Below are 72089 nucleotides of genomic sequence, written 5' to 3'. Positions count from 1 at the left end.
CTCCCCGCTGACACACCAATCCACCGCCACACAAGACAGCAAGATGGAAAGACTTCCCGGGACGCTCTCAGACGTGCATATCTTGCTGCTTCTAGCCGATTCCGAGTGTTCAAAGGGCTTCGTGAAAAGCTCGACCCCCTTTCCACTCAGCGCCCCAGGAACCACGCTCCAAACGCAGAGGAAGTGCTGCCAGCAGCTCCCTGGACGTAGTCCTGAAGCCGTCTGTACACTTAGGAGCACAGGTGCCCACGTGTGTGACCCGCTTTTCGTCACTGGGACACCCCACGCTCCTCCCCACCGCCCTGAAATACAGTTAACAGTAAGTCCTGGAGGCCAGTCTATATCTAGACCAGTCTTTTTTGTAAGCTGCGTATTTTTCATTTCATGCATGTGCCAGACAGACAGGGCCCCTGTCTGGCCGCCGAGGGGGCCGCCGGCCTCACCCGCGGGAGCGGCCCCTGGGAGGCCTGGCCTCCCATGCAGCCGCCTGCCCGGCCTTGCCCAGCCACAGCAGGTCCTCAGGGGAGGCCTATCTCACGCCCCCCGTCTCCCCCTCCCGCCTGAGCCCTGCGCTTGGGCCACCCGTGGGCTCGGGACCAGCGGCCGCCCCTCCTCCAGACACACACCAGAGTGAGGCCGAGGCCCCTCTGCCCTAGGCCGCCCGCCGGCCCCCAGCCCCGGCGCAGCACGGCCCCCGGGAGGGCGCAGCCGGCGCGCGCCAGCCCAGCACCCCCCGGCCCGCGCCCCTGCTCTGTCCGTCTGCTCCCCGGGGCCCCATCCAGCCCGACAAGCCCTTGCGTTCCGGCGTCCCTCAGCCTCAGCACGCCGACCTTCCCCGCTGAGGGCCCGCCCCGCGCCCCGCGCCCGTGGGGCAACCGCCGGCCTCCCCGGGCTCCACCCCAGATGCCGGCAGCGAAGCCCGGCTGTGGGCGGGGACAGGAGCGTCGGCGGCCGCTGTGGCAGGCGCTCTACGGTCAAAGCTGCCACCCCCGACCCCGGCCCTGAGAGCCGCTGCTCGCTGCTCTCCGGACCGCTCCTGCTTCCAGACGTGACCTTCACTCCCCACCGCCCTGCGGGCAACGCCTTTCCGGAAACAGCGCTGGCGGAGGAGAAGGTTCGGACTACGCTCGTGGCTCCCAGAAACCGGGGCTCTCCCTCCGGCCTGCGTGTTACTGGGAGGAAAAGGCTTATTGAGAGGGACGGTGACAAGGGACAAGTCACAGGTGCGGGGGCCCCCCCGGCCTAACCCCGTGCACACGTGTTTCTCTTCACGACACCGTGCTGCTCGGTGCTTTACCCTCAGAGTAACAGGTCCAACCAGAGGAGATGACCAACTTTATACATGTTTTTTCCCACGAAAAAATGGCAACTTCACAGGGTTCCACCTAATGGGAAGTGATGGAGAGAGTAAGACCAAGTAGTAGACGACATGCAACACAGGCCCTTCCACCCTGACAGGTGATGTGCTTCACACACCATAAGCTGGCAGAGCTTCTAGGCTCTCCCAGCCACGTGGAACGTTGGACCGGGAGTCCAATGAGCAGAACCGGTTTCCCCAAAGTTAAATAGAATCATTCAGCCTGGCTCCAGCGCCATGAAGTTTAGCTTCATACGTACAAACCAGGACACCCTCATGCAAAGTCGTCGGCCACAGCGAATGCGTGCAAAAGGCACCAGCGCACAGCACTGCCTATGACGTGTATGGGGGACCAAGCAAGAGCCGGGGAAATGTCTGCTTGTTCTTCCAAAACTTCCGTCATTCTCAGAACGCACGGGGCACACTCACTGCCACATCCCTGTCGTGGCCAAGCCCCCTCCTCCCGCCCCCATGGAGGCCTGCACATGCCCTCCCTCGGAAGGCTTTTCTAAACCCTCCTTTCCAGGGGGACTGGAAGCTCACCTCCTGTGCCCTGTGCCACACTGAGCGAATCTCAGATCACGTTAGTTCTGAATTATTTCTTCAGATGTTTGTCTTCTCTTTCCCCACCGCAGGGTGAGCTCCTCAAAAGCAAGACTGTCATACTAACTGTTGTGTCACAGAATATAGCACGGTATATAATTCTACAGTACATTTTATATATCATCAATAATGTCTTTGTGTAATAATACATAATATAATAATAATAAAGTCATGGTCCATTTTTTAATTTGAATTTAAAATAAAGCCGTGCTACAGAGCCATTTTCTGCGAAATTTCTGAACTTCCCACAGCCCTTGCAAGCTTAACGCAGGGAGATCATCGGAACGACACTGGCTTTGGCTCCAGGCCCCTCGGAAGCCCAGCCCTGGAAGGATGAGCTCCTGACGTACGTCTAGATTAATGTCATTTCACTGTGACAGCCCAGTCCAAATGGACAGTCCCAAGATAAAGCAGAAGTTATTAAGCACATTCAGAATAAACTGAGGCAAATACAGCCCCTGAGCTAAGTCCCAGGCAGGAAGCAAGAGGCCACGTGGCAACTGTGAGGGCAGGAAACGTGAACCTGTAAAATCTACTTTGACAAAAATAACCCAACTGCTCGGATGACCACACCCCATCGCCAACTTTTTAGCTTTTAAGTTGTTAGTACTATTTGAAGCTCGGAAGTTTAGCATTAATAGGGCTTGATGTCTCCTCCTCTGGTTTTGACAGACCCCATGGCCTCCTGAAGTCCCTCAAAGGTGCCTACAGGCTCATAAGCCACCGTCCGACAAGGAGAGAAGACCCTGGGAAGACACAGCACCACCATGTCAAAAGAAAGTGCAAATATGAACGATGATAAATCCTGAAGCTGACGGGTTTGAGAAGGTAAGAAACATAAGGAAGGGAAAACATGTAGAGCTGTGCGATGTCCAGACGCCTCCAGGGAAGCTCTTTGGCTTCTTCACCTGGGCTCACCCGCCACAGATGAGGCCGGCAAAGCCTCGCCGCCGCCTTGGAAAATGTCACTACCAGACCCAGACCACGAACACTGGGTCAGACTCCTCCTTCACCACCAGATGCACCAAGCAAAACAGATGCGCATCTGTTCTCCACATCTTCCTGGGACCACCTGAACCGGCCTCCTTTGTCTAAGTGTCCTCCCTGCATTAGTTACTCCAAATTACACCTCCTGCCCCCAAAATGTCCTCTGAGAGAACGACGCGGCATGTCCGAGTTCAACAACGACACGAACAGGAAAAAAATACCCAAGGGAAAATAAATTGTAATCAGCATAAGAAAACTGTGTTAATCCAAGCTATACAACAATCACGTTAAATATTTTAACAGACTGCTTCCCACTATACTGCTTGTATGGTCTGTAACATCCTCATTCATTCAAACTCACCTTTCTAATGACCTTATTAATCTCTGGAGTGTTTGGTGTGTACAGTATTCTTCCATGTAATACAGGTTTTAGGAAGGACTACACCAAAGCACCATTTGGAGACTGTAGTGTTCCCTGATAAAGCTTCAAGCAAAAGGGTGCTGTCACAATTTAAAAAAAGTATTGCTCATGATTGGGGATGTCCAGGATAACAAGGACGTTCACGTACAGAGCCATGACGCCTCACTTTCCGATGAGTGGCTTATATATTTTTTTCATGACTCAATTCTGATTTGGGGCAGTAAGTTCAGAAATAATTTTTCTTGTCCTTGTCTTTAGCAGCTCTTGTCTCAAAACTCTGAGACACCATGTCCCCTTCAATAATTTGGAAGAGAGGAAAGTATGACCTTCACATTTTTAAACCAAGCCATCGGTAAGAGTACTAAATAATGACAAAGACACCTAAAAATTAAAACAGTAATGCAAAAGGAATGCATCTGGTTTTAATCTAGAAAATCTTCTTTTCAACAGTCACTGTATTGAGACTAGAATTAGGTTTTTCTTAAGAAATTAGCTTTATAAATTGCTACAGAATTTCCTTTGCTGCACCTATACAGAACCATTGCACTGACTGCTTTTGTTACATTAAATCACCTTGTTTTCACCTAAACATCAATTCCTCATGTTGGCACTCATACTGCTGTGGTGCTGGTTGGTTTCAATGGAAGGTTTATTCAACCAAACCAACAGGTACTAATGAAGGTGGAGCCTTCACCACCACTACGATTACTAATCAAGTAAGAAAGGTTTTAAGCCAGTTAGCGACAAATACTTCAGTATAACCAGTTCTTTTACTCCTGAACAGAACATTTAAAATGAAAATATTATCTTAGCTTTGATATCACAATCCATAACACGCAAGGTAGGAAAATTACTGTTGCGGTAATTTTCACTATCAGTTTCATTTTCCTAAATTCCCCATTTGAAAAGAAAAACACATTCTTTTTATTCAACAAATACAATAAAATTGATAGAAATAATTCCGTAAAATATAAATTAAGAGCATGACTACATAATGACTTCTTATAGCATTAATTATAGAGGTTGTTCTTACTGATATTTTAACAACTTACCCTTTAAATTATAAGCTTAATATAAATGGTAACAATTTTTACTTTGGAAAAGACATAATCATACATATGAACAGAACAAGAAATCTGAAACCAGGAATCCCAATATCTGCCACTTGTGAACTTGGTCAAGTCACTTAACCTTCTCTGAGCTTCTCTCGTGTCACCTGAACAATGAGGGTACTAATATTGTCTATGGTTCGTGTGACCGTCATTTGAAATAAATGTATGAAAGGACAAAGAAAAACTGGCCCTCAGTGTTAGCTGAACAACCAGATGGATGGATGGAGCAATGGATGGAAAGACAGAAGGATGGATAGGTGGGTGGATGGACGGATGGATGCAGGATGGATGGATGGGTGGATGGGTGGATTAATTGACAGATGATGGATGGATGGATGGAGCAATGGATGGAGAGATAGAGGGATGAATAGGTGGATGGATGGATGGATGCAGGATGGATGGATACCTGGATGATTGGATTTGATGAACAAATTAATAATCCTCAAAAAACCCATATGCAAGAAGAAAAGAGGAACTAAGGATTAGGAAAGAAGACAACAAAATTATTCCATATGAATAGCCTTAATGTGTATCCATACTGCCACATTATATTTTGCTCGACAGCTCTCCAAATTATCCATCAGCTGATGAACACACCAACACACTGTCTCTAGGGCAGCTCTGAGGACACCCTGCAGCCTCATCTCTACATAATTCCCCTCTCTCCTTCTCCCTGGTCCCACCAACACGTCTGTCCATCCCAGGCACAGGTATATAAAGAGGTGTCTTGGGTATAGCAGGCAGAAGTCTAAGACAGCCTCGTAGCCTTGTTCTGCAGATAGAACCTGTAGATATGATGGACGCCACACCCCTGGTTAGGCTACACGGCCATGGCGCAGGGATTCCGACTTGGAGTTGATCGAAGTGGAGGTTATCCTGGTTGAGCCATCAGCTAAACCCTTTAAGAGACCAGAAGCCTCAGAATCAAAGAGATACTCTGCTGTCCTTGAAGACACAGCCTCCTGGGGTTCTGCAGCTGCAAGGAACTGAATTCTACCAACAACTACCTCCAATGAGACCCCAGCCCTGGCCATCACCTTCACTTCAGCCTCATGCAATCCCGAGAGAGGACCCAGCTAATCAGTGCTCAGACTGTGACCTACAGAGACCATGAGATGATAAGTGTGTGTCCTAAACCACTGACTTGCCGTACAGCACAGAAGAGTGATTAATACACTAGGACACAACCGTACCACCGTCCTCAACAGTCGGTAGATATCACCCCCATCACTCCTCACAACAACCTTACAAGGCAGGTACTACGTTTCCATGTCATACATGAGATGAACATGATTCAGGGACGTGATGTCACAGGACTGAAGACACACAACTTGTTGGTGGGGCTGAGCAGTCTAAACCCAAACCCTTAGCTGTGCGTCTCGTCTCTCTTCCTAATCAAAATGCACCAACTTACAGTGGGGCCAGGGCATCACCTTTAAGTCTGCTGTTATTTGCTAGGGAGCATTATATAGAAGGCAAATCTGTGGGGGACCACGTATGGCTCTCCTGGCTGTGAGACAGCCATTCTGCAAGAACCAAAATGCTGCCCCTGGTCTCCGGGCCCGGACCTCTCACTGTTATTGGCTACCCAGGGGTCCCAAAAAGGCTGGGGCTTCAGGTGCACTGGAATTTAAGACCCAGTTCCTCGGCGTCACAGGTGAGAGAATTAGCCCGTGCTCAAGGGTGCAGGGGTCTTTCAAATCCAACTGCGACACCAGCATTTGCTGACCTTACAGAAAACGAAGGATACAGGTTAGAGGGTGCAGGTAGGAAATTCTTTGCTCATATGTACCCACTTTCCACACAGACAGAATATCTTGTACAAAGCAGGGCTAATTATCAAAATGCAAATTAATCTAAACAAATATGGATTACCGTTTTCTTACTTGAATCTTCAGGAATGTTGAATTTTTCCTTGTCGTCTCCTAAGAATTCATTAACTCTAGGCAAGTGAAGAAAGATGTCAGAGTTCCTAAAGAAAGAGGCTTGGTCCTTGCAAGCCACCTTCATCACAGACTGGAAAGGACCAAAGGCTGATGCCTGAGAACATAAGAAAAATAAACCACAGGCAAACGGTGACTTAGAGGGGCTCCCTCACAGGCTCCTGAAACTTCGGTCCCTCCTCCAACTGATTATATAAGATTGTCACCAAGTCGAAAGTATGAAATCTCAGCGACAGTCCTTCTGTCCTTGAAATGCTATGCAAATCACAGCAGTGATTTTTCTAGTCTATACGGTTGAAGAGACAAATGTCTCACACTCACACACACACACTGGCAAATCTCTGCTGTCTGTCCAGTGATAAATCATTAATCCATAAAGTACCACTAACTCAGACTAATTAATAGTATGAATATCTACAGCTAAATTTCCCAGATACCCGAGGGCTCTCAACTCACCCCTCAGCTGAATGAACACCCCGTGTCCCGCGTCCGAGGCAGGTCCGAGGATGCACCATCCGCCCCTCACCCTGCGCCTCGCCCTTCACAGGCCCCACACACAACCCCCTTCCCCACCAACTCCATTCCAGGCAGAGAGAGTCCAGGCACAACGAACATCTGGCTACTGACCTCATTCAACTTCGAGTTTGTATTCGCAGCAAATGATCTGTAATCTGCAAGCCAATTACTTGTGTGCAAATAAAGGTATTAAGGTTTCTGAAAGCGAGGTACTCTCTGAGTTCAGTTAAACAGGCCCCTGGAATCTCCTCTGTGAGGGTAGTCCATCCAGTGACTTCTGACATCACAGAGAACACCTGAACTGCCACCTCCACGTGGGTGCTTGTGCGTCCCGCTTCCTCTGGTTCTGCAGGGGACCCCAGGCCTTGCTCCTCATCAGGCTGCTGCCTCCAGAACCACTAAGAGGTATCCTCGTCCCTGTGCTTTGTCACCACATGCGCACTTTAGACAGTGGAAGAGAAAGGAAGGCAGAGGAGCAAACACACAGACACAGCAAATCCGCACCTTCCCCGGGGCCAAGGCCAAGCGCCCACCTGTGGGAAGTCGGGCGTATCCAGCAAAGCAGCGATCTCAAGTTATCGGAGGAATTCAGGATGGTGTTCGAGGACGCGGCCGGCTCCGGGGAGCAGGTGGCCGAGGCTGGACCCGACGTCCAGCAGGGAGCTGAGCGGGCCGCTGGCTTCCGCAGGGAGCAGAGTCTCCAAGGGAAACACAACACCACCTAACCAGTGCTGGACGTGGTGCCTCACAAGCATCGCTGGAGCGGGGCAGAGAATGAAGAGCGTTACTTGATTTTATTCTCTTGAGCCTGGGAGACACCTCTGCTGGGCCGTATAAAGCCCTCTCTACTGGCTCCGTTCTGGGAGCACGCTCAACCGTACTGGTATCGCCAGAACATGCCAGGAGCAGATACGACTGGCTGTTAAAAGTCAAATCACTTTCAAACAATTTTTTTCTGTCTTTGAGGTGCCCGAGTGGCTACTGAAGAGGGTCACAATAAAATGATTCTTATGTGTGAAAGTTTCCATCTACCTACGGCTTCCCCATGTCACAGCGCACACATCCTCCCGTCCTCCGAACCCCTGCGGGCTGTGTGCCGGTGCTGATTTTGTGGATGAAGGAACTGAGCTCAGAGAGCTTCAAAGGCTTCCCACACCATCACCAGCTGGAAGATTAGGGCCAGGAATGCACCCTGGGTGCTTTAGAAGTATCAGTGGCTCCGGATGCTGGGACCCACCTGTGCTGTCACCACTGACACACTCTGTGTTTTACTTATTCACTGCATCCTCTCTGTTTGGGGACAGGCAGGGATTTTTGCCTGTCATGGTCATTGATGTGGCCACAGCTGCGAGAACGGCCTCTGGCAATACTGGTTGCTTAGCACAGGGAGCTCTACTCAATATTTTGTTATAACCTGTAAGGTGAAAGAATCTGAAAAAATAGATATGTATGGATGTGTAAGTGAATAACTTTGCTGTACACCTGAAACTAACACAATATTATAAATCAACTATACTTCAATTTAAAAAATTAAAAATTAAAGAAAAGATTCTGTTATGAGAAAATGTCAATCAATTAATAAACATTTCCAAAGGGAGCCCACTTACACCATTGGTGGGAGTGTAAGTTGATATAACCACTACGGAGAACAGTATGGAGGTTCCTTAAAAAACTAAAAACAGGACTACCATATGACCCAGAAATCCCACTCCTGGGCATATACCCAGAGAAAACCACAATTCAAAAAGACACATGCACCACAATGTTCATTGCAGCACTATTTACAATAGCCAGGACATGGAACCAACCCAAATGTCCATCGACAGATGAATGGATAAAGAAGATGTGGCACATATATACAATGGAATATGACTCAGCCATAAAAAGAAACGAAATTGAGTTATTTGTAGTAAGGTGGATGGACCTAGAGTCTGTTATACAGAATGAAGTAAGTCAGAAAGAGAGAGACAAATACCGTATGCTACCACATATATATGGAGTCTAAAAAATATATATATGGTTCTGATGAACCTAGTTGCAGGGCAGGAATAAAGACGCAGACGTAGAGAATGGACTTGAGGCCCCGGGATGGGGGAAGGGAAAGCTGGGACGAAGTGAGAGTGGCATGGACATATATACGCTACCAAATGTAAAATAGATAGCTTGTGGGAAGCAGCCGCATAGCACAGGGAGATCAGCTCGGTGCTTTGTGACCACCTAGAGGGGTGGGATAGGGAGGGTGGGTGGGAGGGAGACGCAAGAGGGAGGAGACATGGGGATATATGCGTATGTATAGCTGATTCACTTTGTTATACAGCAGAAACTAACAACTTTGTAAAGCAATTATACTCCAATAAAGACCTATTAAAAAAATAGTAATAATATAACGAAAAAATCAATAAACATTTCCAAAAAATACCATTATAGTTGCTTAGGAAATACGTGTTGGATGAATGGGTAAATTAGCACACACTGCCCCTTCCCACAGAGGGGGCAGGACTCACAGCCACCCTCCCCCCCGCTTTCATCTGCATTCTGAATGTCCTGGTTTTCAAACTTGGGCCCTTAGGGTTCTGCACCTGCCCCTCAGCTGCTGGCTCTGCCCTTGACCTGCAGGACCGAGACCCCTGCTCCATCTCTCACTCTCTCTGCACACAATGATGTGCCCGTGTCGTCAGTTAAGGCAACAGCCTCCTCGGCAGGAGCCAGGGGTGCAGGCTCCTATCGTTTTCCCACTCGCCTTTCTAACTGCAGCTGCACATCAGAAGTGGCCCTCGGGGCACCGACCGATGGGACTGACCTGCATGGAGTCCCAGCACTGACGGCCAGAGGAACGCACTGGACGTTAACCTGGAATTGTGCTTTGTGAAAGGCGTCACAGATTCACTATCAGCCGAGGGAAGCTGGGAGTGAGCCCAGCCTGCTGGACCCCAGCGCTGGTGTGGCTCCCCGAGTGTGTCTTCATGGCTGACACCTCTGTGTAACACCGCGTACCCATCAGCTTCCCTGGAGCCACACGGATAGGAGGAGCTGGTGTTATTAACGGAGGTGTCGATTCCATTGTGTGTGGGAGACCAACTCCAACCCAGTGTCTCATCCTTACGGCCCTTTGTCAAAGTCATTATCGGGGCCTGAGAAGCACCAGTGTCAAGCCGGTGGCTTCTGTGGACCTAACAGACCTGGCCGCCAGGGGTGCCCGCGGTGAAGCGGAAGAGTGGCCATGGGAGTGGATGCAGGACTCACTGGCCTGTGTGTGAGCCTCAGGCATGGATCCCACCGTGAGGCACGTGGCCTTGCAGAGCATGGGGACGTTTAGGAAACGTCCATCCTCCTGCTTATGGGTTGGAAATGAAAATTCTGAATTTTCAGAATTAATTCTCATTCTGAAAATTAATCTCTGTTCTCAGCGTGTATATCACCCACTGGATTCCTGAAGTTATTGAGGAGAGGGAGACCATGAAGGACACTGGGCTGGAAGGGCAGATCTACCCTTTTCCTGAGTCCCCAAACTGTCCTCCCGGATGTGGGGCACTGAAGCCCTCGCTGATGAGCCCAGGTGTTGGCAAATCCATCCCTGGGGAGAAACCTGGAGCAAGACAGCCCCTAAGCTCAAAGGTGAAGGGTCTGGAGACACAGGTAATGATTCCAACAGTGGAGGCTGGAAGATGAGGGACTTCGAGAAGAGGCAGAGCCGGCGTGCAGCCCAGGGTGCAGCTCCTGTCTGCAGAGGATAACTGGGCCTGCCCTCGGGGCAGCTGTCCCCGCGGCCACTTCAGCCCCTTCCCGCACACCCACGTGCGTGTGGGCATGTGGAGGGCAGGGAACAGTTGGTTCACCCAGGGAGGGGCTGCCCCATGTCCCCCCCCATCTGCACCCCTCTCCCGGACAGGCCCCGGCAAAGGTGAGCACGTCCCCTCTTGGGACAGAGCTCGCGGGCCCCAGGACATGACAGGGGGCAGAGGCGGCCACGGCCAAGGCGGGGGAGCAGCTCTGACTCAGAGGGGCCACCGGGGAGTTGGGGCGGGGGCCACAGCGGAAGCCAGCCTCCCAGGTAAACTCCAGTCAAGTGCTGGTCAAAGAGGAGGGAACCTGGCGCTGGGCTCAGGTGGGGACTTTGATCGCTGGTCCTTCCCCATTGAGCACATTGACTCCAAGGACCCTGGAAAGTCTCCCGGACACCCCTCGATTCCGAGCCCCACCCCGAGGCTGCGGGGTCTGCGCCTGCCCTGCTGCCCCCGACTGATCCCCACGGGCCCCGCTGGCCGACCCCGGCCCGCGGCCATCTTCCCCTTACTTTGTATACGAAATTCCGCAGGTCCAGGTTCCGACCCATCAGCACAATCAGGGAAAACACTCGGGCCCCGGGCAGGCGGCACAGCTCCCTCGCTGCAGACCCAGACTTTCCATCCTCAGGGAACTTGAGCAGCAGACAAAGAACGTCCCCATCACGCCTTCGAGACAAAGCCACCGTCGGGGCACTGGAGAGAACCTGTGTCAAAGCACGAGGGTCAGACGTGACTAGAGCTGAGATGTGCGGCCCCCAGACCCAGAGCTCCCCTGATGACGAGCCCCTTGAAGGCCCATTTTCCCAAAACGCTGAGGATTCACCTGCAGTTTCATGGATCCCAAACCTCTGTTCCATTTCAAACACTTTGAATGGAAAGGTTTCTAAAATGTGCACGTCATTCCCTGACCCTGTAAGCAGCCTGCCCTCTGTGATGGCTTGGGAGCCGCTCAGGACTAGCATCCGCCCTCCACCCGCAATGCTCTCAGGAGAAGACCCTCTCCCTCCTGACATTAAGTCTTAGCCTTTGCTCTCAGATTATCAGTTTTCATTTTTCACTGGCATCAGTGTGAACTACTTTTTTCTCCTCCATCTCCAAAATTGAAAACGAGATTTCCAAGACTGTTATCATTTTTGAAAAGAAAAAGCAAACCAAGTGAAAAGGAGGGGCTGAGGACAGCTGTGCTAGTGTCTGGTGCCTCGCTGTTCCCTCCGTGAAAGGGCCAGGGCTGCGTCTCTGCCTAGCAATGACTTTGGATTAACCATCTTTGTAATAAGAAAAATTATAAAGCAGAATATAAAAAAGGAAAAAAAAACAGACTTCCTGGTGTGTTTATACTCTGATGGGTGTGATTACTGCGAAATTGTTCAGACCAAGCAAGACCCTCTGTGAAGAGAAGTTACTGTTCCCTTATTAGGAGCCTTGTCAACAGGGAGAACTCGTCAGATGCCTTCATATAATGCCATAAAATGCCCCCAAATCATTAAGAAATAGCAGAAGGGATTAATGGGGGTTCTCCAGAGAAAGAGAACCAACGGGATGTGCATATTCTGGGAGATTTTTTTAAGGAACTGGCTCTCTCAATCGTGGGGCTTGGCGAGACCAAACTCTGCAGGGTCAGCCGGCATCAGGAGGCCCAGGGCTGACGTGGCAGCTTAGCCCCAGCAGCCGCCTGGAGGAGGAATTCCCTCGCCCTGGGGTCACCTCAGTCCTTCAACTGATTGGACAAGGCCCACCCACATCACAGAGAGTAATCTGCTCAAAATCTGCTGATTTCAATGTGAATCTCATCTAAGAAATAACTTCACAGGGACATTCGGATTGGCATTAGACCAAATGTCTGGGTACCACGGCCCACACATATAGACATACAAATTAACCATCACAAATGGTTAGGTAATCTAATATGCTGACGTACATTTTGAATCTCTGAGAGAGATGTTGTTTTCACACATAATTAACCAAAACCCCTTTTTCCACAAGGGACTTATGTGGTACAGACGTACCTTGGGAAAGATTTCCTTATTCCACTGTTTCCATCGTGGTCTCTAAGGGAAGGTGGATGCCTTTGGTTGAGAGAGGGTTTCAAAGAGGAAGCAGGAGTGGGGGGGTATGCACATCCACCCTTTGCTTTGATTTGGGAGGCCCCTCTTTGATCAGTTCTGTAAAACGGGCTTCTGTGGAAGTTTTCCTTAAATTGGGAATCATTGCTCCTGGTCTCGTGTGGGCACCAGAACTGGCTGGTGAGGGTCCCTCTGCACCTGCGATGGAACCCTGGCCTTAGCCACCATCTCAGCATCACCCGTGGTCCCCAAGCAGGATCACGTTCCATGCATCTCTTAGAATTTAGCCCCAAGGCAAACATTTTCTTAAAACTTGTGTACACCTCTTTTCACCCAACGGGGAGGTCCCGAGTGCCATCGCGCAGAAACCCCACAGTCACGCCACACGCAAGAGCAGCTCCTTGCAGCGTGTTTGCTTCCACACCTTCTCTGTGCTTCTCTACTTTACTCTTTATCTTTTTTTAATCTTACTATGACCATTTTCCCTGTTTGAAAGGCACCTGAAGCAGGCGGGGAATAAGAAAAACAGAGATAATACTCAGTTTTGTTGGGCTGGAAATATCACGGGGGAATCTGTTTTAAAGTCAGACAGGCATCTTTCAGCTCAGGCTTCGCTTAGGCTGGTCCAGTCAGTTATCAGACACACGGATGCTGTGCTGCTGGTGCCTTTCCTACACGTCCATGTCCGGCTTGGAAAACTTCAAGGCGCCAGGGATCTAGGGCAGGCAGCTCCCCACCACCGTGACCCCAGCACACATGCGCGCACACACACACTCAGACAATTCGATAACTGAGATCACAGACTCCCTGTAAGAGTGAAAGTGATCCCTAGGCAAAGCATCTGCGTTTTAGCAGGAGTTTGTTTACTGAGCATCTGCCGAAACCCTCGCTGTGCTCAGAGCAGCACCCCAGAGATGGTCCCCATTTTGCCCAGCTGACAATTTTAGACTCAGAGGTGCAGAGAAGCTTTGGAAGTGATCACTGTTCTCAACCTAATTATGACCAGAAAAGAAACACCAACAGTGACGGGGGAGAACTGGAAATAGCGGGGGAGGTGACCATGGCACATCAGGGCTTGTCGAAGCAAAGAAGTGGGATGGATACTAAGAGCCACCTTCCACGTGACACGCAGGAGCCGGGCCTTGCTGCCCATGTCCCGGCGGGCTCGGATCGGCTCGCGCAATGAGGAGGCCTGGATGGGAGTGAGCCCAGAGGGCAGGAGACGGCTCTGAGGGCCGTGCAGAAGGGCTGCAGCCCCACACGGTGGGAGGAAGGCAGGGAGGACTCAGGCAGGGCCCGGGACGAGGGCGACTCCAGCTCCTGCCGTGGGACCGCCCAGCGGCTGGTGGCACCTGCAAGCCTCAGCTTACCCGTCTGTGCGGAAGAGGCGGCGATAAGACCCACAGGTGCTCCAGGGGGACCAGAGGAGATCACTGTGAAAGACACACAGCCCAGGAACATCCACAAGGACTGACTGGAGGCTACCAGCACAAACAGAGTTTTGATTAACAGGAAATCTGAAGAAAGATGAATAAACATTAGATGTGTTTGTTGATTGAAAAGTATTAAATTTAAGAGAGACAGAGAGAGAGTTAAGCTAGTAAATTCCTTCCTTTTTTCCCTACTCCACCGAGAAGTCTGTGGGTCAGCACCATGCACCCCTGCCCTACCCTCGCCCCCCGCCCTGCACCCAGCCCACAAGCTGGCCCAGGCTGGGAGGCGTAATGGGGTGCCACCCACTGAGGTGCCCGCTGGCCCTTCCGTCCCAACCCCAGTGCCCTCCCCTCCCTCTCCTCCTTCCTAAACCAGACCCTAACCCCCTCCTCCCAGGGCTTCAGACAAGATAACAGTCCTACTACCCACAGATAATGTCACTCCTCGTGTGAATTCTGATCCTGGGTTCTCCATGAGCCCTTCAGGAAAACGGCAGTTGCCGAAACCATGTTGAGAGAGTCGCCATAAGTGGGCCAGGTCAACACAAAGTCATTTTCTTTCGAAGGCAAAGTTATCAGACTAATGAGTTAGCAGGACCCCAGACGTGCTATGGCTCATTTAAGAGCCCAAACTATTAAACAGGTGTGGGCATCCCCAGGCTGTGGGCATCTTTCTGCACTAATGACTTGAATAGAAGACGTGCTCATCTCCTCTGTGACTGGCCAAGTTGAGAGACAAGTGACACTTTGCAAAGTAGATCAGGATCAAAGATACCTCGAAGGTGAGGATAATTGGCCAGAAACAGTAAGAAGTACTCTTTGCAGAGGTCAGTGCACTCAATCCTGAAACTCAGGCTCAAAAATATTTACCTAAGTGTAAGTAGGGAAACAGAGGCCCCATTAGAAACAGCCACTTACTTTTTTCTGCTGGTGGTGGAGGGTCTGAAGTTCCCCAAGTTAAAAGGACCATGACGCCCATCCGGATGGTGTGGGAGCAGGGTGGTCTGCTGGACTCAGAGCCCAGGACGAGCTCCCTCAGGATCTGACGCTCCCAGTGACCGGCGGTACCTCCCAGGGCACGTGGGGCCAAGTTCTTCGGCATGGGCCAGAAACCCTTAGCTCCGCTCACATACTGATTATTTCTTTCCCTCTCACGGAGGGAAAAAGCCAGAATGAGCCAGTTTTTACCAGTGTCTACTCTGACACGAGTCCCGCCAGCAACCATCCACTGCAGCTTTTACCCAACAGAATTGGAGGTGCTGGCGAACCCCTGCAAGGCATCTCTCTCACCAAACCGTGTGCCAGCCAGGCGTCCCTGATGCTTTACGGAACCACTTCGAGCGACCGAGAGAGGCTGGGCCAGATCCACCAAAGGCACTCGTTCCTGCCCAAGGGAAGTAAGGCAAGGTGTCAGGATGCTTCCTCCCTCCGGGGGGGCCCGCACAGAAGAGATCACTCTCGGGCGTCCCTCCCACACTTCCGTCTGTAAGAACCTGGAGGGTGGGTGGGCAAGTCTGCTGAGGATGGTGGGAGCCTGTCTCCCAGGCCCTCCGAACACGCTCAGTTGTGGAGGATAGGGGGAGACAGACCCTCTGGTCGCCCTCTCGGTCTATTTGGTCCTGACTCTTCGACCTCACTGCTGCCTTTAAAAGAATAAAAATGTGGCCTGGAACACAGAGGGAGGAAGTCGCTGTTGATCCGGCACTGCAGCCTACGAGGCTTGGGTGCGTCCAGGGTGGGTGGAGGGGACTCAGTCCAGGATGGCAGTGGGGGAGGTGAGCTCCAGGGTCCGGCAGTCTGAGATTTGGTTTTGACGGGAGCTCCCAGGGTTCAGGACGGAGCGCGGGCTGAGGGGAGCTTCCCAGGGGCACCGCGTCCCGGAACAGCTGGCCCAGCCCCTTCCCTTCCCGCTGCCTCTGGCCCTTGGACACGAGGCCTCCACCCTGCGACTCTCCCGTCGCTCTTCACAGCCAGCGGCTTCTCATCACGTCCGTCTGAGCCCCCAGCTCTGTCAGCAGGGCGGCTCCTGGGCCCGGTGGCCCCACTGCTGTACACTGTACACTGAAATTCCGCGGCACACGCGCTTCTGGACTTCGCTGCCCATACGTGTCTGTTGATCTGGCGAGCCAGCCCGCAGGCACCGGCTCCCTTCGGGGGCTGGGGGCTCCAGCTTCTGGAAGCTCACACAACGGGAAGGGAGATTTGCAGTGAGTGAATGAGTGCGAGCTCCTGCCATTTTCCCAGGACCTCGTGCCAAGGAAATGTGCCCCCCGGGAACGCTGAGGCTCTGACGTGATCAATTCAGTACTGACTGAAAGTAAGGCGAAGGCGCCCAGAGAGAGAAACAGTGAAAGGTCACTACAGATTATATGTAGTGACACATACATGTGCTGCCAACCTCACCACGCAGAAAAACCTAGGCCCCAAACTGTCACCTACCAAACATGAATTTGTAACCTAAGACACACGTGGGTTCATGGATACACTTTACCCCAGCGAGTAACTTCGTTACTTATTTGAATGCCAAGAATGCAAGCTTATTTAACGCCCCCGCCAATGACCAAACCGTCCAGCCACTCAGGGGACCGCCCGCAGCGACTCACTTCGTGAGAGACACGTGCACGCAGGAAGCACCGCACAGCCGCTCCTGCACCAAAGGCACCTCAGAACGCGAGCCTTCTCGAGGCCCAGCGCTCCCACCACGGAGCGTCAGCGACCCCCTGTGGCCACTTGCTAATCGGGCAGCAACCACCGGGCTGAGAAGATGGTTAACATTCTGAATCTACAAGGGCTGTAAGTCAGCTAACCTGACGCTCCTCGTACAGCCCTGTGGGTCAGCTACTGAAATCAACTCACTGCTCCATTCCCGTCACAAGTTCCCTGAATAAAGATTTCAAACCACATCTGACCACTGTTTACAGATAAGGCAGCCGGCGAGGCGGTGTCCTCACCCCACCCTGACCCCCCGCACACCCGTAACGCGTGCCGTCCGATAAGCCGCCTCTGACATTTTCCTTGAAGACCCATGTGACTTACCGCAGACAACTTGAGACCGTAACTCGAATTTGTAGCTTCTAATCCGTTTCTTTCTCAAAGCAGGTTAATTCTTGAGTAACTCATCTACTTGTCAGGGCTTGCGTTTAGCCCCAGGTAACAGGAATCAACGTGAAAGTAAACGTCCATTGAGGCCCAGGTGATTGTCAATACAAATGGTCACTTGAGGGCCATCTTCGTGGCTAGTGCTTCTGGCAGGCTGTCTGCACAGGAAAGTAAATCCCCACGCGATGCGCTGAAAGGTCATCTCAGCGAAGTCCCTGCGGAGGATCCAGGTGAAATTCCCCGGCTCCTCCCTCCGCGGGCAAACCCAGCCCACCGCCACGGCCCGCGTCCCCACCTCCTTATTTCTGGGGCCCTAATCAGTGTTCCTCACTCACCGTGGGGATGACACGGCCTGACTGCTCGCTGCTATCACACTAAGCGCCTCCCACGGTGCAGTCAGATTGGACCCGGCTCTCCCTACTGAAAGGAAATCAGTTACCCAGGCTGTCGTGCGTCAGTTTGGGAATCAGTGGAATAAGTATCATCACCAATTTTATCCTTTCAAACCCCAATGAAGACAACATTATGAAACTGAAGACCCCACGGTGGTGGCAGAGGACAATAACGCCCTTGATCTCCTGTCTGCCTCTTTATATCATTCCCACTCAACCCCCAGCCACAGGGGGAGAGGGGAGAAGGGACCACAGGAGGCCGACAGCTCCAGGACGCCGAGGGCTTGTGAGGCGGGAGAAGCAGCAAACTGTAGCTCTGAGTGGGAAACGTTTGCTTCTAAAATGCTGCTGATAGTTTCATCTGAGATGTGGAGAGAAGATCGAAGCTCTTCAGTTAACTTGGTGGTGTTCTGCACCAACTCTTTTACTTTTACGTCTGAAAAATAATCAGAAGGAAGGAAATCTTGTAATAATAAGCGTTTGGGCTATTCCTGACTGTGAAGACAAGATTTGACATGAAAACCTGGCAAGGGGCTTCCCTGGTGGCGCAGTGGTTGAGAGTCCGCCTGCCGATGCAGGGGTCACGGGTTCGTGCCCCGGTCCGGCAGGATCCCACATGCCGCAGAGCGGCTGGGCCCGTGAGCCATGGCCGCTAAGCCTGCGCGTCCGGAGCCTGTGCTCCACAACGGGAGAGGCCGCAACAGTGAGAGGCCCGTGTACTGCAAAACAAAAAACAAACAAAAAAAAACTGGCAAGGATGTTTCCTCCACTACATCCAGCCCATAATAAGCACTAAATAAAGTCAGCTCTTACACTTCTGGGAGGAACTGAGATCATCTGACCAGAAGTAAAACAAAACCCCAGGTTATGGGGTATTTCTACTCCCTTGCTTCCTCTAAGACGTGTGCATTTGACACTCGACTCTCGAAGGAGGTGTTTTTCCTGAGGGAACAGTGACCAAGGAAACGCACTTCTCTCCACGTATCCATTCATCTCGCTTTTCCTAACAAGAGGAGATTTGACCGGATTCTTCAGACTTGACTTGTTGATGCTGCAAGGGCTTCAGGAATAGCAAGACTGGACAGACGGGGAAACAGAGACTCCCAGATGTGCAGGGAGGGAGGGCCCGGGAGACACCCAGGCCACAGAAGCTTTTCTCTTTCCCCGTCTTGGTTTTGGTACCCAGGACTTTAGGGTTTCCTTCTCAACCCCCAATACATCAGACCTGCCAGGCTCTAAATTGTTATTTATCATATATAGATAGCATAACTCTACCTTAATACGTTTTATTTTAATAATATATTTGTGTGAGAAACTAAATTTAATTTTTAATCAAGCAAACTTGGAGGAACTACGTACTTACCCCCAGTTACTGTGAAATTGAGAAGAAAAGTCATAATGAGATTCCCAGACAACAAAGTCTTCTCGAGGCTTTGGGCCAACCTAAAATGGCAGAAAATTAAAGCCAATTTAGGCAAGATAAAACACCAGGAACAGTGCTGGAGTGAATATGCTGCCTCAGTTCCCAGGAAATGAACTAGAGAACAATACTGCCTTTCCATAAGATTCCTCAGAGATTCCGACACACGATGCCTCTGTGTGCGAATACCCATCAATCCCGGATGCCTGCCAGGCAAGATGAGTCAGGGGAATAAGGATGAGTAACAAACGGCTTCTCACAAATGCGAAAGGAACCGATAGGATAGACCGAGGCATGTATGAGAAATCGGGGTATCGAGAAGTCAGAGGAACATCATTCCTTCTGTGAATAAGTCACTTGCAGAACACGAAGGCCCCAATTTCCTCTTCTGGGGGCTCACACTTTCGAGAATACAGTACAAAATGAATCCAGTGTGAAGGTCATTTGAAAAATCGCTGACTGCTCTTATAGAACTATTCCAATACCATATTGTAATCTCAGATCTCGACATGTTGATCCAGCTTCTTGATCCCCAGTAAAGCTAGCCTTAGCACTAATGCAGCTCCTACAGTTTACAATTTAAAAAGTTAAAGTCACGGGAAATTTTGGTGTTGGTGAGAAAACACGTGTGTTAATGGTATATTGTACACATTATTGTCTGAAACTCTTAATTTAAAATGCATCGTCTTCATGAAGGGAGACTGAGGAGGTGGGGGCCCCGCCAGAGGGCACATATGTGTGCGTGTGCAGCATGGAGGCCGGTCCGGGCTGGCATTCACAGCCCTGCTCGCTGGCATCTTCCAAGCTGCTCCTGAAGCTTTCCAAGGCGCTGGACAGATTCCTGATAAGACCTTCACAACTCAGCTGATGGGGAGAGGTCCCTATCTTTTCCAGCTCCTAGAAAACACAGCAACGATACAGTTAGAAACATATCTACTCGTTGGTATGAGCTGAAGTCTGGAGACCAGACACGCGTGCATCCTCGCCGGGCATCACGTGGATTGTAAACTGTCAGCCTACTGTCCTCGGTCTCAGGACAGAGAAGATGGAGGATGTCTGATCCTGTCCAGTTGCCCTTGGGCGCTGCTGGGCTTTGGAGGGAGCCCTTGGCCGGGAACCAGGAGAGCCCAGCTCTCAGCCGGCTCTGCCATTTACCCAGAGACAAGAGGACACGGCAGGGACCAGCAGCGCCCAGCTGAGGACCTGGCACATGGCCTCCTGGCCCGAAAACTGAAGCCTTTCAAAATCCACAGCCACAAAACCGATGACTGAAAAGAAAACATGTCTATTTCTCCATAGGTCTGCCCACCTTGAAGGTCCGCAGGGCAGCCTGGAAGTCTCCAGGCCTCCCCTCGGCTGGGGTGCAGCCCTGAGGACTTGGAGAAGCACCGTGGAGGAACCCCCGGTCTTGGCCCTGACTCTAAGACTGCATGGATACATTATCCGCATCTTTTACAAGCATAAACAGTTTTATAAAAGACCAATCATTTTGCAAAATATATGTATACCTATAAATTGATAAATATATAAAATATCTATCATTTGTTAAATTAACTGACAAGTATAGGTAATTTAAAATGTAAAACATGCCAAAAAGCAGCAGACACTCATATAAATCTATGTACATTTCCCTGGACACGGCAGTCCTGCTGGATACCATGTATTTCACATCATCAGAATGTATTCATTTCATCACCCAGTTCTTCCTGATGTTGGAAGCACAGTCCCAGGTTATGGTGATTATGTGAAGGCATCAAACATAAATCAATACATAATATTTTAATAAATAAAACTTCTAAATATTTTTCTCAAAAGTGCCATTGGTCACTCTTGCAAAGGAAAATCATGATCACTCAGATGATCAGAGAACTAACAAGTGTATGTTCCAAGTGAGTTAAATGTGAAGAATCCTGAGGTGTCACAGTCGAGGGTCCTGAGCTCTGAGTCCCTCCTTCGGGGGTCCCCGGGCACAGGGGAGCTTCCCAGGATGTGATCCGAGCACCCAAACTCGCGCTGCCTCGTGGGGCCACCAGCAGCACGAACCTCCGGATCGCGGACCAGGGCGGGCAGGAAGCCAGGGTCCAGCGTGTACAGAGCACGAGGCCTTGGCTGGAGTCCTGTCCATCTGATGCCCCGGGGAGGACAGAGCGGGGAGGGGCCGGGCCATCGGGCCAAGCTCTCTGTCTCCTACTTGGTGGCAGGACTCCTGGATACATGGCTTCATTCCTCCCTCGTCCCCTCTGCCTGCTGGACCCTCAGACGTCTGCCACCCGGGGTACAGGCTGCTCCCTCCCACACGGTCACTGCCCCTAAGACAGGTGCACAGACCCCTCCTCCACTGACCACGACATGACCACAGGAGAGCAGAAGGGGAAGGATGGGTGAGGGGGCACAAGACCCAGGGATGCCCAGGCCCCCTCCCAGGTGCAGGTCTGTGCGTCTGATTCCGACAACACTCGTGGAAGCCCCTCGGGCCTTCACTCTCTGCTCCCCTTCTGGGCAGGGAGCTCTCCAAGCCACCCCCAATCCTCCACCCGACACTTCACAGCCCTGCCTTCTCCCTCCTCCACGGAGGCCCTCATCCTGCCCCCAGGTGCCCAGATATATCCGGATCAGAGCCGCAGGTACAAACAAGGAGCCTCATTTCCGAGAACGCAGGCTGAACAGGGTGTATTGCACTGGGGAGGGTTCCCTCGTAGAAAAGCACCTCTGGCTCACAATCTGTACCTATATGCAAATTAAATCTAATTCTACTCAGTTATAGCACTCCCGCTATAGCAGGATTTTATTCTTAAATTTAACACCGTGATAATATTGACAGGCAGGAGGCTGTAGAGAGGAAAGAGCGCCCCCCTCCCGGCAGCAGAGACACTGGGAGGAAAGCTCCGACCCCTCCTCACGGGCACGGGGGCTCCAGGCGGGCGGTGCCATGTCGGTGGGAAGCCTGAGCCCCGCATCCTCGAGGCGGAGACCACACAGTGGGCTCTCCTTCTCGGGCTGGGGCAGGTCTGTAACCGTCCAGGCACTGGACCATCCAGACGCAACGCTGCCCACAGCGGGGATGGAAGGTCCAGATCTGGGAGGTGGTAGGAGACCCCTGGCTCAACCTGAGGTCCGGCCACTTTCTCCGACTCTGCTCACCCCGGAAGAGCACGTGCTGCCACTTTTTAATGTGATTTCTGATCCCCATCGAGCTCCTTACGGCTGTTTTCAACCATTTAGAGCAAGGAGTGAAAGGGGGTAAGGAGCTGGCACCCCTAACCTTCATCGTATCGACTCAACCTCTGGAGACTCTCACTGCGCATGGGATTCCACGTTGGCACTGAGACAACCGTACGTTAGAGCATTTATGAATAGATGTTAGAGACGGACAGCGGCGCTGTGCCCTTTGCCTGCCTGTCGGGGCAAAACGTTTTCGCTCTAATTGAAACAAATATTAGTTCTGTTACTCATAAAAGTCCATTTCGCTTTCCGTAACATGAAGACACTTGCAAGCACGTGCAAAGCTGCGTGCTGGGCGCCCGCAGGCCCGTGTCAGTCCTGGTCCACCCGGTTCCAACACGCTGGGTCTGCGCACGCGTCTTGGGGTTCGCGGTCCCAGCGGGCCCCCGCGCTGCTGGAAGCTAGGCGCCGGGGCGGGGGGGTGCGGGGCAGGCGTGGGGGCAGCCTGGTTGCGGGAGGCACCTGTGGTCCTGGGAAGACGGGTGAGGAGAGCAGAGTGCCGGCGGGATGGAGGCTGCTGGCCAGAGTCCCTCACTGACCCCATGACCAGCCGCCTCCTTTAGGGAGAGCTCGTGGTTCCAGGCGGCAACGAACTGGCGGCAGGGTGGGGCGGGGGCAGAGGGACAGGCCTGTGATGAGCAGGCCCACATCATGGGCATGACCTGGTCAAGGCACAGTGGCGCTAGGAGTGTTCAGTGACAGCAGAGGCGTAGGCTGGCTGTGACGAGCAGGTGGCGCCCCTAGTGGAGGATGGGAGCCTGCGACCCACCTTCAAACTGCGGCCCTTTTGCTCATCTCTACTCCGGGCCGTAGGTGAAAACCAAGACTGCCCTGAGCAAACCTCATTTGTTTACGTTTGTTTGCAAAGGTATTTGACATGATGGTTCCTACCCAAGGCTGGCCTCTCCTCCCGACGCCCCAGGTGGGGGCTGATCCCACTCCTGGCTCCCAGTCTCTGCCACCTGCATCCCCCAGTTAACCACCCTGGGTCACCGGACCGCTCTCCCTGCGGTGGACCTGCCCTGCGTCCCGAGCAAGCTCTCCACGGTGTCCTCCAGCCCTGCACACCCGTTCAGTGACACACCTGGGCCCATCCACTGCTGGCCGTGGCCGGACATTCCCTCCAGGACGTCAGCGTAAAACCCCACAGATCCTGCACAGGCAGGAGTCCCAGGGGACAGAGATACAAGCAGTGAGGGCTCCTGGCATGTGCTCATTCCTTCATTCAGCAAACATCTGCCAGCATGTGCTCCAGTCCCCACACGCTGGGTTTCTGCTGATCAACAGGCAGGCCCGGTCGTGAGGAGACCACGGGCCAGCCACCCCGCAGGGCACAGCCAAGGGACCTAATGCAGGGCCCCTGAGCCCAGGAGTGGAGGCCAAGAAGAGCTTCCCAGAGGAGGTAACACCTATCTAGATAATAACAACCGCCTGAGAGTAAGTCAGGAGGACGAAGCAGAATAGACGGTGTGTCGGATGCACCTGGGACGGGTTCAGGGCCAGCCTGGCGGGCTCCACGCAGGGCCCAGGGCTCACGGCCCGCTCCGCTGACCCCAGCTCCTCTCTTTTCCTGATCAGCCCACCCTTGGCTTACCCATGTCCTCCTCTGCGCTCACACCCGTCTCCGCAGCACTCCTGCTGCCCCTGCTGTCAAGGACCTCAGGCCCGACAGCAAGGAGAGGGCTCTCTGCAGCCTCATTCAGGAGACCAGGCGTGAAAAGGCAGCAACACACGTGCATGGGCAGAGTCACTCCAGCACTGCTGGCCCAGTCTACGGACTCAGAAGTGCCCAGAGACCAGAGTTTACACCTTAGAGAAAGTCCTGAAAATCACCCAGCAGCCCTGTAAGGCCGCTCATGGCACTGTCCTTCAGCAACGGCATGAAGAGGAAATTCCACTGGAATCTGTAGTAGTGGATTTGACAAGCAGGGTCTCAAACGAGTGAACTCATTTACAATATAAGTATTAATGACTCACTAGCATAGACTCTACTCTGAGCGTCATGGAGACAGAACTGAATGAGTGACAGATCCTGCTCTCAGTGAAGCTGCAGACGACTGCAGGAAGGGCCACAAAAAGCTAAAACAAGCACTGAGTGCCAGGACTAGAGAACATGTTCTGGGACTCGGGTCACTGCATGGGTCGCCCAGCCCCGGTCAGTGGAACGGTCTTCTACCCCAGGCACTGGGCACACGCAGGAGAGGAAGACAAGGATGCTGCCTTCAAGGAAGACTGATGCCGGGGGAGGGGGGAGACTTAAGAAATAGGAGCATCAGGGAAGTGTGTTGGAGAAGCCTGAGAAGGAACAACTAGAGAGAAGCAGCATTCAGAGCTCAGGAGGTCTCACCAAGTGAATGGGAACTAGTCAGCACTGGGAAGAGGGTAAAAGGCAAAGGACTCATCAAGGGTCGGCCACAGCAGGCAGGGACTGGCAGTCAGTGAGAGCGAGCTAGTCCTGGCTCGGGAGTTAGTTGCACTTGCCCTGATTTACCATGTCTGTGCCAGAATTCCATTGAGCTTTGCTCTGTAAGATTTTGCTGACACGTGGAGCTGAAGGTTGAAGTCAAGAGAGAAGTGGTCACCATCCAATCAGCCCATGTTGCTTGTAGCTGTTGCCATGTTGTAGGTGTGTGTTCATGGCCCCATCTGCTGCTAACAGTGAGTCATTCTTGCAAATAAGATAAAGATCAATACATTTACATGCATCATATAGGTTATACAAATCCTATGAGTGGTGCTACAAAAAATAACACATTTGGGAAGCAAAACAAATGCTTAAGTTGGCAGCTTCTTCACGTGATTCTGGTAGTGCTGTTAACCTTGCTGGGAGATACGACTGTTACCTTATTCAAATACTTCCTACTAATGTTCACCCACGTTTATTCAGAGTTTGGATATCCGCCATAGACTGTAGTTCTCTGTAATACCACTAAACATAATATTTATTAATTATTAAATAAATTTGTTTCCTATATATTTGTTTCCTATATATTCCTATATATATTTATTTCCTATATAAAAGAAATAGGAGCATTAACACTGCATTCGATAGAGGTCAACTCAAGGTCACTGCCAGCGAAGGGGATGCAGGCATCCCTCCGGGAAGAGCTGCTGGCTCTAGCCGCAGGGCACAGCTGAAGGTCAGGCCACAAACACAGGGAAGCACATTCCAGGAGCAGAGACACAGCCCAGAAGCCGAGCTCGGGCAGGGAAGGGCTGTTCAGCTGACTGGAGAAGGTCGCAGCCCGGGGGTGGGGAGGCTGGGAGACTCAGGGCCTTGGAAACCGGCAAGAAGGCTGCGCTTGAACCCAGGAGAAACTCAGGGGCACCTGACCACCTTGCTGCCCACCCGGTAGGGCCACTGGGCAGCCCTTCTCCCCAAGCAGCCCACCTGCAAGAAGGACGAGCACACGCTGGACCAGCATCTCCACTCTCCACAGAATCACCTCGAGGTCCTGAGGGCTCCGAGGCTGCGGGAAAGCCCGATTCGCTTCCGCGGCACTTAGGGGGAAACAGCGGCGTTAAAGGTGAGTACCTGCTTCTCTGTGTGAGAACACGTCATAACACTCGTGAACGAACCGTTCCCCTGCTGGGCCAGCTCGCTCCACAGACATCCGAGGACACAGCCTAGGAAACGGCAGGTCTCCTGTTTTCGTTCATAGCGTCATTTTGTTGCCAACAAACGTGACATTTGCTCTCTCTTCTTGTCTGAGGCCGTCCTCTCGAAATGCAAAGGTACATGATCAGAGTGTGAGAGAGAAAGGAGGAAGCCAGGGGGGGATTCTTACGTTTTCCACATGGGTACAGGAACCCACCTTTACGTAAGGAAGACTCTTATCTTTAAACAGACTCCTGGAGTGCCGTAGTGTGTGTGTGCATGTGTGTGTGTGTGTATGCGTGCGCGCAAGTCTCTGTGTTCGCATGCGTGCATAGGTGTACTTGTGTGTATACACCTGTGTGTGTTGGTCTTTATGGAGCCAGCTCCGGTAATGTGGCAAAAAAGCCTCCCGACCAACTTTGTAATAAGCTGCCCTGGCTCAGAAGCGCTGAATTCTTCTTCAGACTTAGGTCCTAACGCCATTGAGGTAAGGGGCGCAGCAGCTCTCAGCGTTAACCCTGATCTTTCTAACCCCCCAGGCCCTGATCTCTCAGCCTCTGAGATGAGGAACGTGGTCCAGAAGAGCAGCTCACAAACTGTCGCATCTTAAGCCCCCCGTGGCTTTTGTTCCTCCCTCAGATGAGTTTCTATATTCCTTACAAAACTCAAAACCATCCCAAACATCAGACACACTGAACATATAAATAGCATTATCTGGGAAGCACTTCGAAAAGAAATATATATATATATATATATATTATTTTAACTGTGGGCCACATCGACTAATTAAGGCTACAGCTGCCCAAGGACATTCCCTGAAAATAAATATCCTTGACAAGCCCTGGAGATTGATTTAAAAAAAACAAAGGCCCATTGGCTTCTCAACGGGCCAGCCCCTTCGACATCATGCTGAGTCACCCTGTCCTGGGCTCTCTTGCTGGGGCGGACACAGCAGCATCACTGGTCTGAGAAAACATCACCGTGCTGGAGAAGGCACCAGGATGCTGGGACAGCCTGCAGCATGGCTTCCGGGGACCACAGCAAAGTTTCATTCTTTTGTATGCAATTCAATATTTCTACAGCATGTTGTTCTAAATTTACTCTCCTCAGAGGAAGAATGAGACTTTCTAAAAAAATGTTTAACTTTACGTTCTGCTGTGGTGTTGATGTTACCACAGAACAACCTTGCTTAGTTCAACACACCTGAGGGCTTAGCAGGGCCACGTCCCTCAGCAAACGTGGATTTTCCTTCATCGGATTATTGTGTCTTGGTTGTCAGAGTCCAGCCAGTCCTTAAAGAATGCAATTCTCATGTGCTAATTCGGAAACTTCAGCGTGGTGGAGCTGTGTGTACCTATCAGGACACAAGCAAGCTCAGTGACTAAATGCACGTATGGACAGGGCGCTGGGATGCTTGAGGTGATGAAAACTGGTTTCTTTACAGTTACGGCAGTTAACTGTGGATGAAGAGAGTAGGAAGCCATTTGGCACTTTTGAAGGTCAGGTGGAATCATACAAAATCCTCTAGGGAAGCCAGATACAAGAGCAAAGGATTACTCCAAACAACACACAACATAAAGTTAATTTTTCAACTATAAAAAAGTATAGCTGAATGGCAAAATAACTGGGGGTGGGAAATTGTTATTAGCAACTTGTTTTAGCCCCAGAGAAAGACGAGCTTACGTGTAATTTTTGTTTCTGGCCAGAAGAAAACCATAATGATGTGTAGGGCCATTTATTAATCCCCATCAGGTAATGTTATATATAGACTTTGAGTAAATTGTGGGATTTTAATGACGGCATTTTAGTTGTGCCCCAAGCGTTGTGGGCCTGGAAGGAAGGGTCAGATCTGACGGCCCCTGTGCGGCCGCCACTGGCCACTGCCGGCCTTGCTCAGCAGAGCTGCCGCAGGCCCTGGTCTCTCAGCCTCTGAGATGAGGAATGTGGTCCAGAAGGAGGCTCACAAACCCTCGCATCTTAAGGACCGCCTGGCGGCCCATCGCAGGCTGTGACGGGGCAGGTATGAGGCAGCTTGGGATCCTACGTTTCCAACCAGCTCCCAGGTGAGGCTGCAGGGCCACCACCTCACACGGGGCCAGAGGGCCTCTGGGGGTGGGGTGCACGTCCCCCACCCCTCTCCGGGGACTTGCTACAAAGGCTTCAGACACAAGGAGGGAACAGAGCCAGGTACTGCCTTCTGTTTCTGACCACCGTTGCCTCTGCAGCTCACTGGCCTTAGTGCTATGATAGATTTAGGGACTGAGGAAGAGCCTAAAAGCAGCGCTCACTTCCACAGGGGGTGGACTCTAATGGGACGTAACACAGGTGGTGACACTTGCTGCTGAATGAGGCCCGACCAGAAGCGGGGAGATGACATAGGGCCAGAGGGTTCCTTGGGACAAAAACAGTGGATTCAGGTCTGGGACGACCAAACTTCTCTTCTCTGTATAACTGCAGGCACTGAAGCAGAGGCAGGAGAAATGAATTCTGCCCAAATTTGCTCTAGATCCCTGACCTCTGCCATCTGGGAACTTGTAGTAAATCTTTAGGATATTAATGGACCTTTCTACTTTTTTAGGAGTTTTGTTGTTGTTGTTCTTATTATTTTAATTTTAAGCTAATGTTTTTGCCTAGATGTCTGTGGTGGTTGTTTTATCCCTAATATGCTTCATGTCTTAAACCCAAATTAATATGCATGTTAAATGCATAGCTTACGTTTATTTTACTGTAGAATCCTTACCATACCCCCAAAGGTATCACTGTTATCCCTGTTTTATACACAAATAAAGGGAGGTTCAGAAAGTTTAAAGGATTTGCCTTGATTCAGAAAGTTAGTGAAGTGTAGAACCAAAGCTCACATCCAAGTCAGGATAGTCTGACCCTAAACCCACAACAGGGGGATTTTCTGTTTTAGACTTTTTGTATCTTCCTCATTCAAGAAGGCCATGATCAAAGAATAGTGAAAACAGGAGAGAGTGGAAGCAAGTAATCACTAAAGTAGAATGAAAGCGGGCACCAAGCCTTCCGAATTTAAAAACTGGGGTGGTGACTACACCCAGTCAGCTCACAGCCCACTAGTTTCCAGTCTTGGGGTCACGGTGTAAATCCACTCTGTGGAGAACTGGAAACAGCAGGTGAAAGCCAGGACTGGTGAAGAGCAGGGCTTGCCAGGACCAACTCCAGCTCAAATGAAAATTCAGAGCCGAGTGTCAAGTCAAACACAGTTTAGGATCAGAAACAATGAGGCTCTGAAAGCCATCATTCAAATTCCAAGGCACCAATAGTTCTTTGTGCCAACAGACACATGCTTCACTATCCAAGGAGATCCTTCCAGGTTATTAAAAAGGAGTGGATTCAAGGTGCAGCCGTGTGGCAACAGGACTAACCGAGAATAAGTCAGGCTACCTGGCAGATGAGTGAGGGTTCACTTTCAGTCTCCCTGTGGGACTCAGAGACCACGGACCACCGGAACCGTACGGTCACACAGAGAGGATGGGCTGGGACACAGCTGCACACGCCCTCATCCTAAGGCAGCAGATGACCCCCGGAGCATGACAGCCAACAGCGCTGGGCCTTCTGAGAGCAGGGTTTCCCTGACCTACTATTCGGGGTGGGCGGCCAGTGCTTGGACATAGATCAACCACAGAGTCAGGTTGAATCTAAGGAGGGAAGAAGCCCGGCCCTGTCCAGGGGGCAGTTACCCTTGACAGCACAGTTTTCTGTGTAATGTGAATGGCCTCAGGTTTTTATCTGCATATCAAATAGCAGAACCCTCGGCTGCCAGAGCAGGGGAACAGAAAAACTGGTTACATACCTAGTCTTGGGGCACGTGAATAGAATAAGATGTTTTTACTTTTGAAAAAATAATTTACTTTGGAGAAATTTAGGATAAATTCAAATTGTATTTGAATGCCAAATAACGAGGCAAATAGCGACAAGAGACTGGGCATGAGCCATGCCCTGGGGAAGCCAGCTTCAGAGTGTAAGGAAGGTTGAGCTCAAGGAGGACTGCTTACCCTGGTTCAGTGCAATTCCTGCCTGATTCTGTTTTATAGTTACTGCAGGGGAAAACGAAGCAAATTCACTGTTTCATTACCTTGGATGGATCAGTGAGACCTTTTGCCAGTATCCAGCCAATGCAATCAATCCCTTCTGGTATTTCTCAAAATGTGATCATGGTTTGAGGACATCAGGAAAGTCAACCAGCTCTTCCTTGGTCTTCTCATCTTTTCTTGATCTGCTATTCTCTCCAGGGGTTGCATTAATAAAAATTTCAAAAATGTGCTGAAACAAAGTGCTCAAGGAGTGTGTCTTCTGAGAGCTGTTGAGGAGAAGCTCTTGACTCACGAGAGCTAGTCTACTTAACACGCTCTGGACTGCTTCTCTGAGTTGTTGGTGAGTCAAGTCCTGAATCAAAGTGCTGAAAAGCAAAGCTTTACTCAAATCACCTCTGTTGTCACTTTTCAACCCACTGGAGGCCTTTCCAACTGCTGTTACGGTTTTCAAAAGGTCATTTGGATGTGGAGCCAATGTCAGCAACAGACTAAGAACATCCTTGTTGTCCTTCCCTAACTTATGCCAAAGCGCTTCTGAGGTGAGGTCAATCACCTTTCTCAAGTAAGTCCCTAGTTCCATGCTGTTTCATGATGGTATTTCATGCAAAAACAGGATCACTTCACGAGTTCTTTCCCCTTTTGTATCCTGAGGCAAATTATGAGTAGAAATTGGATTAGAATATAAAAAGTCTTTGTGATTGATGATGTTGTTTATAGGAACTAAGTAATCCAGGATTTCTTCCCATAAGTTGACAGAATCCACAGAAAATATTTGGGTCCCATTATTAAATGCTGCCACGAGACATTCCATGTCTCCCAAATTGATTTTCACAGAAGTTAAAAATTCAGCTATTTCTTCCCTAATATCATAAATATCTTTGGACTGGTTCACATATGTGAATATGCTAGATGACATATTGAAAATATCAGAGTCTTGGGAGACAGCAGGTTTGACTCCAATCATCCCAAAGGCCAAGTCAAGAAATGGCGTCAACAAGTCATCTATATTTTCAAATATTAAATGATCTGCTTTTTACAAAGTAATCATTTCATTGGCAACATCTCGAACACTTTGTTGCAAAATGGAATAAAGGGTGTCCAAGAATTTCATGGTGTCATTGGTGTCCAAGAATATCATGGTGTCGTTGGCTGTGAAGACAAAAGGCATTTCAAACATGGCAGCCACCTCTCTTGAAGTTTTCTCGGCCAGCTTAAGAAGGTCCACGGTGGAGGTGACGGAGGTGGTGAGACCTCTCATTTCGGCTCCATCGTCCACCAGCATGGTCAAGAGGGGGTCCAGGGCACGACTCTCTCCACCCACTTTTGCCCTTGATATAACACCAAGTAAGCACTTGGTAATTTCTAACGTTGCTCTGTTTCTGGGCGGTTGCGGGGGGCGGGGGAGGGATGAACTATTTATAAAGGAAAGAAAATCGGTTAGATTAGTGAGTATAACTTCTTGGAGGGCAGGGTACAGGGCACGTAAGTCCTTAATAAGAGAGTTTAAAAGAGTGTCCATGAGACGTGCTATCTCTATTGATGTTTCTCTCACGAGGTGAACAGCAGACCTGAGATCTTGATTGAGTTTGAAAAGGTCCTCATAACTGTTCATATGGGAAAGCAAGTGATTCACCACTGTAAGAAACTCCAGATTATTTTCAGTCTCATTTTTTATTGATGTTTCCCTTAGAAGAGTGTGGAGTAAATCTCCCATTAACTGCAGTACTCGAGGATTATCAAAATAAAATTCTCCACCGTCTAACATAAATGAGCTTTTGATTAGGTGATACACAGCTTCCTTTAAAGATGAAAAAATGTTCACCAATCTGTCCTCTTTCATGGAGATAAGAAAATGATCCCGTTTCAAATTTTCTAGAATTTTATCCTTTGGGACAAAACTGTAAATATATATTTTTTAAATTTCACGGTTAGTAATGAAAAGATTGAAAACATACACAATTGACCCTTGAACAGCCCGAAGGCTATGGGAACTGACTTTCCTTTGCAGCCAGCCTCCGTGTCTGTGGTTCCACATCCACAGATTCACCCAACTGTGGATCAGGTAGTATTGTAGTACCTATTTAATGAAAAAGCCACTTATAACTGGGCCCATGCGGTTGTTCAAGGGTGAACTGTAGTGATTTTTTTTGCTTTACAGTAGCATCATGGGAGGATAATACTGACTGAAATACTGAAATGCTAAAATACATCCCAGATGAAAATTAATGTTTTGTTGCTAAATAATGAAAAGATTGGATAGATTTCACGTATAAATCCATTGCAATACCTCAAACCTAACAACTTAAAAAGCCATGAACTTTGCTTTTAGAAAGGAAAGGAACGTGAAATGACCGTACAATGATTCTCAGTGTAACAGGTAACATCCTTCTGAATATTCCAAGACCTAGCGAGCCACTCAGCGTGGCAGGGGCTCTGTGACTTATCAACTCAGTTGGGCCGAGCCCCAGATTCAAGCCCCAGAGCCCCTTTCTTGTGTGTTTCTGGTCTGGTGGGCTTCACGGGTGATTTGCTCATGAGAGTGCACAACAGCCACTTTGTAGCATCATAAACACTAACCTAGGTGCTGCTGGAGGGAATTCATCAGATGTGACTGAAGACCCCAGACAGCCAGCTTTAAGTCAGGGAGAAGGGATGCTGCCCCGGCGGAAGCCTGACCTCACCAGTCGCAAGGTCTTCGAGAGGGTTAGGACCTCCTGGACCCAGCGAGCCCACCCTCATGCGCAGCTGGATACCTCCTTCCCCATCACCCCGACCCTGCCCCCCAACAGCCCCCTGTCGATGGGAACCTGCAGCTCCTGCCTGTGGGATTCCAGCTTGTTTCCTAACAGCTTGCCCTGCTGACTCTGGACTCCCTCAGCCAGCCCCAAAACTGCGGAAGCCAATTCAATCCCCGTATGAAGTCTTTGCTCTGTTTCTGCTTCTGAGGTTGAGACCTGACTGATACGGACATCACAGAATAAGGTAGAATCTCCCTCCAGCCTTTTCACTGGCAAGCTTCAAAAGGAATGAAAAAATAATATATGAAAAAACATAGTGTGACTCTGAGTTTTAAAATTTTGGAGTTTTAGCAATTCCAAATATAAACATCAGTAGATTTATTGGAGTGAAAATACTTAAGCCCTTCATTTGTGATTAGACAGTTAATGCAATAATATGACCATCACATATATCCATATACATATATAATAACAATTTTTCAGTTCCATATAAAATAGAATTTTATAATTATTTTCATAATCCAAAACTGTAATAAAGCATAATAAGTGATTAATTCCCAGGAGCTAGGCTTATATACATATATTTACTAGTTAGATGACAATCATCAAAGTTATTTTACCTTGATTTTTATAAAACGTTCATTAAGACAAAATTCACTTCAAAGATCATTCAAAGGTGTTGGTACAAGCGCTGTCATTGACACTATAAACTCCAGGAAATAAACTGGATTGTAACATGCAACTACAAGCACTATACAAAGCAAAAGTAAACTCACCTCATCTCTGCAATGACATCTTTGTGGAAGTCTTTCAGCAGAAGAGATATTTTGTCCCCAGAATTTTCCTTTAGTAAAAAGGGGAAGAATGTTTTCAAAAGCTGTTCCAAGAAATCCACTATGCTTCTTGGAGGGAGAATGATTCTCTCACCATTTTCTGAGTGTGTATGGTTCAAGGCGAGGTTAATGAAATTCATTATTTGAAGGTTGGTATCACTTAAATTCAAGGCTGCTTCTTGAGCACTCTCAGCTAAGTTGTTGATTGAATTAATTAGGAAGCTTTCAAAAAGCAGCTGAACAACTGAGAAATTAATTAGCTGTTCTTGGTTTAGCAGACGAAGAAGTAGGGCAACATCAAAATTATCTTCTCTAGAAACATTTTAGAGATTACCCAAAATGGTAGCAATATCATTAGTCAACAAAGCTATATCATCAGTTGAACTCTTGTTAGCTGTAAGAAGAAATAATGTTTGTATCATTTTGGAGTAATCTTCATTTGCATATTTATGAAACCAGTTTTTTATGATCAAGAAAAAATCTTCAATGATTTCTAATGTCTTCAAGGATGATGAATCCAGGCTTTCGGAAAAATGGGCAAGTGGCAAAGTTAGGTTTTGAAGAGCCACTGAATTAGTAATTTGTATTTCTTTGTTAATTTCAGAAAACAGGGATCTGATACTAAAGTTACGGGTTAGATATTTCATGATTTGTTCAAACTCAAGCCATAGTTCTTCAAAGTTGTAAGTTGTTTCACTTTTTTTAATAAAACGTGATAGTGCTTCTAAACTACCACCATTTCATTCAGAAATGTCATGAATAGAGAGACTACAGAATTAGCACTATTTTCTAGGCTCTCATCCCTAGAAAACAAGTTTATTATCCTTTCCAAATGTAAGGAAATATTTCTAACAGATGATTCTGTTCCTTCATCAACATTAAGGATCTTGTTTAAACTAGCTAGTTTATCAAGGAGGTTTTCATCTGATGTGGCTTTTGTAAAGTTGCCTTTTTTTTAAATTTTTCTATGATTTGCAAAGCAATCTGCTTTTATGGAACAGCTGGGACAAAGTTCAGAGATGCTGCTATTGTCTAATTTCCAGAAAATGGGACAAATCGTAACACCTTATGACAAAATTCTTGCACAGTTTTCAAAAGCAAAGTTTTAACATGGAAGACTTTGGACAGCTCTAGAAGAATGGAATTCCAATCCATTAATTCATGAATTACACAGGCTACTTTCCTAGTTATTTCCACCTGTGAGCTTTCATTCCAACATTGTGAGTCTTCACCTGGGGAAGACAGGTGGAGGTGGTCAAGGATACTGGCCACTTTGCTGTAAAAGGAAGGAGACGTGAGCTTGTGGGCATCACAGGCTCCTGACCTTGGATTCTGCTGAAATCCAGAAGTTGTGTGATTCCAGCACCAAAACACAGGAAGACAAGTTAAAGCCTCTGAAAGGATGCCTGGTTGATCTGATATTAAATTCAATTGTGTCCAAAAGAGTTTTAATCACAATAGTGAAGTCTTCCTTGGTGACGTCTGAAAGGCTTATGCCATGCAGGAGCGTGAAGTTACAGACGTCCCTGAGGGTCTCCATGATGTTTTTGTCACCCACGCCCTGCAGGAGCCTCATGGCACGAGGGAGCACATAGTACACGTCGATGGAGGCAACGGCGTCCTCTTTAGGAAGCAGGCGTGAGAACCTCAGTAGGTGGTTAACACTCCAAGAATGTGAGCTGTCGACAAATTTTTCCATCAAGTCAACAAAGAAGCTGACCCCCAAACTGCCAGTACCTAACCTACTGACATTCTTAAAGAAATCTCACACTGGTCAGAATGGCCACCATCAAAAAGTCTACAAACAATACATGCTGGAGAGGGTGTGGAGAAAAGGGAACCCTCTTGCACTGTTGGTGGGAATGTAAATTGATACAGCCACTATAGAGAACAGTATGGAGGTTCCTTAAAAATCTAAAAACAGAACCACCATAAGACCCAGCAATCCCACTACTGGGCATATACCCTGAGAAAACCATAGTTCAAATAGAGTCATGTACCAAAATGTTCATTGCAGCTCTATTTACAATAGCCAGGACATGGAAGCAACCTAAGTGTCCATCAACAGATGAATGGATAAAGAGGATGTGACACATATATACAATGGAATATTACTCAGCCATAAAAAGGAACGAAACTGAGTTATTTTTAGTGAGGTGGATGGACCTAGAGTCTGTCATACAGAGTGAAGTAAGTCAGAAAGAGAAAAACAAATACTGTATGCTAACACATGTATATGGAATCTAAAAAAAAAAAATAAATGGTCATGAAGAACCTAGGGGCAAGATGGGAATAAAGACACAGACCTACTAGAGAATGGACTGGAGGATACGGGGAAGGGGAAGGGTAAGCTGGGACAAAGTGAGAGAGTGACATGGACATATATACACTACCAAATGTAAAATAAATAGCTAGTGGGAAGGAGCCACATAGCACAGGGAGACCAGCTCGGTACTTTGTGACCACCTAGAGGGGTGGGATAGGGAGGGTGGGAGGGAGGGAGACGCAAGAGGGAAGAGATATGGGTACATATGTAAATGTATAACTGATTGACTTTTTTATAAAGCAGAAACTAACACACCATTGTAAAGCAATTATACTCCAATAAAGATGTTTTGTTAAAAAAAAAGAAAAGATCCATCAGGCTTTCACTTATCTGTTCCAGCTGGTCTACTAGCAGGTGTATGTCTGTTTTCTTGACCGTGCACAGGAGAGAAGTTACCTTCTTTAAAACTTGAATAGTACCTGGCTCTTGTGGAATATCGTGATAAACTGAGGGCATCAGGGCGTTGAACGCCTCCCTCATGAATTCAATATTGAGACCACAGCTTTCATTAATCCATGAGAAATAATCTGGGGTGAATTTTGGAGATCATGAGATAAATTGAAGGCAAGGTAACTAGCTAACTGATAAAATGAACAGCCTAAGCTGTGTATACTATTTTCCTTTGGACTGGTAGCAAATATGTTTAATTTTTTTTTCAGTTTTAGAAGAGGTGTTCTTTTCCAGGATGTTAGGGGAAATATCTTTCACAAGTTTTTGAATTTCCTTCCCCAGAGCTACTAAATGCAGCCAAATACTTTGAAACTGACAAGGCATTTCATCTGACATTTCTATGGGTTTTAGAATTAATTCAGTAAAATGTTTCCAGTTGGATTGAGGCGCAGAATCAACATCCCTTGTTAAGTTGTTGATAATCATCCTTACTTGGTTTGTGGAATCACTTAAAAGAGTTAATAAAATCTCAGATTTTGGTACCTTTTCTTTTTCAAAGACTGCATTAAGTATAACGTTTAGAAAGTCAGCCACATTTTTTAAGTAAACGTTCACACAATTTATTTTTGACATCTTCAATGAACAATAAGGTCCCATCATTCTATTCAACATCCAAGTAACAAGCTTCAAAGTAGAGCTCATTTGTTTTCCACATCTGGAAATATTCCCTGGCAGCTTTGGGGAATTTTCACATCACTTTCCAGTGCAGCCAAAATCTGCATGAGACCAACACGAAGAGGAGTGAAAACATTCGTGTCCAGCTGAAATATTTGAGCCAGGCGTCCACAGATTTGGGCCCACATTTGCAGCCATGAAATGGTACAGTGAACGGCCGTAAATCCATGGAACTCACTGCCGTTTGCTGAGAGGTTTGAAAGGATTTGTGCCCACGGGAGAATAGATGAAGACCCCTCATCTATTGAATAATTCATGGAAGAAACGCTTTTATTATCCAGAACAAAGCGTTCACTACCCAGCAGGGCTTCTGCTGAGCCATTGACGAGTTGGCTCACATACTGAAATAAAGAAAAAGTAGCGTGGATCACTTCCACTGCAGGGCCCTCTGTAGACAACAGGGATTGGACTTGAAGCTCCAAAAAGTTAAAAATTGAAAGCAACTGTTGACAGTAAGATACTTCAGAAATTCCCCTAAGAAACCCTGTTGTCTCATATAAAAATGCAAATGCTGGGGCTTCCCTGGTGGCGCAGTGGTTAAGAATCCGCCTGCCAATGCAGGGGACGTGGGTTCGAGCCCTGGTCTGGGAGGATCCCACATGCCACGGAGCAACTAAGCCCGTGAGCCACAACTACTGAGCCTGCGCGTCTGGAGCCTGTGCTCCACAGCGGGAGAGGCCGTGACAGTGAGAGGCCCGTGCGCCGCGATGAAGAATGGCCCCCACTCGCCACAACTGGAGAAAGCCCTCGCACAGAAACGAATACCCAACACAGCCAAAAATAAATAAGTTTATTAAAAAAAAAAGTCAAACTCAGGGAAAAAAATCCAAAAGATAAATAAATACATAAACAAACAAACAAACAAATAAAATCAAGCAGGGAAAAATGCAGGAGGAAAGTGCACGGTCTGGACATGCCACGACACAGGTGTCTGCTGTGGGGCGGCACCTGTTTGCAGAGGTGCAGCTGGCTGGGGGCACAGAGCAGGTAGTTTCTGGCCGCTGACCACCTGGGGTCGCAGTCTGCAGGGTGACCCCCCCCACCCCCGTTCCTCTTCATCCTCGTGGCAGCCGAACAAGGCTGAACACAGCATCCGCCCCAGTGAACTGTCTGTGGGAATCTGGCAACGATACGGAAAATATTAAGAAATCAAGGGTCTTTTATCCTGGGATGTTTCTCTCCGAATAACACCCCAATCTTGCCAAAGAAAAACCTCCGACATTTGCTTGACTGAAGTCGTAACAGGGTGATAGAGTGATAACGTCCATGTGAATCTGCCTGGAAGGGAGGCCTTTGGAGTTAAGGAATAAGTTGATGACATTTTTCAGGAGCACTGCTGTTTCTCCAGGACTCGGGGATGGTTTCAGATACTGTTTGTCTCCACTCTCGGGCCAAAGGCAACCACGGGCCGGCCCAGTTTAACTGATACCTTGGACTAACAAATTTGCTTTGCCAAAAACATCTTCTTTTCTAATTATCTATCAAAGATGAATGAAGTTGGAAGGGTTCAAATTGGAGCTGTGAGTCAGAAATTGCTTAATATTTTGAAACCAAACCTCCTTTATTTCTGTAAATGAACTTCTCTAATACGGCTCCATGAAAATACTTACATTCATGTTGGACGAAACCATGTTCCTCTATTACAGAGTTTTACGATTGTGGCGTCATCTTTCAGAAATCCCATTGGCAGCAATGGTCACAAAGCATTGAAGCCCCATTCATTCCCTCTGTAGTTAGTTCCCTTCCGGATCCAGATTAAAACTACTCCCTGTGACTATCGAGGCACAAAGCCACAGACTCCCTCGTGGTCTCTGTATTGTTTCTTTTTTTTTTTTAACTTTAAAAAAACACAAAACACTCAGCAATACCACGTGGCCTGTCAGAGGAATATAGCCCTGTCCCTGCCCTCAGGACCCGAGCGGACTGTCTGATGACACGCAGTGGGAAGACACCCTCTCCCAGGGCAGCAGACGCAGAGACCCCAGGCAGGCCGGGAGCAGCAGGGCCTGGAGTCGGCAGGACTGGGGGGACCCACGCTGATGCCGTTGGAAGACAGGTGGTGGACCCCAGAGATGCTCCCGTGTGAATCCCCAGAACCTGTTAATGTATCATGTCGCCTGGCAGGAAGGCCGTGAGGTTGCAGATGGAATGATGGGTGCCCGTCTGCCGACTTGAGATGAGATTATCCTGGATCATCCAATGACCTGAGGAAACTATGAGGGTCCTGAGAGTCAGGGTGATGCATTGTGAGAAAAACTCAACCAGACATTACGGGTTCTGGGGATGGGAAGGGGCCACCAGCCACTGAAAGCAGCTGCCTCTAGAAACTGGAAGAGGCAAGAGAACGATGCCTGCCTGGGAGGCTCCAGAAGGGACACAGCCATGCAGACCCCTTGATTCCTTCCTGGGCTGTCGTTTGTTACAGCAGCCGTAGAAGACACACCTGTGATACATGATGTTCATGGAGCTCTGTGGACACTCCGTGGTATGTCCTGATCGTTTTCCTTTAATTCTAATCTCAAAATAGTTACCCTTCTAAGATAAAAGTTTTACATAGTTTGACTCAAACTATACCCTAAAAATAACAAGAAGACAGGTCACAAAGTGCGGAGAAAACTGGAGTAAAAAAGTCAGCCGACTGGGGTTTCACATCCCACCTACAAAAGCACCCGTGAGAAACGCCAGGGTCACAGTTCCAAGCCCAACAGGAAGTAGATGGTTAATAAAATTGCACCAGGTGTGAGACAGAGACATCAAACTCCTTATACAGCAGCCAAGGCCACGACCTGCCCGGCAGGAGGGTCTTTCCAAACCCCAGGCCAGCCCAGGAGTCAGCAGTGCATTGGCGGAGGGGAGCCAACTTCTAACCCCAGACCAAGAGCCCTGGCCCGGAGCCCAGAGGTGGAAAGCCTCAGTCTGCACCCAAAAGTGCTGTCGGGGAAGCACCAGGTCGTGGGAATCCTGAGACGTGACCAAAATCCACGCCCTGAGCACAGACCCCGAGCCCAGAGGGAGGGCCTGGGTCTCCCCAGACATTAAGGACCTCGACCCTGACCCAGGGCGTCCCCCTGAGGTGGGAAGGGGGTCTCGCGGGGCGGTCTGTGCAGGGAAGGGAGACAGGTGTGCCGTGCTTGCGTCCTGCCCCACACGAAGCAGAAATGTCCACGGATGCGCCAGGTGACTAAAGGGACGTCAGCTGAAGGCCTCCGAACCTCGGGAGCTGCAGCGAGCAGGGTCTACGGGGTCAGCTGGTCTGACCCCGACCCCCTGATTTCACAGTTTGGAGAGTGAGGCTCAAATCTGGTGACCCCAGCTGCCCCGAGGACCTCCACCTCTGCTCCCCAAGCGTCTCTTTGCCTGGAAAGCAGTCCTCTCGTGCCCCCGCCCCATCTGGCCCCCGACTGGCCTCCAGAACCTCCCAGCCTCAGGGCCTGGCTTCTCCCCCACTGCTGCTAAGAGCAGTAAGGTGCCCTGTTACTTCCAAACTGCCTTTGAGGCAGGGATAACACGGAAAACAGCAGAATAATTCAGGATTCGTTCTGCGTGAAGGTCATCAAAACCGAATAGGGATTTCAGGTCAGCCTGAACCTTCTGTGGGTCCCACACCAGCTCCTTCAAGGACAGACTGTATCCTGACTCTGCAAGACAACTAATGATTTATACTGTCAGCTGCTATAACACTGTCACACGGGCTTCCCTGGTGGCGCAGTGGTTAAGAATCTGCCTGCCAATGCAGGGGACACGGGTTCGATCCCTGGCCCGGGAAGATTCCCACACACTGCGGAGCAATGAAGCCCGTGTGCCACAACTACTGAGCCTGCACTCTAGAGCCCGTGCTCTGCAACAAGAGAAGCCACGACAATGAGAAGCCCGCGCACCACTCACTGCAACTCGAGAAAGCCCGCGCACAGAACAAAGACCCAACACAGCCAAAACTAAAAACAAATAAATAATAATAAAAAAAAAAACACTGTCACAGGTCGAAAGTCATTCGGAAAATGATGTCTTCTCCACTTCGAATGGAAAGGCAAATGCAGACCAAAGGCCATTTGGACGGTCGAACAGGAAAAGCAAACACACAGAAGCTGGTATGGGATGCTATAGTGCGGTGACATGACACATGCTTCCAGACATAAATGACTGCAAATTTCTAGAGGGTAATTCGATAACGTAGCTCAAGAAACATATGAAATTCACATTATTGGACCCAGTAATTTTATTTTAAAAATATCTATCTCAAGAAACCTAATAAGGTACCTGAGGGAAAAGTCATGTACCACAATGTTATTGCATTGGTTTTGTACTGATTAAATATTGAAAACCAGTTCAGTGTCTAGCACTGGGAAGAAAGGATAAATTACGGTATATTTATAGCATAACATATTCTGTGGAGTCTTTAAAAACATATTTATAAAAACTATTTTAAACCAAAGGAAAAGTTTCCCCTAACAGAGTAAATCAAGGTATAAAACTCATAAAGCTTCCCAAGCAGCCCAGCAATGCCATGCAGAAGTGACACCCCCAGAATACACATCCGAGACATCCAAGGTCAGATGACCTCAGGTGAGTGTGGCCTGGCACCTGCGAACCTAAACGCACATCAATTCCAAGGTGGCCCTTCATCTGAACACCCAGCTCAAGGTGTTCAGATCACGACTCGACAGCCATCAGCTGAGCGCTACGTGCCAGCACCACAAACCCACCTGCTGCTGCGTGACCCCACGTGCCCTGAAATTAAGGCTGAGGGGGCAACAGAAAAAGCCCAGTCACAGGGAACTCCGGGGAGGTGGTGAAGTGGGGGACCGGGAATCCCGGCTGGGGAACAGACCTTCAGTTTCAGAGGATTGAGTTCTGGAGGCCTCCTGCACAGCACTGTGATTACAGGTGGTAACACCCCATTGTACACTTGAGATTGACTCAGAGATCATGATCGCCCGAGAAGGGCAACCGTGTGAAGTGATGGATGTTTTAATTAACTTGGTTTTGGTAATCATTTCACAACGTATGCATATATCAAATCATCACATTGTACACTTTAAATACATATAATTTTATTTGTCAGCAAAATAAAATAAAATGAGTATTTAATGAAAAAAAGAAAGAAAGGATACCTGGGTCAAGAATAGAGCTAAACAATCTCACCTTCCCCTGTGGAAAGGCTGTCTATTCAGTTGGGGGCTTTCTATATCGACATCACCCATCCCCTCTCACTGGCCTTATTGATTTTCACATATTTCTTCCTAATAGGAATTAAGTAATACGAGTTCAGAAGGGAGGAAAGGTGAAAATCAAAGAACCAGTGACAGGTCTATGCTTAGAGGCCATCAAGTCCAATAACTTTAAAATCAGCTATTTTTTAAATTATAAATAACATTTTTATTTGCAGCGACTGCAGAATTTCGACAGTGGTAGAAAGTCAAATCGCTCTGATTCCCAAATTTTCAGTCTAGGTCTCTCTTTTACGAACAGAAACAACCAATTCTTTCTTGCAGTTGATATTTTAATTAAATCATTTCTCTGAACAGCATTTTAGCTCTGTGGTGGCTGCCAATGAAGTTAACCAGTGCAACAGTGAAATGTCACAATAACAGCTGTTAAGACACCCACACCCATGGCCGCTGCTCCATTCTCCTGCAGAAATACCAGCGTCGAAATGGCCACATGCAGCACCATTGCAGAGACCCTGGAAAAGGTGTGGCTGACTGGCAGCCAGTCTAAATGTTCCAGAGCTGAGAAGGAACTAGAAGCAAAGCAGAACCAGAACACCATCAGCAAAACAGGTGGCATCCCCCGACCCGCCCCGCCCTGCGCAGGCACTCACACGTCCGCACTCCCCACTCCCGGGGCTAACAGTGCCACCCTGAGTCCCTGGACCAGGAGCCAGACACGAAAGGTAAGTGCTCTCCTGTGTTCACCCGGGCAGCTGACGGGCGCAAAGTGCCGTCCCCTCAGGGAAGCCTGTGCGTAGCAGCCTGCCCGCCCCAAGTTCCCACTCTCAGCCTGACACTGGGGTTGGGGTGGGACACCTGCTGGAGCGCCCCTCCCCCTCCCCCCACTGTCCTCCCCACCACACCCCCGCATCTGGCTGTGTCAAGGCTTCAGTCACCGGTTTTCACACTGCTTCACAGAACAAAGGAGTCCACATGTCTACAGTGTTAATTCTGTTTCCTAAGAATCAATATCTTATAACTAATTACAATGAAACTTGTAAATTAGAAAATCCATTCGATCCAAGTGGGAACATGTCTAGTTCTTTGCAACACCAGTAATGCCTAAGTTGTGCTTCAAAGAGGCTATTTTCTGGCACTTCTCACTGAGGAAGCACGTCCCCGTGTAGGGAAGAGTCTCCCTAGATAACAGAATGCAGCTGGAACCTGGTTCCACGTGCAAATGCTTAATCTCTATTAACGCGGACTTTCTTGATACTTGTGCCACCAAAGTAAAGTGTAGAAATAAAATTAATGCTGGAGCTTATGTGGTTCAACAGCTACCAATACCTTCTAATTTCAAAGGTTGTCTTGCTCTGAAGGGGGCCCTCGGGCTCTCGTGTCTACTGCTGACCGTCCAGAGCTCGGGGCAAGAGACCAAGGGAAGCACACCAACCACGTTCAGATATTCACGTTATAAATCAAACCAACAAATGTCAAATATGCCCCACTGTCCCATGTTGGCAAGCACACCTTCATAACAAATTGGGAAGCCCTGTTCAACTTCAGAATGTAACGCACCAGGGGTGGGGGTCCTGGTCCCAAAGCCCCCCCCTCCCCAGCCTGGCCCCCAGCTCTGACTGCACCTCAAAGGCCTTGTGTACGTGTGTGGACGCTCGGCCTGCACATCCGAGCACCATCTACACCCCTGCCACTAGCTGCCACTGGACAGCTACCACTGTGCACACTCCAGTTGTGAGAGCTGCCCTCGGTGGGCTCTGGCCCCGGGGGCAGGGAGCTCCAGGGTGGGGGACTCTGTGGACACACGCCCTTGCCCCATGGGCTTCCTGAGCCATGGCTGCTTCAGAGGCCAGAGTAGGGCCCCCTTCGGAGAAAAGACCCCTCTCGCCCTGGCCTGGGGTGGTCTTGACCACTCCCACTAATGGCGGATAAGACAAGTAACAGTTAAAAATCTGAAAAGAATATCAACTTTTACTAATAAAACACCATATTCATACAACAGGTTTACAAAAAAGAGTTCAATTGGAGAGCAAAAAGACCATGGGAAACCCACCATGGGAAGGGGTCATCTCAAAGGTCACCCCTGGGTAACGTGGGGCCAGGCCCATCAAAGGAGATCAACGTGCTGTTCACTGAACCGCAGAAGAAAGAACTGAGTTAGCAATTCTGGGTAATATTTGAGGCCACTGCAGCAGCTTTTACTAAGAAACTAAAGTATCATGTTCGTGTCACATCTCCAATAATGAAAAACTTAGAAACAACCAAAGGCCAGTTATAAGTTATCAAGAAAATTACAGTCTATGATACCTTATCAAAATGGAAAGTTATACTAATAATGATCATCTGAAGACTATCAGGACATAGGAAACATTAATGATATAATGTTAATTTTTTTTTAAATCAGGGAGCACGTGCTCTGAACATTACTGCACTTACGTAAAATATTTATACAGGGAGATGAGGGGCAGGCGTGGAGATGCAAGACTCCAGCCATTTTCAGGTGACATCATTCTGCATGGTTTTCTTGTGTCAATCACTCAGAGAAATAGTTTCCCATTAAAAAGTGAGGAGGAAAAACCAAATCATCTGTAATTAGTTATATTTCTCGTTTTCACTTACCTCAGAACTCAGTGGAGTAGGTGTCCTCCCCTGAGGAGGCTGTCTTCAACACGGACATTGTTTGCATAGAGTCTCGGCAGTAAAAGTAGAAAATCCCAGACTGGGGGGCTGCCAGTGAAGACTCTCCAGCTTAGCGATCACCTCCTCAGTCTTACTGAGATCCATCTGATAGTGCAAAACACCAAGTAGATGATGGGGGTGGTAGGGTTGCAAAGGCTGTAAGAACGCAGAACCCCTGGGATCCAGAGTCATGCCTAGTAGGTCATGATTTTGAACAGACCCGATTTTAAAATTACTCTGTTAGGTTGGTTTTTCAAATTTTGTGGAAGTTTGGACAGGAGAAGAGAGGTAGAGGTCTGTTTTTGTAACAAGCTGAACCAATTTCTAAGATTTTGAGATAGATTTTGTAAATAAATGATAAGCTGTTCATATCTGGACAAAACTGGAATAGCTACTGTTATTTGGGGTTTTTCTGTTATTGCAGCTGAACACAGTCATAACTGATATAACTGAGTACTTCCATCTAGACAAAAATCCCTCCTCCATCCCCACCATGACACCAAAAATATGTCCAGACATTGTCAAATGCCCCTGGGAAAGCAAAACATCCCCCCATCAATAACTAGTGCCTTAACTGAAGGCTGTGTGCCTAACGCTACTCAAAGGTTTGTGCCAAACACAGGAATCTCCAACCTAATGAGATCAGGTGGACCACATGCCTGTCTTCTAAAGCCACTCTTTCTGGGTCACCCACCACCGTCCGGCCTCAATGTCCACCTTCTGCTTTTCTAAACCCAGAGCCTTACTTGAGAAAAGTAAAACTCGTCTTTCATCACTCACTCATCTCTTGAGTGATTCTGGCTGTCTCAAATACAGCTTCTACATAGCGTTGCTAACAATCGAAGCATTAAAAAGGCATGTTTGAAAAATAAATTAAAATCAATGTTTTGAACTTAACCATTGTGGATGAAAAACGTTGCCTGTCATATCAGTAAACAAGGGGTGTTGCATGGAGAAAAGCAGGACACTGGCCACAGGTAGCTAAGGCACATATACAAGGAATGATTTCAGTGAGCCCAGACTCTTGCATCTTCCCATACATAGAAAAGTGCTGAGTTCGTCCACTTAAGATGCTTGTTTTTTCTTTAATTTACAGTACTCTTTTGATGGTCCGACTACCTGGTCTTTGTTGCAAAAACTCCTATACATCCTGGCTCCCCGCCCCAACGTCTTTGGAGGAGTCCCTCAGGGTGATCGGAGATTCTGTGTCCCAGGCTTAAGTCCTCAGAAAATCCGACAAATAAAACATAATTCTCAACTTTTAGGTCATGCATTTTTTTTCAGTTGACACCACTACGTCTCTGAAGATTAAGTTTCAAACTTTTGTTAAAATACTTACTGTTAAAAAACTGAAACCATAAGAAGAATCTACAGTAAAGATGTCAGAGGTATTAGCTCAGTCGGCAACCAGAAATCACGTGCTGAGCAGCTATTCTAGTTCCAAAATCAAATGGACGATCACAGAGTCCTGATTACACAAAACCGAAGAAGAAATCTGAAGGAAATAGTCACTTTCGACTTCCAAAACACATTGATATTAAGTAAATTCCTGGAAAATGATTTAACTAGTAAACCAAATTTCAACAATTTGCCAAAAAGTATTTATTATCTTATCAATCTCTAATCCACAGGCATTGTGAGCATTCTGGACAGGATAGAGAGGGTGAAAGGAAAATAAAGAAAAAACAAAGAAAAAAAGTTGAAGAAGGAGAGAAAAGTGAAAATACAATTTTTCAGATTATATTTGGAATCCGGTTGTGATAAAATAAAAAATGTATGTTGGTCTCTGCTCTCAGTTCCTAACACAGGCTCCTAAATTCTCACCATTTCCTGAGGGATGGGTGAGCCAGGAGCATCTCTTTTTATACTAGTCCTTGTTCCCTACAGGAGAGCTTCTAAGGCTCTTGCAATCTACCAAGTGACAAGAGTGCCTCTGAACACTAATGACATGTCTGGGGCTGGGGCCCCCAGATGGCTTCAGTTCTGAGACAGGCTGGAACCTGGGACCTTTTCTGCAGTGCTTGCAACTGCACCAACGTCTTCCTGGAGCAACAGATACAAAGAAACTATAAGGGACTAAAAATAACTGCACGCCTGCACAGTTGGGGCAAATATGAACAAGATACAGAAAGGCCAAAACCCAGCTGCTGCTTCTGAGGTGTCAGGAGCAAAAGCAGGGCCCCACCAGGGGGGCGGGCAGACCACCCAAGCTGCCCCGCTGGCCCGACCCCAGCACCTGGTCCCACCCTCAACACACTTAAGGGACCAGCTCACCACGCCCGCCCCCGCCAACGGGAGCAAGGTCGTCGGTTACCTGCTCTTGCTCCCCCTGGTGCAGCCGGAGCCCCAGTAAAGCCTTGCCTGGGTTCCTCACCTGGCCCCTCGTCCATTCCTGTTGACTGAAGAGTCCAAGAGCCCACGTCAGTAACAATTAGACTTGGAACTTTCATCTCCCACCCCGCAACCCCAACCTCCAGGGAGTGGAAAAGGGCTGGAGATGCAGTGTACCACCAATGATCTAACCAGTCACGCCTGCCTAATGGAACCTCCACAAAAACACGAAATGATGGCTTCAGAGAGCCTCTAGCTGGTGACCACATCCACACACTAAGTCCAGAGGGACAGACACCCCGAGCCCCAGGACCCTCCAGACCCTGCCCTGTAACTTGCTCATCTTACTGTTCATCTGTAGCCTTTATGATAAACTGCTAATAGCAAGTAAAGTGTTTCCCTGAGTTCTGTGGACCATTCTAGCAAATCACAGGACCTGAGGAAGGGTTGTGAGACCCCCGATTTACAGCCAAGCGGGACTGAAGTGTGAAGACCCCGGGCACCCACTCCTTGCTATTGGACTCTGCAGTGAGAGCAGCCTTGTGGGGCTGAGGCCTCACCTACGGGGTCTGTTAGAACCGGATTAAGTCACAGCACACCCAGTTGGGGTCCACGAGAACTGAGAAGTCGCTTGGTTTGGAGAACCCAGACATTTGGTGTCAGAAGTACTATGAGCAGAGTAGGTTTTCTTTTACACATAAACCACAGGAAACGGCTCAGACAGCAGCAAACTGAAAACCAAGTGGGGTCTTCACCTCAAAACATTAGTTCCCCCTCTAACAGAACGTTGGAGACCTCACTGGAAAAAAGTTTTATGAAGGTAGAATGACCCCATGACAGCACCTCATATAAGAAACCCATCCTTGGGTGTTTAAGCTACTCTGGTTTTTTGTTGTTGCATTTGGGTCCATTGTGGACAAAGCGGTCCACCCTGGACAAAGGCACTGCTTCCTCTCGTAGGAATAACACGTAATGTTTATTATCTCCTCTGAAGAGCTCTTTCTGTATTTTCTGCCAAACGCTTCATTTCATTTTCCTGTATATATTCCATGGGGGGGAAATATATATATATGTATAAAAATTCGAGCTGGGTACTTAGGGTTGCCAATCTAGCAAATGATAACATAAGATGCCCATTTAAATTTTTACTTTAAGTATGTAAAGTATGCAGTTATTTACCTGAAATTAACATTTAACTGAATGTCCTGTATTTTTCTGGGTGCTGTAGATAGGGTACTGTTAAAAAAAAAAAAAGGGCAGGATCGCTGTGCCCCGTTTATTGATGAAGTCTGTAGGTATTAACCTGGCTGTGTGAAGACAGGCAGTGAGCTGCCCCTCTGAGGGCCTGGCTTCTCCACTTGTCAACCAAGCTCGTCAAAACCTATAGCCACTGAACTTTCTTTACTGGGGATTTACAAAGAAGAGTTGGCCTAGACTGTGGACATGCTTCATCGTGAACAGAAATAATGCAGCCCAATAATCCAGAAGGTCTGCTATCAAAGCAAGCTAATCATGAGGCCAGGATCACAGTGTTACCAACAAAGACCAACCAAGTCTACAGGGAGGAGGAAAGGAATCAGAAGTGTGTGTGTGTCTGTGTGCATATGTCTGTCTGTGTTTCTGTCTGTGTATGTGTTTGTATCTGTGTCTGTGTGTGTATGTCTGTCTGTGTCTGTGTGTATCTGTGTGTCTCTCTGTGTGTGTGTGTGTGTGTGTGTTTGTGTGTGTGATACCTGGGGACAGATTTTAAACACAGAGGAAGAGGGAGTGAGAAAAGACGTTAGCAACAGAAGAAAGAGAAGGAGAAGGACCAATGGAGGGAGGGGCCCTGGACCCTTGGAGACGAGAGGGAAGGGCTGCAGCACCTCTGAGGGTTGTGCCCCAGGGCCGTGAGCAAGGGAGCGGAAATGCAGCCCAGGCTCCCAACCCGCCCCAGGTGCCGGGCCTCATCCCTGGAGGGGGGTGGCTTTTTCTAAGACTCACAGCGACGGCCGCTGGAGGGGGTATGAAGCATGAACAGGATTTTACAGACATCCTGGGTTGTCACGGGGCCCCACCTAAGCCTGTGGCCAGGGACGGGGTGGAGAGTTTCAGAGATTTACTTGCCTGGAGTCTTGGATTTTTCTACTCAAAGTTTTTGTAAGTTTCTCGCCTTGTCCATCATTTCATAAACTTCCTGGGCGAGGTCCTATACCTCTTTTAAGAAGGCCAGGTTGTCAGCCTTCTTGTGAGAAGGCTGCTGCGGTTGGGAGCCTAGAAGAACTTTAAATAAATGGAGTAAATACCCGAGTAGAACTCTTCTACAGGCACGAGTTTCCTCAGCAGTTTAAGGAGCTTTACACCCAAGGCCAAAGTGTTCTTAACTAACCTTGTGCCCACGTACACTTCCACCAACGCCCCAACAGCCCACTTTACTGGATCTTCGTCCAGAATGGAATTTGTCTTTTTAAAAAACTGTGGCCAATTTAAAATTAGAAAGTTGTCCTCAATCGCCTTATTATCTGTGAGGCTCAACCATTTTATATGTTTACTAGTTACTTCATCTTTTTTCACTTATTCAACACATATTATACCACTTCCCCTGAGCAAGGTGCTGGGAGCCAGCCCAGCAGTGAACAGGGGCCCCGCACGCAGAGGGGATGGGATGAGCCCCCAGTGACACCTGGTCATTACAAATGCCATTGGGTCGACGCCCCAAGGACACTCAAACGCAGTGAGATAGAGAGTGAGCAGGAAAGTCTGCAGTGGAGGGAGGGTGGGTTGCCCCCCGCCACGGCACAGGGAAGACAGGGTGTCAGGCAGAGGGACCCTTGGGGGACGTCCAGGGAGGGTCGGAGGGCACCTCCCTGTGAGGGGTCAGCTGGGGGGCAGAAGTGGGAGCGTTGTCAAGACCCAAGTCCACGGTCACCTGGACACCAAGGACAGAAGTCAGGCTCTGTCACACAGGCTGGCAAACAGGAGGGGGTGCCACCCACACTGGCTGGTCAAGACCGTGACCCGGTTTTCTGCTGGGATGTTCCCTGTCTTCTCACGCTTGAAACGCAGCTTCCCTTTATTGAATTTGTAAGAAACATCCTCTCCAGGTTTTGTTTTGTTTTTTGCCTTTAATTTTATTTTAGCTTTGAGAAATTTGACTACTAGAAGACACTAGTAAATGTGAAATGTGTAAACAACAATGTCCATCAAAGCAATGATCTAAAAGAGCGAGATGTAGACACAAGGCAAATGTCCAGTCCTAGGAGAAGAGGGAAGCGCATAACAGCACATGCTTGTGAAAGGATTTCCTTTTGTCTTTGAAAATGGGGCTCCTGGAAACAGACTCCTGCAGAGGCAGTCAGACTCCAGTGGGCTGATGGACCACTGAGGAAGCATGTGAAGATACAGACCCTCAGCCTCACCTCCCACCTGCTGCCTGGAGCCTGTCCAGGACCCTGCATTTTAACCCACACTTGCTAGTGGTTCTAATACAGACGGTCCTGCGCTCACCCCATGGTGTGGGGAAAGGCACGGTGTTAGAAAGGAAATGACAGGCTCTGGATGGAGTCTCCTGTGCTAACACCAAGACTTAATACCTAACTGCAGTTACAGCTTTCCCCAGGAATATAACCCTGGTCAGTGTGAAATGTTCTGATCACCACCAAAGAGGTAATCCCTTCCACCCTCCAAAGAAGGATAATTTGCCACATAGGCCCCTTCTGTCCCTGACACAGGTGGGTGACCTAAGCCTGAAATAATCGTCTTTGTTTGTGGCTTCCTTGTCTTGCCTTTAAAAGCCTCTCCCTTTCTGTAGCCCTTTGAAGCCCCTCTACCTACTAGACGGGAAGCTGCCCGGTTCATGAATCATTCAATAAAGCTAACTCGACCTTTAAAATATACTCGGGTGAATTTTTATTTTAAAAATATTATGTGATTCTAATGGAAAAGTGATGATTAAATTGCTATGTTTTTTCTTAACTTTACACATATCGTGTATGCGAGGAAAAGATTTCTTTTCTAGTAAACAAGAGAAAACGTTCTCACGACCTTGAAAGTCAGCACCATCTACCATGTCTACGTCTGATCTCAAATTCAGTGGGCTTACCTTAATCAGAAAGAAAACACTGATTTAAAATAAAATAGGGAATCATTTCACAAGTTGCTGAAAGCCTGTTAAAGAAAGCCAGTGTCCAGTCACATTTAGCATATCCGAGAGGAAAAAAAGGGGGAAACTTTTCTTGATTAAAAGATTATAGAACCCATGAGATTTTTTTTAACTCCCAAACCCTTTATTTTACAAATTCCCGAACACGGTGACTGAAGGAAGAGTTATCAACAAGTAAACCCACCGCAGAAGAAAAGCAAAGCTGCATCATCCCCAAGCCCACCAGAGACTGTCACCACCTATAAGGAAGTAAAGGAGGGTCAACAAAGGCTTAGTGACCAATAAAATAAATTCAGTGCCTCTCAGGTCAGTCCAGTCAGAGACAGAGAGATGAGGCCCAGAGAATCAAAACGAATTTGCCAAAAGCAAGGGGATGGATAGGGTAGAGCCAGGCCAGGCCCTGATAGCCCAGCGCTGGGTACACTTGACGGAAATCTCACTGTTTCAAGTGTGGTCTTCACTGTGAGTGACTCAGAATTCCAGAAGCACAAGGAATCAGTTATTACTTCTGTTGTGGCCTCGGATTAAAGGATAAAAATGACCCCTGGAGGCTGTGGACAACACTCTCCTGCCTCACCCACACGTGGTCGCCCCCTGGGAACCACAGAATCACCAGATCATAGAGATTGATGTAATTCAAGGGGAGTTTCCCTGTGATAACGACCTGGTTTGATGTTATTTTTCTCATTATTATTCCAAAATTACCTCAATTTGTCCTTAAGACCAGTTATGAACTGTTACTAACATGAGAAATGTTTATAGCAGAAAACAATACATAGAAAATCCTGGATTAAATGTGTGTGTGTGTGTGTGTGAGAGAGACAGAGAGAGAGAGAGAGAGAGAGAGAGAGAGAGAGAGAGAATGAATTCTGCAGCCCCAGGGAAATCCCAGTGCTGTAATAGGATTTGGGAGGAGACCAGTTTCCTCCTTCCTGAGTCCCTTCCTGTGGTCTTTTTATCAGGTGACATTGCTCCCTGCCTGGTATGGGAAGAGCTGTGAATGGAAGAGGGGGACAAAGAAGATCTGATGCAGGAAGACAAGAAAAGGTCTCCTACTGGTCTGGTGGCCCTCAGACCAGTAGGAGACCACCCTCTCAAAGGGCCAGGAGCCATCCAGCAACCCCTGTGCGATTTCAGTGAAGGACTTGAGGACAGCAGAGATGGGAGGGGTTGCTCAGGGCCCTCCCTCAGTCTGCAGATGAGGAAACTGAGGCCCAGTGAGGGTCCCCCAGAGCCAAAATGTTTCTCAAGCAATGTCTCCCTTGGAAAGTCATCTTTAAAACGGGATCATAACATCAGCCACCTAATGGGGTTGTCGGTGGGTCAGCAGAGGGAATCTGTGTAAATTAGCACAGAGTCCAGCTCCCAGCTCTCTTTAAAGAAGAATAAAGGGCAGTAATAATATACCTGATTCTGGGACAGACACATTTTCAGCAAAGGAGCTGCAGGAATAAGCAAACAAGCTAAAGGAATATGATTACTGTTTCTATGGTAAGCTGTGTTAATTTTTCTTATTGGTTTACAAATGAGACAAGTTCTTACAGAGTTAGAATTATTTCTTAAGACAACCAGATCCAAATGTAAAAATAATTCTCCTAAGAATGCTGTCTTGGGTGCCCCACAGCTGCCTTGTGGCCAGTAAGGCCGGCCAGACCCTACCTCCACCGCCCACCTGTAACTCAGGGCAGGTGCGCACAAGGATGTAAAGGCTTTGGAAACCTGTAACAGGTCTAGGGTTTAAAAGAGAGGCAAAGTTTGAGAAACTCACATCTGAGGAAAGAAGAAAGCAAGTAAGAAGTCTTTGGGACTTTCTTTAGATCTATTTTTTTAAAAATCCAAACTCCAGACCAGACACTCTGTCTATACATGCTTAATGGGACTTCAGAGTCTCTGTCCCCAGCACCCTCTTGGTTTCCTCTGCTCAATTCTCACCAGGGATTCCCAAGCCAGTCCCCAACATGAAGAGCTCCTGTGTTTGTTTTCAGGGTAGGCTGGAGAAATAAGACCTGCAGTCTACTTACCAGTATTGTACCTATGTCCATTGCCTGTTTTTGTTGTTGTTGTTTTTAACATTTTATTTATTTATTTGGTTGTGCTGGGCCTTAGTTGCGGCACACGGGCTCCTTAGTTTTGGCATGCAAACTCTTAGTTGTGGCATGCATGTGGGATCTACTTCCCTGACCAGGGGTCAAACACGGGCCCCCTGCATTGGAAGCACAGAGTCTTAACCACTGGACCACCAGGGAAGCCCCCATTGCCTGTTTTGATATTGTCCTATCGTTATATAAGATCTCACTATTTGAAGAAACTGAACTTGATGTACTATTTAAAAACTTCCTTTGCATCTATAATTATTTCAAAATGAAAGTTAAAACATGAGCAAAGTCAAATAATAAATGACAAACTCCAGAAAGAATATTTACAACTCATGTCACAGATAAAGAGTTTAACTCCCTAATATGTAAAGAGTCTCTAGAAATCAAGACGAAAAATAATAAACAAGAGAAAAATTGACAAAGGACATGAAAAATATTTCACAGGAAAGTAAGCATAAATTGTACACAGAGATATGAAAATAGGTTCAACATCCCCCATAATGAGAAAAATGCAATTAAAACTGCACTGAGATATCATTTCTCATCAAGAAATTAATGAGAAATCAGATTGGCAGCAATCTAAAACTTTGACAAGATCCTCTATTTGCCTTACTAGAGAAAGAGATAGCCCCATATTTTGGAAGATAGAGTGCAATATATTACAATCCCCATATAGGAGCATTTGGAAAAGGCCATTAAGATAAAAAAATGTATCTACCTCTTGACCTGCAGTTCTGCTTCTAGGAATGACTCCTACAGATACATGTACACTAGTATGAAATTGCATAAACCATTAGAAAAATACAACAAAAGGTACAGTTCATAAGTCAATAGTAGAGAAGCATTAAAGAATAAGAAATATTCAATTTACATAAACAAAGGCAACAAAGAGGACAATAGGAGTACAAAAGAGACGGCGAAAGTAGAAAACAAGTGCAAAATGTAAATCTAATATATTAAAAATAACTGGTCTAAACACCAAAAGGCACAGACTGTCAGACTGAATAATAAAGAAAGAACCAACTATATGGTGTTTACATTTTAAATATAAAGAAACGGATAGCCAAAAAGTAAAAAAAGATGGAAAAAGATATATCATATAACACTAATCAAAGCTACAGTACTTATGTAAATATCAACAAAGTAGACTTCAGAGACATACAGCCAGGGATAAAAAGGTTCTATATCACTTTATAATATATTATGTATTATGTATTATAATATAATATTTTATATAGTGGACGTAATGTAATGTGTATATTGTATTTTACATGACACATTGCATATATACTGTGCTGTATGCATAACGTATAATAGAGATAATTGGATAAAATTATATCATGATAAATGAGTCAATATAAAAAAGATTTAACAACCCTAATGCGTATGCACTTATACCAGAGCTCCGAAGTAAATGAAGCAAAAACCAGTAGAACTGAAAAGGAAAACAGACAAATCCACAATTATGATTGGAGATTTCAAATCCTCCCTTGATTATTAATAGAACAGACAGAAAATTAGTAAAGATACTGAAGACTTAAACAGCACTCCACCCAACAACAGCAGAAGGCAAGTAGTCGCTTTAGGTAACATTAAATATTTATCAAAGGAGATCAGACGCTACAGCCATAAAATGAGTCTCAACAAATTTAGAAAGACCTAAATCACATAGAATTCTCTGACCACAGTGGAATTAAGCATAAATTAGTAATAAAAAGATTTCAGGAAAATCTTCAAATATTTAGAAGCTAAACATCTGACCTACAAATAACCCATAAGTCAAAGAAGAAACCACAGTAGAAATCAGTTAATACTTTTAACTTAATGCAAACAAAAATACAGCAAATCAAAATTTGTGAGATGAAGTTAAGGTAGTGCTCAGAAAGAATGATAAGGCTTTTAATCTTTATATTAGAAAAGGTCTAAAATCAATGATCTAAGTTTGAACAGAAAGAAGATAAATAGAGAATACATTAAATTGTACATAAAAGAAAAAGCATCCAGGTAAGAAAGGATAAAGTGAAACTGCATTTCCAGGTGATGTGATCATGTATGTAAAAAATCTTAGGAGACGTATTAAAAAGCCACTAGAACTGATTGTCCATATTTAAAATTTTTTAAACAATACCAAAAAACACAAACTATTTAGGAATACATCTAACAAAATGTGTATAAAACTGAAAACTACAATAACATTCCTCAGAGACATTCAAGAAAACCTAAATAAATAGAGATATATATCATGCTCATGGATTAGAAAACTCAGTGTCGGGCTTCCCTGGTGGCGCAGTGGTTGAGAGTCCGCCTGCCGATGCAGGGGACATGGGTTCGTGCCCCGGTCCGGGAAGATCCCACATGCCGCGGAGCGGCTGGGCCCGTGAGCCATGGCCGCTGAGCCTGCGTGTCCGGAGCCTGTGCTCCACACGGGAGAGGCCACAACAGTGAGAGGCCCGTGTACCACAAAAAAAAAAAAAAAAAAAAAAAGAAAACTCAGTGTTGCTAAGATATCACTTCTCTCCCAACTAATCTACAGATTAAATGTAATCCCCTGAAACAGCTGGACATCCACATGGAAAAGAATGAAGCTGGACCCCTTACTCACACCATACACAAAAGTCAACTCAAAATGGATCATACACCAAAATATAGGAGCTACAAGTATAAAGTTCTTAGAAGAAAACATAGGAGTAAATCTTCATGATCATGAGTTAGCCAAAGACTTTTAGATATGACACCAAAAGCACAAGCAACAAACGAAGAAATAGCCAAGTGGGACGTCAACAAAATACAAAACTTGGCGCTTCATAGGATACAATTAAGAAAGTCAAAAGACAACCAACAAAACATGAAAAATTACATGTGAATCATATATCTGTTCAGGGACTTGTATCCAGAATATATATAGGGCTCTTACAACCCAGCAATAAAAAGACAGATAACCCAATTAAAAATGGGCAAAGAATTTGAACAGACATTTCTCCAAAGGAGATATACAAATGGTCAATAAGTACATGAAAAGGCTATCAACATCATTAACTATTAGGAAAATGTAAATCAAAACCACAAGAGTTACCACTTCACATGGCATCACACACGTGAACAGCTATAATCTGAAGGAAAGAAGCATACGTACTGGTGAGCGTACAGAGACACGGAACCCCCGACACTGACAGTGGGAGGGTAACATGGCGGAGCCTTTGGAAAACAGCCTGACAGTTCCTTAAAATATTAAGTATAGAATTACCATATGACCTCGCATATACTCAAGAGAAAAAAACACATGCCCATACAAAAAACTGTCCAAGGGTAGCACATGCATAGCAACATTATTCATAATAGCCAAAAAGTAGAAACGACTGATAGGACCATCAACCTCTGAACAGATAAACAGAATAATATGGTATACAATGGGATGTTAACTGATCAGCAATAAAAAGAAGTACTGACACCTGCTATAACACAGATGAACCCCTGAGACATTATGCTACATGAAAGAAGATAGTTACCAAAAACCCAGAGTTGCATAATTCCACTTCAGTAAATGTCCAGAACAGTCAGTTCTAAAGAGACAGAAAGTCAGTTTTCAGATGCCTGAGCCAGGAGCAGGGGAGACGATAGAAAAGGAGCGAGCGCTAATTCACACAGGTTTCTTTTCGGAGTGATTGAACATTTTCTACAGTTGATTGTGGTGATGGTTGCACAACTCTGTAAATATTCTAAAAACTATTTAATTTTATGCTTCAGATGGGTCATTTTATGGTATGTGATGTAAATCTCTATAAGGCTATCTTTTAATGTAATCCTCATCAAAGTCCCAGCAGGCTTTTTTGTAGTAAATAAGCTGATTTTAAAATGTATATGGAAATTCAAAGAAGAGCTAAAATACTTTTGGGGGAAAAAAAAACAAAGCTGAAGGACTCATAGTACCTGATTTCAAGACATTTGCCCTAAAGCAATAGTTAGATTATCGGCCTAAGGACAGTCCTAAAGACACTGAAATAAAAGCGGGCAAAACCAGATCTGCATAGTATCATCACATCAGTTGGTTTTCACCAGACGGCATTTAGTGGGCATAGAATAGTCTTTACAACAAATGGTATTAGAACAACGGGACAACCATATGTAAGATAAACCTCAACACTTATATCATATATAAAAATTAACTGAAAATGGATCGTACACCCAAACAAAAGCTAAAACTACAAAACTTCTAAAAGAAACTGTAGTGGGCAATTGTAATGATCTTCAATTAGGCAAATATTTCATTGTTAGGGAAAAATACAAAAAGCACAAACCAGACATACAGATGGCCAAAAGGCACGTGAAACATGCTCAGCATCACTAATTATTAGAGAAATGCAAATCAAAACTACAATGAGGTATCACCTCACAACAGTCAGAACGGCCATCATCAAAAAGAAGAAATGCTGGAGAGGGTGTGGAGAAAAGAGAACCCTCCTACACTGTTGCTGGGAATGTAAATTGGTGCAGCCACAATGGAGAACAGTATGGAAGTTCCCTAAAAAACTAAAAACAGAGTTACCATATGACCCAGCAATCCCACTCCTGGGCACCTATGCAGAAAAGATGAAAACTCTAACTGGAAAAGATATATGCTCCCCTATGTTCATAAGCAGCACTATTTACAATAGCCATGACATGGAAGCAACCTAAATGTCCATCAACAGATGAATGGATGAAGAAGATGTGGTACATATATACAATGAAATATTACTCAGCCATAGAAAAGAATGAAATAATGCCATTTGCAGCAACATGGATGGACCTAGAGATTATCATACTAGCGAAGTAAGTCAGAAAGAGAAAAACAAACATCATATCACACCACTTATATGTAGAACCTAAAAAAAGGATACAAATGAACTTATTTACAAAACAGAAATAGACTCACAGACATGGAAAATAAACTTATGGTTACCAAAGAGGGGGGAGAGGGATAAATTGGGAGTTTGGGATTAAAATATATACACTACTATATATAAAATAGATAATCAACAAGGACCTACTAGAGTTCCCTACACAGGCAACTAAACTCAATATCTTGTGATAACCTATAATGGAAGAGAACGTAAAAAAAGAATATACACATTTATATACATGTGTATATATATATATATATATATATGTGTGTGTGTGTATAACTGAATCATTTTACTGTACACCTAACTAACACAACATTATAAATCAACTATATTTCTATTCAAAAAAGATTTTTTTTAAGGCACAAACCAAAACAGAAGAAGGTGATAAACTGTATTTCATCAAAATGGAAAAAACCTCTGCTTTTCAAAAGACAGGTCAGAAACTTGACAGAAATATTCACAATACATCTTTCTGATAAATGATTTACAATCAAAATATGTAAAGAACTCTAAGAATTCAGTAAAACCAAAAATTAAAAAAATTGTAAAAAGATTTGAACAAGCACTTTATACACAAAAAAATTCAAAGGGCCAATAAACATACGAAAAGACGCTCAACATCACTCATGATTAAGGAAATGCAAATTAAAACTATAATCATATCACACTTAACAAAAAATATGTATGGCTTTTATGCAAAAATATTATAAAGCTATAAAGTAAATTAAAGGATGTGTCATGTCATTGGATTTGACACAACTCCAATCAAAATCCCAATACAGTTTTTCCATTGACGTTAACAACAAGTTTGTAAAATTTATATGGGAGAACAGAGACTTCCCTATATACACTATTGATACTACGTATAAAATAGATAACTAATGAGAACCTACTGTAGAGCACAGGGACCTCAGTGCTCTGTGGTGACCTAAATGGGAAGGAAATCCAAAAAAGATGGATTTGTGTATATGTATAACTGATTCACTTTGCTGTACAGTAGAAACTAACACAACATTGTAAAGCAACTATACCCCAATTAAAAAAAAAAAAAAGACCTCGGCCTCAGACACCACTAGGCCTGGGAGGAGCTGTTTTTGGCCATCAGCGTCCAAGGCTCTGAAACAGCCTGTGGGATCACCTGGTGTCGGCAAGTGGAGGTGAGGATGCAGAGTGGACGGGGAGGACAAGGGCCGAGCTCTTTCCCGATGTGGAGACTCCAGTGTGACTGCTACAGCCAGAGCAATAAGGATGGGTGATTGTTACCTCCCACCGTGGGAGGGCTTCCTTACCACCTACTTTAACACTCACAACAGGAGAAGGAGGTGAGTGAGAAGCAGATGCAGAGACAGTAAGGAATTTGCACAGATGCACACAAGAAGTGACAGGGCAGGTAGAGTTTGGGTGCAAAGCCCCACTTTTCCGACTTCAACTACATTCAAATTTCCCACTCTGAGCAACGAAGAGATACAAGAAAGACCTGAAATGGAAACTCTGATCAGCCTCAATCGCTTCTAATTTTCCCAGGAAGGCACTTTCTTCTCCACACATGCAAAAAGATCACCAAGTATTTCAGGGTTATGATCTTAGACTACGTCCAAGTGATTTTCTTAATATCATACTTTTATATTACCTCTCTCAAAAAAATGTAAGAACCGTTGACAAATATTGTACCAGATGTGTCCAAAATTATCTAGGAACTTTTCATTCTCTTCTTGTAACTTACAGTTGAAAGATAAAGATCACATATTTTAACAGGCTTTACACTTAAATATGTTAGATTGTTCAACACCAGAAAGGAGAGAGGAAGCAAAGCCAGATTATTCACAGGAGAAAAACTGAAACTATCTGATGAATCAGTCACTTCCTTTCATTCCTAACTCTGCTGAGAGAAGTTTCCAGAGCCTTCAGGGTGCTCTAAGTTAAAACCCCCTTTATTTTGACTCTTTTCGCACAAAACACCTCCCACTCTTTCTCTTTTTGGTCTTTGGTGCAAACTGTTGCCACAGGCAAACACAAGTCTGGTTCAGCATCTAGAGTCACAACAGCTACTGTCACCTGGTCCAGGTGAGTGACTAGATCGTGTCTCAGCCGCGAACAGGTTGCTGGTCCAAAACAGCACAGCAGGAAAAGCCCAGCGGGTAACTCAAACACAAACTTGTTTTGGGGCATTTGGCACCAAAATGAATAGCTGGCTAAGCAGGTGATTTCGAGGTCAGAGTTTTAACCTACAGAAAGCAAACTATGACAAGCAAATGGCATCTGCTAGTCAGTAATCACTTTGTGATTCTTTTAACAGCAGTGGAAAGTCCTCCTACTGGAAATGAACCATTACTTGGAGTTGTTCTCATGTGAGTCTGAATTTAATAAAACTGATTTTCTAGTAACTCTAAATTCTGTGTTGTTTATGATCTCTGGCTCATCCCAAATGATGGAAACTGTACTAAAAGCCTCGTGCCTGTTCTATACAGCATCTTCCCATGAATTCTGAAAAGGATGTTTGTGTTTCTCTTACCAAAAATGCTGCTCTGTGGCCCCTTCATAGCTTGTGTTCCTGCACCTAGACCCGGTGTTGCAAAGAAGGCCTTGGACAAAGGGGAAAACGCCCCGGCTGGGCAGATCCCGGGGTTGCAAATAACCTGGATGTGGATACAAGGCAGAAATGAGTCCATATGACTGGTCCCAGAAATGGAATACCTAGTGAGTTCGATAACATGTAATACCATGTTGTTATATTATTAATCCTGTTGTTTATTTAAAGGAGCTCTGAGCAGTCCAACAGAAAAAAGAAAAAAGGTGAGAAACCGTTTGCAATAACCCCTTTCCCCCAGGGTCTGCACACAGGCTTCAAACCAGGACGGCTCTGCCTGGCCGCATCTTCCCGCCAGAGGAGTGTTAATATCTCTGTCAGGCACCCTCACCTACAGATGCTGTGAACAAGCTGTAGGCGGGAAGAATCAGAGCAGACACTTCCTCTCGTCTCATACAAAAAACGGAGGAATTCTTAGTCTGGGAAATTTTTCAAGTCTCACACACCTTGGATTCTTAATGTTTAAGTGTAGTTGCTAAAGATGATTTAATGCAAAGATGTTTAGAAAAACTGGATAGGGTCCAAGGTCTTTCAGGACAAATGTTGGTACAGTAAGCCACTTCCTGGAGAAAAGGGAACCCTCCTACACTGTTGGTGGGAATATAAGTTGGTGCATCCACTGTGGAGAACAGTATGGAGGTTCCTTAAAAAACTAAAAATAGAATTACCATGTGACCCAGCAATCCCACTCCTGGGCATATATCTGGGCAAAATCGTAATTCAAAAAAGACACATGCACCCTAATGTTCATAGCAGCAATATTCACAATATCCAAGACCTGGAAACAACCTAAATGTCCATCGACAGATGAATGGATAAAGAAGATGTGGTACATATATACAATGGAATATTACTCAGCCATAAAAATAAACAAAAGGATGCCATTTGCAGCAACATGGATGGACCTAGAGATTATCATACTAAGTGAAGTAAGTCAGACAGAGAAAGGCAAGTACTATACGATATCACTTATATATGTGGAATCTAAAATATGACACAAATGAACTTAGTTATGAAACAGAAACAGACTCACAGACATAGAGAACAGACTTGTGGTTGCCAAGCTTGTGGGGGGGATTGGGCTAGATTGCGAGTTTGGGCTCAGCAGATGCAAACTATTACATATAGGATGGATAAACAACAAGGTCCTACTGTACAGCACAAGGAACCATATTCAATATCCTGGGATAAACCATAATGGAAAAGAACAAGAAAAAAACAATGTCTCTATGTGTATAACTGAGTCACTTTGCTGTACAGCAGAGATTGACACACATTGTAAATCAACTACACTTCAGTAAAAAAATAAAATAAAATAAAAATAAGCCACTTTCCTCCATAAAATGCTGGTCACATGGGCCCCCCACTCCCCCTTCGCATCACCATATGGACGGAAGAGTCGGGGTGCTGACGAGCGCAGACGGCTCAACCAGCACTAACCCAGTACGCTGTAGCTCGTAAAACCCTGGTGAAAGGCTTTCCCCTCCATTCTGGTTTGGTCTGGGCAATAACCTTACTCTCTGGGACTTGAGAACCCACTACGCCCAGCATTCAGCTCAGTGCTTTGCCCATGACAGTCAGTAAATGTTCGATGAATGAAGGAAAGACAAATGAGTAGGCTTCTCAGCTGAAGGGGCAGGGGAGTTCTCAACTCAGGACCCGGCCCTGTCCTAGCACTGGAGACCACGAAGGGATGGGGTCACATTCCAGCTAGTAACTGTGATTTCTGTTCCCGTCTCCCTCGGGGACACGCAGGAATGGTGCTCACCTAAACGGGGTGTACAGTAACACCGGCCACCCCAGGACAGCGGGCGTGCGAGAGACGGGCGTGGATGTTTGCTGGTCATCTCCTCTGGGCCACACCCTGTGCCGGGCACAGGCTTGGGACGGGCTTTCTCACTGAGTCCTCGGTGCAGCCCTGAAGGCAGGTAAAATCAGCTGCCTTTATGGAAAAGAGACTCACAGGGCTAGACCCCTCGCCTGGGCTCACACATCAGGGTGCGGCAGATGGGGCTTCAAAGCGTGGACCTCAGTGATTTGGGCTCAGGACCCCTCTGAGACTGAGACGAAGTCTTCTCTTCCCTGCACACGTTCATCTGCGTCAGCCTCTAAAAAACATCTCCAATGTTCCCAAGGCCACTTCTTCGTCGGGACTGTACTCCTGACAAAAAGTAAGAGCTTGGGTAAATGCTTCAGGACGGGCATCATCCTTTAGCATAAGGAACATCCTAGGCTGCTGGTCCCACGTGCCGGGGCTGCCCTGTATGTAACACACGGCGCTGTAGACTTGATGCTCTGTTATCAGTGATGAAATCACTCAAGATCTTCATCAGCCGCTGCTGACCGGGGTCTGGCCCTCAGCCCTTGACGGCACGTCATCCACCTGTGACACCGACGTTCCCGCCTGCTGTCTTGCCCCCAGCAGCGGTCCCGCCTTACTTCTCCTGCACGTTGTTCCCTGACCTCGGGGCCCATGCAAGGCCCTTCTGTTTGTTGTCTCTTTTCACTTTCCCCTTTGCCTCCCCACTTCCTGCCCAGCCCTTGACGCAAGCCACACCCAGTGCGTTTGCTACAGGTCCTCAAATATGCGTGCACACAACCTTGTGAAAGGAGCTTTGTACCCTTGCATTTTTAAAGTATATAAATGACACGCTATTTTTTAAAAAAGACTTTTCCAAAATACCCCTGTCCACTTTCAGAATGCATATTTCGATCAAGACTGACAGTTGAGGACTTCCCTGGTGGTCCAGTGGTTAAGACTCCATGCTTCCATTGCAGGGAGTGTGGGTTAGATCCCTGGTCAGGGAACTATGATCTCACAAGCTGCCCGGCGCGACCAAAAAAAAAAAAAAAAGACTGACAGTTGATATAACTGAGAAAGAATTATTTATTCAGGCCTTACAGTTTCTCAGGGCAAATTCCACATCACTCTTCATGTCACTGCAGCCTTCCTTGTCCCCACCCACCAAGCCGCCCTGGGCAATGGCACCAATGCCCCCGACGGGACATGTCAGCCCTCCCCCTGCCCACGTGGCAACAACACCTGTGACTGCTCACCATGGCCGCCCTGAGTGCTCCCCACGTGGCTCCACGGCCTCCTCCTGTCCCTCTGGCCTGCCCCCCTTGTGCCCCTCACGAGGCCTGGTCCCAGGAGCTTCTCCCCTTCGGGGGTCCTCCCGGCCACACGGAGCACAGTCCCCGAGCCCCTCCTGTGTGTCCTCAGTTCAGAAGGGTGCCCCTCCACCCAGGTGTCCCAGCGGGAGGCCCCCTCTCCTCACAAGCCCCAGCCCACTGTGGTCCCCCCTTCACCTCTAAGGAGCCTGTCCTCTTCCTCCCGCTCAAGCCAGGCCTGGTGACGCAGTGCCCCATGACTCACCTTGTGTTCCCCGGTGCCCAGCCCCCCATCTCAAATGCACCTCTGCCTGCACCTAGAGCACTGCCCCACGTACTCCTCCCAGGAGGAACTTCCTGAAACCATTTGGTGGCTGCTTGTGCCCTTTGGGAAGTCACCATCCTCAGCATCCTTCAAAGCCTTTACTGATCTGAACCTGCTTGTTCCTCCAGCCACACTCTGCTCCTTAGTCATACTGAACTCCTTTTAGTTCCAATCTCCCCCACGCTGTCTGCCCTGCCCAGATACTTCCTCCCTTGAACTCCCTTTCACATTTGCTAACTCCTCAGAAGCCTTTCCCTAGAATGGAGTGGCCACCTCTCCTCTGTGCTCACATGCACCCTCTACAGAGTCCCATCATGCCATTGTCCCACTGATCATAATAGTCTGGCCCCACAGTAAGTCCTGGAAGGGCAGGGAAAATACCTTGTCCACAACTTCATCCTCAGCAAGGCCTGGGACACGAAGGCACTCAAAACATTATTTGCCAAATGAATAGATACATTAATTCACTATTGTGAATGGTGACATACTATGTTAGATAAAAACCATCCCTTAGTAATTTTTATTCATGTAACATTTTTAGAATTGACCACATTATCCATATTTCAAGTGGGCGTAAGTCTCATAGAAACAAAATAGGCAATCATTTCTCAAGGAGTGATGCTGTTGAGGTTTCAAACCAGATAAACAAAATGGTCTTGCTGATAAAGCTCCTGGAGCAGAGAAAGTTATTAATAATGGTTTCTCAATGGATCATTACTATCATTGTTATCACCATCATCACCATCATCACCACCATCACCATCATTACTATCATTGTCATCATTGTCATCATCATCATCCCATCATCACCATCATCATCATCATCCCATCATCACCATCATCACTATCACTGTCATCACCATCATCACCGCCATCAGCATCATTACTATCATTGTCATCATTATCATCATCATCCCATCATCACCATCATCATCATCATCATCCCATCACCACCATCACCATCATCACCATCACTGGCATCGCTATCATCATCATCCCATCACCACCATCACCATCATCAACATCCCATCACCACTATCACCATCATCACCACCATCACCACCATCATCATCACTATCATTGTCATCACCATCATCACCATTGTCAACATCCTCACAATCCTCACCATCCTCACCATCCTCACCACCATCATCGCCATCATTGCCATCCTCAATATCCCACCACCATCACCCCTATCATGTTGAAAAACTGAAATGCATCTGCCCCCTTTTACCTCTTCCTCTATTCTTTCTATATTTATAATGACTTATATACCTATTCCCAAATTAAGGCAGTTTAGTTCAAGGAATAAATCTATCTGCTAGATAGAGCAAACATGTGTGAACACCATTCTTAAGAGAAAAAAATCTAAATTGATGCTTACTGGCACATACCCCAGAAACAGAGATTATGATATTACAACAGAACTCTATCCATTCATTTCACTCAGGATTCAGAATTTATAAAGGACAACAACAAAAAAAGAATGCTGCGTTTTCTTCTTCTGATGTTTGTAATTCAAAAAGTGTCATAAAAGTAAAACTCACAATTGTCTCTATGTCTGGGAGGTTCTTGAAAACGAAGTACTATCAGAATCATAAACAGAATACACGGCCAGAAGAACTCACCCAGGGAGAGGACCTGGAAAGTTGTAAAAAAATAATTAGTGTTTGATAGAGTCGAAAAGCATTATAATATCTCCATCTCTTGAAGGAGGGTTTACAGGCCAGACCAGGCTTCCTTTAAAGGAGGCCACTGTCATCCCTACTGTGTGTCCCTGAGAACAATCATTTGAGACGAGGCCCCACGGAGATGGCCCCAGTTCCCTTGTCACTGTATCCAGATCCACGATTGTCAGTTCCCAGTCCTTCTCCCACCAGACCTGGCTTCTGCTCCTTCCCTGTTCCTCCACATATTTATTTATTGCAGACTTTATGACATTAAAGACATTAAACAAACAACTTCGTCCATGTTTCTCACACTCCAACAAATTCACTAGTTATTTTTCTAACTATTTTAACATTCCTGACTTTTCCATCCAAGTAGATATTTTCCCAAAGTTGGTGGTGGCAGCCACTTACCTTCATTTTATGAATATTTTCTAATGATGCCACACAAGGTTCATAACCATCATCTTACTGGTTATCTAACATTCTTACAAATGAATATATCATAATTCACATTTTTCTATCAATTCATTTTTTGCGTATAAATAATTTTCCTTTTAAATTACCTTCTTCAGACTGGAACAAACTCTGAAAAATCAGCTTATTGGAGTCAAATCTCTTGATACAGACTGCAAAAGAGCTACCCATAGGGATTGAAATAATTTGTATAACCCTGAATTTTCAAAGTCAAAAGAAAAGGCACTGCCATCTATACACAGAATTTAATTATTTGAGAAAGAAACACCTAAGCTATAGCCCAGTGAAAAATTAATTAATAGAAAATCCTCAATTATCACAAGATTATTTTTACTGTCATCATTCTACACTTGTTTTTTGGTGGACAGTGTTCTTCTATTGGCTTCCACTCAGCTTACAAATACAAAAGTTTACAGCCAGACACAGAACAAGCAAGGCATTTAATACCACAGAAACAAAAACCTAAAAATCTGCAGGTTAGGTTAAGGACTCTGTCAACACTAAAAAGCATGTCTTGTTCTTTCAGACTCTTGAGTCATGATGCTTTGAACTAAAGTGAACTTCCTGTCACTTTACTGCCTTGGTCTTTGAGCTCCCAGGCCTATCCCCCTGTCCCAGCCCTTCCCGGTAAGGTCGAGCAAACGGACCTACGTGTGCCCAGGTGAGTGTTATGTAGCCTGAAACCATAAAGACAAAACCCAGATGGGAAAGAATGTTTCCATCCCTGGTGTAATTAAAGAAGAAAAGAAATCACCCTCTTGGAGACGGGTCATGAGGAAGTATTTCTTGTGCCAGAAAGTGCATCATTATGGAAAGTTCTCTGAGGAAGTGCTGATATCCAGTACCATCCACCCTGATAACAGAGAAAACGCCCACAGGAGGGCACCCTCTGGCTCAAAACGTAGCAATTAAACCAGAAATAAGGGTCACAAACACACAGAAGACCATAAAACTTAAGTCACCTGTTCATTCTCTGTAACAAATGAGTCATTTCTTGGAGTACAGGTTGGGGTAGGGGGGAGTCCTTAATTAATTCTGGCTGAATATAAATGTGCAAAATAGAAAATATACCTCAGATTAAACAATAACTTGACACCATTAAGAAGAGTAAATATATAGTTAATTGGGATTTTTTTTTAATTTTTTAATAATATAAGAGCCGGGCTTCCCTGGTGGCGCAGTGGTTGAGAATCTGCCTACCAATGCAGGGGACACGGGTTCGAGCCCTGGTCTGGGAAGATCCCACATGCCGCGGAGCAACTGGGCCTGTGAGCCACAATTACTGAGCCTGCGCATCTGGAGCCTGTGCTCCGCAACAAGAGAGGCCACAATAGTGAGAGGCCCGCGCACAGCGATGAAGAGTGGCCCCCACTTGCCACAACTAGAGAAAGCCCTCGCACAGAAACGAAGACCCAACACAACCATAAATAAATAAAATTTTAAAAAAAATTTAAAAAAAAAAAATAATAATATAAGAGCCATTTTTAAGACAAAAAAGTATAAGGAAAACAGAGCCAAGACTCACATAGCTACTTTTGATATTATAAATAAGTAAATATAGGTATGGTTAGGAAATTCAAAAAGTACAGGAAGAATGCAACCACTCTCCCCAAAGATAAATTATTCGAACGGTTTTCTTAATTCATTTTTTAAAGACATAAATAAATATAACAAGTGTTTTTGGAAATAATTTGTCATATCAGCACTTATAGATCAGCCTCATTGTTTTTGAAGACTATATAATAATCTACTGTAGAATTTAAGTTACTTAACCAATCACCCAGTTATGGAATTTGCGAAGTTTTCTGTTTGGGGCCAGTGCTATCATGAGTTTCCAAACAACCGTGAAGTCCCCTCCTTCCTGCCAAGAGTCCCAGGAGGGAAGCTCCCCTGGGAGACGGCAGAAGTGCCAGTCCTGCGCCCCCAAATTCCACATCCCACAGCAATGGTTACGGATGCCCTTTCCTCGGTTCCCTCAGAACAGCTGAGACACCACTGCATTTTGGGGGCCCGTAACAATACATGCATACAAATACATAAATAGAGGCACCCTGGGTAAAATGGTGTATTGAAACCTTCTCACAGACTTTTTCTTTTCCCAGACAAAACAAGAGGGAGGAAAAGGAAAAGAAATGAAGTCAGAGGAGACAGCTGTGGGGGGCGGTGGGGATCTCACAAGCCCGCCCGGGTCAGTCCCAACTCGGCCCGAAATCTGCAGAGCAAGGGACTCTCCCCCATACACGCATCAGTGGAGTCAGGGGCCCTGAAGGACCCCTTTTCTCCTTCTTCTGACAGTGGAGGTGGAAAAATGGCTGCTGGAACATTCAAACTATGACACACAGAAAGTGAACAAGGAGCCTGACTCTGCTGGAGATACCCCCAGGGCTACACATAAAAACAGAAAAAGAATCCAAAGTTGGAGATCCACTTCCCTAACTGGATGGGTGAGTGTGGTATAAAACCTTTAACAAAATCTCAAAGGAGAGCATGGAGCCTGGCTAGGCTAATATGCCTGCATCTCATCCCCACCAGCATCCCAACCATCCCTCAAGCTGGAGAAAACTGGCACATGTAGGATGTGCTCAGACACTGCATCAGAGTTTGAAGGAGAAGTCAAACTTGTCTCAGGGTGACTGAAAAGAGAGTCAAGGACAAATACAACACCTGGGCTAAGCGGCCCAAGCATCAGTCACATGAAAACGAAGAGTGAAACAGCTATCTAAACATTCTGGAGGGAAGCAGACAAACAAAGCCAGCAAAAGAAAGCCATGGCCATGGCTGGAAAAGAAACAACTCAGATAAAATGAAGAATTTCTTTACAACTGTTTCATAAAGAAGAACAATTTAGTAAGAACAAACATTCAGAAAACAAGAGCTGATAAAAAAGATGATAAATAAATAAATGAAAAGACAAGTTGCAGATCTAAGGGATAAAAATAACCCAAAAAAATCATAACGGTGGAACTCTAAATGATTTAGAAACCACAAAACAAAGATAACAACACTGATTTTAAAAATATAAAATAAAAAAAACAGTTTTAAAGGCAAAAATATTAACACAAAAAGCTAACAGAATCAGCTTTGAAAAACAAAAGACTCCACAGCATAAGGATAATTGCCATCCCTGAAGCAGAGAATCCAACAAATGGAACAAAAAATATGCTCAAAGACATAACACGGGAGAATTTCCCTAAAACAGAGAAAACGTTATTTCAAGACTGGGAGAGTACGCCATATTTCTGAAAACTAAGCTGCAGCTGAACTAGAGCTATTGAACCTCCGAGATAAAGGAAATATATTGCAAATAGCCACACAAGAGGAAATACATCTACCTGGCCTCAAACATATGCTCAAAATGTTCAATGCTAGATAACAACGCATCAATAGTTACAGAGTTCTAAGAGAAAGGAAGTGTGATAAAAACACAATACCCAGCCAAAATGACCCTTAAATAAAACCAGCATACATACATTCTCAACCATAAAAGAACACAGATGATTACTAACCATGAACCCTAAGGGGAAAAAGGCTTAGCAATGAAATCCAGCCGAAATGAAAATGGGACAAAACTAGAAATCCAATTAATATCACTCTGCTTTCCATACACTGACCAGCAACAATAGGGCAACGCCTGCTGGAAGAATAGAGTTTTGTTGCATTGCTGATCTTACAGAAATGAGAGAGTAAAAGAAATCTCCAAAGAGCTCGGAGGAGAGAATTGACAAAAGAAATTAATTAAAAAGAATAAAGAAGTCATGAGTTGAATCTTTAACTGCAAGGTTGAATTACAAAAGAGAGCGTACCCCTCAAGGGGGATGGAGAGAAAGCAGGTGAGGCATTTAAATAGCTAATGGCTGAGAATTTTCCAGAACATATAAACTGCACAAATTCCACTGATACAAGAAAGATAACATGTACCAGGAAACATAAATCCACATTAACAGCTTCAGCACAAGAGTCAAAGAGGAGATCCCAATTCAAGAAATAAGACACACTACCTCAAAGGAATAAGTAGACTTATCAAAGACTCATTAACAGCGGGAAACCAGAAGACAATTAAATATCTTTAGATTACTTGGAGAAATCTGGTTGATCTAGAATTGTGTACCCAGAAAACTCACCTCTCAAAAATGAGGGTAAAAGAATATTTTCAGATAATCAGAAACCAAGTTATCCAACATAAGGACACAGACTGGAGGAAAGTAAAGAGACAAAAAATATATACTAGGTAAATAGTAAACAAATTAACTATGGTAATATCAGACAAGAGACTTGAAGACACAGAGCACTATTAGATACAGAGAGGATCACTACATAATAAAATAAGTGATGCAATAGGAAAATATAATAATTTTATGCATTTATATGCTTAATAAATGTAATCAAAATAAATAAAGCAACAACTGATAGAACTACAGAAAGAAAATTCCGAAGTTACTTTTCATAGGAGAATTCAATCCTATCTCGCCATCATTCTCATAATTTTCAGTAAGAAATTGTTTGTTTGTTTGTTTGGCCACACGGCATGCGGGATCCTAGTTCCCCAGCCAGAGATCAAACCTGTGCCCCCTGCAGTAGAAGCAGGGAGTCTTAACCACTGGACCGCCAGAGAAGTCCAGAAAGTGTATTTTTAAAATAAAACACCATTACAGTTCTTTTTTTCTATCAACTATTCATTGTCATCCAAGAGTAAAGACATTAAAGACGCAGCAAGCTTATAAAGTACTATTTTCTAAAAGAAATAGAAGGAATTTTCATCTTTATTATCTTACTTTTGGTCATGCAAACACTTTGATGATATAAATCTTTATATCTCCCATAAATCTGGTCAGAAATCACTTTTGATTTTGTTGACTGAGTTAAACAGTCTATAGTAGGATAAAGTACTGGGTACAAGTGGTCCGAAGCAAGATAAAAGACTACAATAAAAATGCTAGATCTTAAGAAAGAAACTGGTGTATGCACTAATCGCTTTGTGCCTTGGTTTAGTATTAACATGATGTCTGTGTAAAATGACAAAAAGAACCACTGTTGAATCACGTTATATTTCTTGTCATTCTGCATTATCCCAGATTGCTAAATGTGTTCTTCCTGAGAAGCCTGATTGAATAACTACATACATTTACTTTCCTATGTGACAGTTTTTTCACTGTTAGAGATTTCAGCAATTAAAGTGGGAAACAGAAGCTTAGGTTATTTTCCTTAACAAAACTATGCTCCTTGGACCCACATTATTATGATGGTTTCGTGCTCTTATACATCGGATGTCTTAAGCTGAGTGCAGTTTAGGGGATCCTCTGTAATTAAAGGAAGGTCCTTCTTTCCTTTAACACTGTGATCCAACCTGTGACAAATCTGTACTATATACTATGTAAATGGCTAATAAGTCAATTACAAGCCAACTGAATGTACCAACCTTAGTGCTGGTGCTGAAATCTCTTCAGAATAGTCATCATGATCTCAAAGTTTGTTTCATAAGTGTCAATCAAAACGGAAGATGAAACACTAATGCATGTTGAATTCTCATGCTTTAGGTGTATTTCCTTTTTTAGAGTTTTTCATTCTTTGCTATTTTTACCGTACTGTTTCATTTAAA

General features: G+C 46.3%; 2 protein-coding genes and 1 pseudogene across 2 annotated transcripts; all 3 read right to left on the bottom strand.

Annotated features, from left to right (window-relative positions):
* Positions 1 to 22665: 22665 nt before the first annotated feature.
* ABCA13 (ATP binding cassette subfamily A member 13) lies at positions 22666 to 36995 on the bottom strand. The gene is given in 11 exon segments (XM_069541047.1): positions 22666 to 22823; positions 23948 to 24124; positions 25745 to 25854; positions 31482 to 31904; positions 33521 to 34317; positions 34320 to 34615; positions 34618 to 35002; positions 35004 to 35342; positions 36216 to 36400; positions 36403 to 36556; positions 36558 to 36995. Coding segments are annotated over 11 exon segments (3462 nt in total).
* On the bottom strand, positions 36992 to 38659 carry LOC138414177 (ATP-binding cassette sub-family A member 13-like). Its single transcript, XM_069541046.1, has 3 exons — positions 38639 to 38659; positions 38072 to 38148; positions 36992 to 37577 (listed from the first exon to the last, which is right to left on the bottom strand). Exons 1-3 carry the CDS (start codon positions 38657 to 38659, stop codon positions 36992 to 36994), a joined length of 684 nt encoding a protein of 227 aa, XP_069397147.1.
* A 1843-nt stretch (positions 38660 to 40502) lies between these two features.
* LOC138414176 (ATP-binding cassette sub-family A member 13-like) lies at positions 40503 to 66436 on the bottom strand (annotated as a pseudogene).
* Positions 66437 to 72089: the final 5653 nt, after the last annotated feature.

This window comes from Delphinus delphis, chromosome 9, assembly GCF_949987515.2.
Source record: "Delphinus delphis chromosome 9, mDelDel1.2, whole genome shotgun sequence".
In the NCBI taxonomy this organism is placed as follows: Eukaryota; Metazoa; Chordata; class Mammalia; order Artiodactyla; family Delphinidae; genus Delphinus; species Delphinus delphis.
The sequence above is the reverse complement of the archived record's forward strand: the minus strand, read 5'-3'. Positions and strand labels throughout refer to the sequence as shown.

What these genes read in the sequence shown, in the direction of transcription:
- LOC138414177 (XM_069541046.1), bottom strand. Translation starts at nt 38,659, where the DNA reads ATGGTTTCGTCCAACATGAAT. An exon ending in TGGTTTCGTCCAACATGAAT is followed by an intron (nt 38,149 to 38,638) that starts GTAAGTATTTTC and finishes TATCGTTGCCAG; the next exon opens with ATTCCCACAGACAGTTCACT. An exon ending in GAGGATGAAGAGGAACGGGG is followed by an intron (nt 37,578 to 38,071) that starts GTGGGGGGGGTC and finishes CTGCATTGGCAG; the next exon opens with GCGGATTCTTAACCACTGCG.